This window comes from Salmo salar, chromosome 15 (genome assembly GCF_965601325.2).
Source record: "Salmo salar chromosome 15, fSalSal1, whole genome shotgun sequence".
Classification (NCBI taxonomy): domain Eukaryota; kingdom Metazoa; phylum Chordata; class Actinopteri; order Salmoniformes; family Salmonidae; genus Salmo; species Salmo salar.
In genome coordinates this window covers 7,439,963-7,511,476 of record NC_138305.1, presented here as the reverse complement: position 1 = coordinate 7,511,476, position 71,514 = coordinate 7,439,963, and the positions used below count along the sequence as shown (strand labels likewise).

The 71,514-nt window shown below is 46.6% G+C and overlaps 3 protein-coding genes across 8 annotated transcripts in view; 1 reads left to right on the top strand and 2 right to left on the bottom strand.

Annotated features, from left to right (window-relative positions):
- LOC106570910 (sodium-dependent phosphate transporter 2) overlaps positions 1-1,481 on the bottom strand; it is a 99,742-nt gene extending 98,261 nt beyond the window's left edge. For 4 of the 5 annotated variants that reach the window (XR_014380581.1, XM_082961574.1, XM_045695389.2 and 1 more), the window contains exon 1: positions 1,295-1,481. The gene's annotated coding sequence lies outside the window, so the exon portion shown is untranslated. The other variant, XM_045695391.2, reaches the window with a different exon arrangement.
- A 25,777-nt stretch (positions 1,482-27,258) lies between these two features.
- LOC106570911 (albumin 2) lies at positions 27,259-49,641 on the bottom strand. Of its 2 annotated transcripts, XM_082961573.1 has the most exons (15): positions 49,491-49,641; positions 48,013-48,164; positions 47,468-47,600; positions 41,168-41,290; positions 37,932-38,020; positions 37,657-37,795; positions 35,794-35,891; positions 35,555-35,684; positions 35,046-35,266; positions 34,386-34,518; positions 28,991-29,094; positions 28,281-28,422; positions 27,899-28,122; positions 27,605-27,737; positions 27,259-27,364 (listed from the first exon to the last, which is right to left on the bottom strand). In XM_082961573.1, exons 2-15 carry the CDS (start codon positions 48,123-48,125, stop codon positions 27,320-27,322), a joined length of 1,827 nt encoding a protein of 608 aa, XP_082817699.1. In that variant the 5' UTR covers positions 48,126-48,164; positions 49,491-49,641; the 3' UTR covers positions 27,259-27,319. The 2 variants fall into 2 exon arrangements, with proteins under 2 accessions (XP_082817699.1, XP_013998969.3); XM_014143494.3 differs by lacking the exon at positions 49,491-49,641 and having other exon boundaries at positions 48,013-48,310.
- An 18,599-nt stretch (positions 49,642-68,240) lies between these two features.
- Positions 68,241-71,514, top strand: part of mthfd2l (methylenetetrahydrofolate dehydrogenase (NADP+ dependent) 2 like) — a 24,031-nt gene continuing 20,757 nt past the window's right edge. The window contains exons 1-2 of the mRNA XM_014143467.3: positions 68,241-69,414; positions 70,117-70,301. Of these exons, the coding sequence (XP_013998942.3) occupies positions 69,092-69,414; positions 70,117-70,301 (508 nt within the window). The 5' untranslated portion in view covers positions 68,241-69,091. The remainder of the gene's footprint in view (positions 69,415-70,116; positions 70,302-71,514) is intronic.

Below are 71,514 nucleotides of genomic sequence, written 5' to 3'. Positions count from 1 at the left end.
ACCACTAGGCTACCTGCCACCCCAGATGCAAACAAAGGCTGATAACAACCACTCAATCGGGGGTGAATTAAAAAAGAGAGAACATAGGGGAAGTAGTCTGTACAATAGAATATACAATAAGGACCCCAGTGGCCCTGCAGAGATAGAGATCCAGTGACAAGGTGTGTACCTCGCGGCGGTGGCATCAAATGATGGCACAGGCGGAGAGACAGGCCAGCTGGTGGCAGTGATGAGGCATTAACCACATTTGGAGATAGGCTATTGCAGCGTTCCCCAAACTCGGTCCTCAGGACCACGAGGGGTGCACGTTTACGTTGTCCTAGCACTACACAGCTGATTCAAATCGAAATAAAATGTTATCCGTAACATACAGGCGTTTAGCAGATGTTATTGCAGGTGTAGCAAAATGTTTGTGTTTCTACCTCCAACAGTGCAGTAATATCTAACAAGTTCACAACATATACACAATATACACAAATCTAAGTAAAGGAATGGAATTAAGACTATATAACTATATGGACGAGCAACGTCAGCTAATCAACTATCAAGCTTTGATGATTTGAATGAGCTGTGTATAGAACCTAAACGTGCATGTGGTTTGGGCTCCTGGGGGCCGAGGTTGGGAAACGCTGGGCTGTCGCCTCTCCGAGGAGTCCAGTGCGCAGGCCCGGTCCACCGTCGCCACATAAACGCTGAAAGCTCATTTCGACAACAGATCACCTCCACTCTGGAAATCTGGGCTACTCGCACACCCGGGCCGTACCCGACCAGTCCATGACTAGGCAACTATCAAATGTCCCCGGTCGCCATTTGTGTATTGTTTAGTAAAGGTAGTTTAGAAAACAGGATATTAGTAGCAGGCAGCAGCCGATATCCATCCGGCTGAGAAAGAGAGGGAATGAGACTAGTAGACTATGACAACCAAACACGTGTTATAACCATTTACCGACTTGACTTAATTATCATTAGGACTGGCTTTATTATAGTCAACATAACTCACCCTGGTCGCAACAACGTCGTTTCTACCAATCTATCATTTGTTTCGTTCCGTGTCTTCGGGAGTAGCCTAGTTAAGGCTATATGGGCAACATTGTGCCCAATAATGGTATGATTATTCATTTAGCTAAATGTTGACACTCACCAGGCCTGTTTTTGTCCCGCGTTATGGAAGACATCGCCCTGTAGGTTCTACCACCATGTGGATGGATATGATTCACAGAATTTGCTCTTAGCAGAAAACCAACACGATAAAAATCGGACACACACACACACACACAGAGAGCAACATACTTACAAGAGCGAAATACGACACCAGTTCTTATTCCCCCGACCGCTGAAACGTTCTCCTTTTCCCAGAACCAAACGTCTAGCTGTAGTCGAAAACGTCCAGATTCCGACACACTCTGTCTCTCAGCTCTGTGTGTCCCCCTGCGCTACACGTGTGTCATGATCAACATTAGCGTGACCAGAATAGTGGACTCGGCGGGTTGCCATCAAAATAAAAGTCCCCCGTTGAAACTGATGCAAATGATGAAAATAGTGGAATCATGCCACAATTGGACTAGATAAGCAAGGTTGTTAAATAAATTCAACAAAAGACAATGATTAGTTAATTTGACATTTTGTTGTTGTTGTTGAAATCGCACATTTCAATATTCCATTTGGGGCCTACCATTCAATGGACCCAAGATCCATAGGTAAGGCTATACATCGCAATATAAGCAGGCTATGCCACCATTGCAATCCTGAAGTCTGTACATCCACAGTACGATTTCAACAGATTTTTACTTGTATGTGTCAAATTATTGTCTTTTATTGAATTTGTATAACAATACTCCAACCTCGTTTAGCATTATATGTGGTTCTAAGATTAACTTAGCCTTAAGATCCTTTTGGGAAACCGGGTCCAGCTCTCAGGGGCGGACTGGGACCAGAAATCGGCCCTGGTATTTCTAACACACAGGACCGTTTTATTTCCTTAAGGCCCCCCACACTGGCCCATTTCTTTCCTCCAGGCCCCCACACTGGCCCATTTCTTTCCTCCAGGCCCCCACACTGGCCCATTTCCTTCCTCCAGGCCCCCACACTGGCCCATTTCTTTCCTCCAGGCCCCCACACTGGCCCATTTCCTTCCTCCAGGCCCCCAACACTGGCCCATTTCTTTCCTCCAGGCCCCCCACACTGGCCCGTTTCTTTTCCAAGTTCCCAGTTGTTTTGAATGTGACTATAGACTCATAGAAAATATGTTACGTTACCGCCCAATCAACAACAGTGAGAAGAGGGGGCGGACTTTAAACCAAACCCACTGTATTCATTTCAACGTGAAAAGATTTTTCTCCTCTGTGACTGAATGGTGTAGCCTAAATACATCATCACCACCACTCCCAGTGTCTGTTAAAAGTTATACTGTACTTTTCCTAAAACACTATCTTTCAGGATCTTAGTTCTTGACTGAGTGCAGGGCACCATTTACTATATACTTATAACATCTCTGGCTCCTCTACCGAAACTACGATTCATATAAAATATAGAATTGGCCATATAATATCCATTCCCCCAGGAGAGGCTACAGTGCATAGTTACTCATTAAATCAGGGAAACAATGGTTTCCCAGCTGAAGTAATAACAATGTCCATCCAGTTACACACACTAGCTGCGTCATTTCTTTAACTTATTTCTTTATTTTTATTTCACCTTTATTTAACCAGGTAGGCTAGTTGAGGAGAAGTTCTCATTTACAACTGGCCAAGATAAAGCAAAGCAGTTCGACAACATACAACAACACAGAGTTACACATGGAATAAACAAGCGTACAGTTAATAACACAATAGAAAAAAAATTAAGTCTATATACAGTGTGTGCAAATGGCGTGAGGAGGTAAGGCAATAAATAGGCCATAGTAGCAAAGTAATTACAATTTAGCAGATTAACACTGGAGTGATAGATGAGCAGATGATGATGAGCAGATGATGGTGTGTAAGTAGTGATACTGGTGTGCAAAAAGAGCAGCAAAGTAAATTAAAAAAAATATCAGGAATGAGGTAGGTAGATTGGGTGGGCTATTTACAGATGGACTATGTACAGCTGCAGCGATCGGTTAGCTGCTCAGATAGCTGATGTTTAAAGTTAGTGAGGGAAATATAAGTCTCCAGCTTCAGCGATTTTTGCAATTCGTTCCAGTCACTGGCAGCAGAGAACTGGAAGGAAAGGCGGCCAAAGGAGGTGTTGGCTTTGGGGATGACCAGTGAGATATACCTGCTGGCGCGCGTGCTACGGGTGGGTGTTGTTATCGTGACCAGTGAGCTGAGATAAGGCGGAGCTTTACCTAGCATAGACTTATAGATGACCTGGAGCCAGTGGGTCTGGCAACGAATATGAAGCGCGGGCCAGCCGACTAGAGCATACAGGTCGCAGTGGTGGGTGGTATAAGGGGCTTTGGTAACAAAACGGATGGCACTGTGATAGACTGCATCCAGTTTGCTGAGGAGAGTATTGGAAGCTATTTTGTAGATGACATCGCCGAAGTCGAGGATCGGTAAGATAGTCAGTTTTACTAGGGTAAGTTTGGCGGCGTGAGTGAAGGATGCTTTGTTGAGAAATAGAAAGCCAATTCTAGATTTGATTTTGGATTGGAGATGTTTGATATGAGTCTGGAAGGAGAGTTTACAGTCTAGCCAGACACCTAGGTATTTGTAGTTGTCCATGTATTCTAGGTCAGAACCGTCCAGAGTAATGATGCTAGTCGGGCGGGCGGGTGCGGGCAGCGAACGGTTGAAAAGCATGCATTTGGTTTTGCTAGCGTTTAAGAGCAGTTGGAGGCCACGGAAGGAGTGTTGTATGGCATTGAAGCTCGTTTGGAGGTTAGTTAACACAGTGTCCAAAGAAGGGCCAGATGTATACAGAATGGTGTCGTCTGCGTAGAGGTGGATCAGGGAATCACCCGCAGCAAGAGTGACATCGTTGATATATACAGAGAAAAGAGTCGGCCCGAGAATTGAACCCTGTGGTACCCCCATAGAGACTGCCAGAGGTCCGGACAACAGGCCCTCCGATTTTACACACTGAACTCTGTCTGAGAAGTAGTTGGTGAACCAGGCGAGGCAGTCATTTGAGAAACCAAGGCTATTGAGTCTGCCGATAAGAATATGGTGATTGACAGAGTTGAAAGCCTTGGCCAGGTGGATGAAGACAGCTGCACAGTACTGTCTTTTATTGATGGCGGTTATGATATCGTTTAGTACCTTGAATTGTGTGTGTGTGTGTGTGTGTGTGGCTTTATGTGGAAATTGTGCTTTTTTTTCTTCTTCTTTCAAATTCTGACTGTAAACTGTCAAGAGATTGAATCAAAGTTCAATCAGACATGTTTGTTCTGATAAATCTAGTCAAAACTAAACACTACACTCAAAGCAGTGTTGTATCTAAACATGTCTGTGGTGGAGATGTGATTTACTGTGCTGTGTATCTATATCCCGTTTAAACCAGACTGAAAGCTGTACTCACCTTTCTGGTTTTACCAGGCTATCTCATTTGAATCATCCCCGGGTCAAACAGACAGACAGGATTGCAGTGACATGTCCAGACTAGCCCCTGGGTGTGGTGAGGCGATGGGCTGTTGTTGTTATTCTGGGGGTTTGAGAAATGAAAAATGTGTTGAGTATAACGGATCAGACTGTCAATCAGGTAGAATAAGGAATCCTGTCCAGCTCTATTCGTTACATTTCTAGCTGCAATGTTTGGAATGTTTCCTCTGGCTTGTTGGAACGGAACAGAACACACCTCTGGTTTGGGCTTACATACCCTATCAACCCACACAAACCGCTCTCTCTCTCTCTCTCTCTCTCTCTCTCTCTCTCTCTCTGTCTCTCTGTCTCTCTCACTCTCTCTCTCTCTCTCTCTCTCTCTCTCTCTGTCTCTCTCACACTCTCTCTCTCTCTCTCTCTGTCTCTCTGTCTCTCTCACACTCTCTCTCTCTCTCTCTCTCTCTCTCTCTCTCTCTCTCTCTGTCTCTCTCTCTGTCTCTCTCTCTGTCTCTCTCTCTCTGTCTCTCTGTCTCTCTCTCTGTCTCTCTCTCTCTCTCTCTCTCTGTCTCTCTCTCTCTCTCTCTCACACACACTCTCTCTCTCTCTCTCTCTCTCTGTCTCTCTCTCTGTCTCTCTCTCTCTCTCTCTCTCTCTCTCTCTCTCTCACTCTCTCTCTCACTCACTCACTCACTCACTCACTCTCTCACTCTCTCTGAGTGTGTGTTTCAAGTAAACCTTCACAAACACCAATATGGCCCGAGGTGGGACTCATTAAATCCCATCCCAACAAGTTTGGTGTTCTACCATAGTCACATGCCCAACCAAAGCCCATTAGACCTGTCTTGCACAACTCAGACAACAGTGTGTGTGTGTGTGTGTGTGTGTGTGTGTGTGTGTGTGTGTGTGTGTGTGTGTGTGTGTGTGTGTGTGTGTGTGTGTGTGTGTGTGTGTGTGTGTGTGTGTGTGCGTGTGTATGTGGCACAAACCAGACAGCAGCACACCAACAGGATAGAAAATCACTCAGTGATATAATAAAAAAACGTGTCCAGTGCAATTATAGATTTGTTTTCATAATAGTCATTCAAATCCATTCACTCAATTATCATTGGAGGATCAATTATCCCTTGTTAATTACATGCAGGGCTATTATTTCTGCATCTGCCCCAACTGTGTTTTACACATATTCAACCATTCACTCACTCCCTGGGCTAGGTCACTCAGTCATTCACTCACTCACTCACTCCCTAGGCTAGGTCACTCAGTCATTCACTCACTCCCTAGGCTAGGTCACTCAGTCATTCACTCACTCCCTAGGCTAGGTCACTCAGTCATTCACTCACTCACTCACTCCCTAGGCTAGGTCACTCAGTCATTCACTCACTCACTCACTCCCTAGGCTAGGTCACTCAGTCATTCACTCACTCACTCCCTAGGCTAGGTCACTCAGTCATTCACTCACTCACTCACTCACTCCCTAGGCTAGGTCACTCAGTCATTCACTCACTCACTCACTCCCTAGGCTAGGTCACTCAGTCATTCACTCACTCACTCACTCCCTAGGCTAGGTCACTCAGTCATTCACTCACTCCCTAGGCTAGGTCACTCAGTCATTCACTCACTCACTCTCCCTAGGCTAGGTCACTGACTCCGTAGGCTAGGTAACTCACTCCCTAGGCTAGGTCACTCACTCCCTAGGCTAGGTCACTCACTCCATAGGCTAGGTCACTCACTCCCTAGGCTAGGTCACTCACTCCCTAGGCTAGGTCACTCACTCCCTAGGCTAGGTCACTCACTCCCTAGGCTAGGTCACTCACTCCCTAGGCTAGGTCACTCACTCCATAGGCTAGGTCACTCACTCCCTAGGCTAGGTCACTCACTCCCTAGGCTAGGTCACTCACTCCCTAGGCTAGGTCACTCAGTCATTCACTCATTCACTCACTCCCTAGGGTAGGTCACTCAGTCATTCACTCACTCCCTAGGCTAGGTCACTCAGTCATTCACTCATTCACTCACTCCCTAGGCTAGGTCACTCAGTCATTCACTCATTCACTCACTCCCTAGGCTAGGTCACTCAGTCATTCACTCACTCACCCACTCCCTAGGCTAGGTCACTCAGTCATTCACTCACTCACTCACTCACTCACTCACTCACTCACTCACTCACTCACTCACTCACTCACTCACTCACTCACTCCCTAGGCTAGGTCCCTCAGTCATTCACTCACTCCCTAGGCTAGGTCACTCAGTCATTCACTCACTCACTCACTCCCTAGGCTAGGTCACTCAGTCATTCACTCACTCACTCACTCCCTAGGCTAGGTCACTCAGTCATTCACTCACTCACTCACTCCCTAGGCTAGGTCACTCAGTCATTCACTCACTCCCTAGGCTAGGTCACTCAGTCATTCACTCACTCACTCACTCACTCCCTAGGCTAGGTCACTCAGTCATTCACTCACTCACTCACTCCCTAGGCTAGGTCACTCAGTCATTCACTCACTCACTCACTCCCTAGGCTAGGTCACTCAGTCATTCACTCACTCACTCACTCACTCACTCACTCACTCACTCACTCACTCACTCACTCCCTAGGCTAGGTCACTCAGTCATTCACTCACTCCCTAGGCTAGGTCACTCAGTCATTCACTCACTCACTCTCCCTAGGCTAGGTCACTGACTCCCTAGGCTAGGTCACTCACTCCCTAGGCTAGGTCACTCACTCCCTAGGCTAGGTCACTCACTCCATAGGCTAGGTCACTCACTCCCTAGGCTAGGTCACTCACTCCCTAGGCAAGATCACTCACTCCCTAGGCTAGGTCACTCACTCCCTAGACTAGGTCACTCACTCCCTAGGCAAGATCACTCACTCCCTAGGCTAGGTCACTCACTCCCTAGGCAAGATCACTTAGTCAAACACCACTGTATCCGGGTCAAGGGTTTAGTAGTCTGATATTCCAGCGAGGCAGAAGGATCTGGAGGGTTGTCCCTAGTTACAACAGCAACAAAGTCATAAACCCTGCCTATTTCTACAATTTCTCTAATTAACATCTGATTTTAAACCCACACTGCAAATCGTATGCCTAATCCTGACCTAACCTTGTTCATTTTTTACAATAGCCAATTTTGACTTTGTGGCTGTGCTATCTGTTGGAAACCGCCCTGGACTCCTAACCATGTGACCATGGTAAAAGTAACTGTTATGCCATTTATACTGTAGCTTTACCAGAATGTTGCTGCATGTCATGTCTTCTACTGGCCACAAGATGGCAGTCAAAGCCCAGTGGCTGAACTCAACTATAGAGGGAGGTATGGAGAGTGAGAAAGCTGAGGAAGACGGAGATACAAATGGAGATGGAGTGTTGAAGAAGATTGGTGTCAAGTGTAAACAGAGTGAGACCTGGAGGAGATTGGTGTCAAGTGTAAACAGAGTGAGTCGTGAGCCAGACTGAGTTCTGGACGTGAAATGGAAGTGAATGAGTAACTGTTAAGTAAGGTTGAAAGTGTGTTGAAGAACTCGGCACCCGTGCCTCAATGGACATGAGAAGAATCTGGTCCAGTAGGAGTGATATTTTTGGAGAAAGTGGATCCTTGCCTTTTGGCGGATCCACTTGTGGGTTCAGGCGGGGTGAGAAAGGGTGTAGTTGAATCAGTGAAGGTAACCTAGGTAACCTGTAATGGATTTGTGATATTTGTTTTGTTTCTTCTGACCAGAGGGAGCGGGTACCATTGGAAGCAGTGCTTTCTGCTTTCTGGGGTAGTGAAAAGTGTGGAGGTGGAGCAATTGAAGTTGAAGATTCCTGGTGTTTGTGATGCCTGTCGTTTGGTGTGACGCAGACGTGGTGGTGAGCGTGGTGAAACACAGAGGAGTCACTATCAGGCCTTTTGAGTCTCTACCAGACAGTGTCATGTTGGGATATATCAGTTATCCTGTTGGAGCTTTTGTGCCGAATCCACTGCGGTGTTTCAGGTGCAACGTTTATAGTCGTGTCATAGCAGTATGTAGGACGGACATTCCAAGATGTGGGAAGTGTGCAGGAGGGTATTGGGATAGAGGATTGTGTCGTTTCAGTGCATAAAGTTGTGTGTGTCATGTCAACAGTAAGGGTGCCCATGTTGCTGGGGATTGGAAGTGTCCGGAGAGAGAGGCAGGTTGAGGTGGCTAGAGTCAGAGTAGTGCAGAAGGTGTCGTATGCTGAGGCATTGAAGAAGGTAGAGGAGGATGTGGTCAAGGGTGAGGCATCCTGAGAGGATCCCTGTGAGTAGTAGATCTGTGCCAGTACAGAGGTCAACAAGTGATGTACAGTGCATTCGGAAAGTATTTAGACCCCTTGACCTTGTCCACATTTTGTTACGTTACAGCATCATTCTAAAATGGATGAAATGTTTTTTTCCCCTCATCAATCTACACACAATACCCCATAATGACATCACAATACCCCATAATTACATCACAATACCCCATAATGACATCACAATACCCCATGAAGACAAAGCAAAAACAGGTTTTCAGATTTTTTTGCAAGTGTAAATAACATTTACATAAGTATTCAGACCCTTTACTCAGTACTTTGTTGAAGCACTTTTGGTAATGATTACAGCCTCGAGTCTTCTTGGATATGACCCTACAAGCTTGGTACACCTGTATTTGGGGAGTTTCTCACATTCTTCTCTGCAGATCCTCTCAAGCTCCCTCAGGTTGGATATGGAGCGTCGCTGCACAGCTATTTTCAGGTCTCTCCAGAGATGGTCAATCGGGTTCAAGTCCGGGCTCTGGCTGGGCCACTCAAGGACATTCAGAGACTTGTCCCGAAGCCAATCCTACATTGTCTTGGCTGTGTGCTTAGGGTCATTGTCCTGTTAGAAGAGTGACAGGGTGTGTTGAGTGGTGGTGTCCCGTCCTCCCAGGGCATTGGCATGGTGCAGGAACAGATAGGGTCAAAGTAGTAGAATGGGGTAGCTGGGTATATTTTAGTATTTGTTTTTTGTTTCATTTTTTTGTTTTTTGTTTTCCCCTTTTGTATCACAAAGTAAAATGGATTTATATTATAGTCCAGTTGGGGGCGGTAATGCAACATATTGGATGCCAACCGTTGTTAAACTGTGGACAGTGGACACGTCATTATACCCATAAAACCTAGCGTTAAAACCCGGTAATGGTTCCAGTCGTTTTTTTTCCCCATTCATTTTGGGAATTTTTGAACTACTTCATATAAGGTCTGTGTTTCGTGTAGGCTTACCCTGGTGTACCCTGGCGTACCCTGGTGTACCCTGGCGTACCCTGGTGTACCCTGGCGTGACGTTTTGATAACCATGTAATTCAAATTCAATTGAAGGGGCTTTATTGGCATGGGAAACATATGTTTACATTGTCAAAGCAAGTGAAATAGATCATAAAATGTAACACTCACATAAGTTCTTGTGGCAACAGGTTACAAATCGTGCTGCTGCAATTGCACACTGTGTTATTTCACCAAATAGATATGGGAGTTTCAGGTCTTCTCCTGAAACATGCTAAGTTTTACAAAATGTGTTTTTCTTTTTTATTCTTTGTGGGTCTGTGTAATCAGAGGGAAATATGTGTCTCTAAATATGGTCATACATTTGGCAGGAGGTTAGGGATTGCTCAGCTCAGTTTCCACCTCATTTTGTGAGCTCATAGCCTGTCTTCTCTTGAGAGCCAGGTCTGCCTACAGCGGCCTAGTCAAAGCTTTCCTTCATTTTGGGTCAGTCACAGTGGTCAGGTATTCTGCCACTGTGTACTCTCTGTTTAGGGCTAAATAGCATTCTAGTTTGCTCTACTTTTTTGTTAATTCTTTTCAATGTGTCAAATAATTATCCTTTTGTTTTCTCATGATTTGGTTGGGTCTAATTGTGTTGCTGTCCTGGGGCTCTGTGGGGTCTGTTTGTGTTTGTGAACAGAGCTCCAGGACCAGCTTGCTTAGGGGACTCTTCTCCAGGCTCATCTCTCTGTAGGTGATGGCTTTGTTATGGACGGTTTGGGAATCACTTCCTTTTAGGTGCTTATAGAATATAATGTCTCTTTTCTATATTTTGATAATTAGCGGGTATCGGCCTAATTCTGCTCTGCATGCATTATTTAGTGTTTTACGTTGTACATGGAGGATATTTTTGCAGAATTCTGCATTCAGTCTCTTAATTTGGTGTTTGTCCCATTTTGTGAATTCTTGGTCGGTGAATGGACCCCAGACCTCACAACCATAAAGGGCAACTGATTTAAGTATTTTTAGCAAGATCCTAATTGGTATGTCAAATTTTATGTTCCTTTTGATGGCATAGAATATTCTGGGTGGCAGGTAGCCTAGTGGTTAGAGTGTTGAGCCAGTAACCGAAAGGTTGCTAGATCAAATCCCCAAGTAAAATTCTGTTGTTATGCTTCTGAACAAAGCACTGTTCCTAGACTGTCATTGGAATTAAGAATTTGTTCTTAACTGACTTGCCTACTTAAATAAAGGTTAAATAGAAGGCCCTTCTTCCCTTGTCTCTCAGATTGTTCACAGCTTTGTGGAACTTACCTGTGGCACTGATGTTTAGGTCCGAGGTATGTATAGTTTTTTGTGTGCTCTAGGGCAACGGTGTCTAGATGGAATTTGTGTTTGTGGTCCTGGCGACTGGACCTTTTTTGGAACACCATTATTGTAGTCTTACTGAGATTTACTGTCAGGGCCCAGGTCTGACGGAAACTGTGCAGAAGATCTAGGTGCTGCTGTAGGCCCTCCTTGGTTGGGGACAGAAGAACCAGATCATCAACAAACAGTAGACATTTGACTTCAGATTCTAGTAGGGTGAGGCCTGACAGGTCTAATGCTATATATTTTTCCCCCAACACCACTTTCCCATCAGTTTGTCTATCAGATCCTCATACCAAATTGAGTCAAAAGCTTTTTTGAAGTCAACAAAATGAGAAGACTTTGCCTTTGTTTTGTTTTGTTTGTTTGTCAATTAGAGTGTGCAGGGTGAATACGTGGTCTGTCGTTCATTCATTTGGTAAAAAGCCAATTTGACATTTGCTCAGTACATTGTTTTCACTGAGGAAATGTACAAGTCTGCTGTTAATGGTAATGCAGAGGATTTATCCAAGGTTGCTGTTGACGCATATCCCACGGTAGTTATTGGGGTCAAATATGTCTCCACTTTTGTGGATTGGGGTGATCAGTCATTTATTCCAAATATTGGGGAAGCTGCCAGATCTGAGGATGATGTTAAAGAGTTTTAGTATAGCCAATTGGAATTTGTGGTCTGTATATTTTATCATTTCATTGAGGATACCATCAACACCACAGGCCTTTTAGGGTTGGAGGGTTTGTATTTTGTCCTGTAGTTCATTCAAGGTAATTGGAGAATCCAGTGGGTTCTGGTCGTCTTTAATAGTTGATTCTAAGATTTGTAATTGATCATGTATATGTTTTAGCTGTTTGTTCTTTGTTATAGAGCCAAAAAGATTGGAGAAATGGTTTATCCATACATCTCTATTTTAGATAGATAACTCTTCGTGTTGTTGTTTGTTTAGTGTTTTCCAATTTTCCCAGAAGTGGTTAGAGTCTATGGATTCTTCAGTTACATTGAGCTGATTTCTGACATGCTGTTCCTTCTTAGTCTGTAGTGTATTTCTGTATTGTTTTAGTGATTCGCCATAGTGAGGGCGTAGACTCAGGTTTTCTGGGTCTCCATGTTTTTGTTTGGACAGGTTTCTCAATTTATTTCGTAGGTTTTTGCATTCTTCATCAAACCATTTGGCATTATTCTTATTTTCTTAGGTTGTCTGCTTGAAATGTTTAGATTTGATAGGGAAGCTGAAAGGTCAAATATACTGTTTAAACATTCTACTGCCAAGTTTACACCTTCACTATTACAGTGAAATGTTTTGTCCAGGAAGTTTTCTAAAAGGGATAGAATTTGTTCTTGCCTTATTGTTTTTGGTAGGTTTCTACACTACTTTCCTTCCATCTATAGCATTTCTTAATATTGTGCAGTTCCTTTGACGCCTCATGATTGAGAATTGCTCTGTTCAGGTAGACTGATTTTGCTGTGATCTGATAGGGGTGTTAGTGGACTGACTGTAAACGCTCTGAGAGACTCTGGGTTGAGGTCAGTGATAAAGTAGTCTACAGTACTACTGCCAAGAGATGAGCTATGGGTGTACCTACCATAGGAGTCTCCTCGAATCCTACCATTGACTATGTACAGACCCAGCATGCGACAGAGCTGCAGGAGTTGTGACCCATTTTTGTTGGTTGTTTTGTCATAGTTGTGTCTAGGGGGGCATATTTAGGAGGGAACACTGTCACCTCCAGGGAAGTGTTTGTCCTCCCCCTGTGTGCTGAGAGTGTCAGGTTGTTGTCCAGTTCTGGCATTTAGGTCACCACAGACTAGTACATGTCCCTGGGCCTGGAAATAGTTGATCTCCCCCTCTAGGTTGGAGAAGCTGTCATCGTTACAGTATGGGGATTCTATTGGGGGGGGGATATAGGGAGCACACATGAAGACATTTCTCTGTTGAGATAATTTCCTTATTAATTTCTAGTCAGATGTAAGATGTTCCTGTTTTGATAGTACTTTAAAGTATTTTTACTTAAGCAGTTTTTTGGGTTATCTGTACTTTACTATTTTTGATTACTTTACTACATTCCTAAAGAAAATAATGTACTTGTAACGTGGACACCAGGAAGCAAGTACGGGTTGTGAGTTGAATAATAAACGGAACAATACAAGAAACACGAGTAGCGTACAGACATGAAACACAGTCAGTACTGCCTGGGGAATGGAACTATGGGAGTGACAGATATAGGGGAGGTAATCAGTGGAGTAATGGAGTCCAGGTGTGCCTATTGATGAAGCACAGGTGCACGTAATGATGAATGCCAGGTGGGAGTAATGATGAATGCCAGGTGCGGTGGTTAGTAAACCAGCAACGTTGAACGCCGGAGGAGAGGAGCGGGAATGGACGTGACAGTACCCCCCCCCCCCCCCCCCCCCCCCCCGATGCGTGGCTCCAGCCACAGGACGTCGCCGGCCAAAGGGACGACCCAGAGGACGAGGAGCTGGCCAGTCCGGGCGGTAAAGATGGAAATCACGGATGATGTTGGTGTCCAGAATGTCCTGGTTCATCCTCTCCACCTGCCCATTGGACTGAGGCTGGTACGTGGAAGTGAGGCTGACCGTGACCCCCAGTTTCTCCATGAAAGCCCTCCATACCTGTGATGTGAATTGGGGGCCACGGTCAGAGACGATGTCCTTCGGAAGGCCATAGTGCCGGAATACCTGCTGGAACAGTGCCTCAGCAACCTGGAGAGAGGTAGGGAGACCAGAGAGAGGAATAAACCGGCATGATTTAGAAAATCTGTCCACAACCACCAGAATGTTGGTGAAATCGTCAGAGGTGGGATCGGTAACAAAGTCAATGAACATTCTCTCTTTCTCCCCTGACCCATCTGTCTATCTCCTCATTTGAATTCCATGCTGTCACAGTTACCAGCCCTTTCAAGCTTAACATCCTTATCATTTATCACCCTCCAGGTTCCCTTGGAGAGTTCATCAATGAGCTTGACGCCTTGATAAGTTCCTTTCCTGAGGATGGCTCACCTCTCACAGTTCTGGGTGACTTTAACCTCCCCACGTCTACCTTTGACTCATTCCTCTCTGCCTCCTTCTTTCCACTCCTCTCCTCTTTTGACCTCACCCTCTCACCTTCCCCCCCTACTCACAAGGCAGGCAATACCGCTTGACCTCATCTTTACTAGATGCTGTTCTTCCACTAATCTCATTGCAACTCCCCTCCAAATCTCCGATCACTACCTTGTATCCTTTTCCCTCTTGCTCTCATCCAACACTTCTCACTCTGCCCCTACTCGGATGGTATTGCGCCGTCCCAACCTTCGCTCTCTCTCTCCCGCTACTCTCTCCTCTTCCATCCTATCATCTCTTCCCTCTGCTCAAACCTTCTCCAACCTATCTCCTGATTCTGCCTCCTCAACCCTCCTCTCCTCCCTTTCTGTATCCTTTGATTTTCTCTGTCCCCTATCCTCCAGGCCGGCTCGGTCCTCCCCTCCTGCTCCGTGGCTCGACGACTCACTACGAGCTCACAGAACAGGGCTCCGGGCAGCCGAGCGGAAATGGAGGAAAACTCGCCTCCCTGCGGACCTGGCATCCTTTCACTCCCTCCTCTCTACATTCTCCTCTTCTGTCTCTGCTGCTAAAGCCACTTTCTACCACTCTAAATTCCAAGCATCTGCCTCTAACCCTAGGAAGCTCTTTGCTATCTTCTCCTCCCTCCTGAATCCTCCTCCCCCTCCCACCCCTCCTCCCTCTCTGCGGATGACTTCGTCAACCATTTTGAAAAGAAGGTTGACGATATCCGATCCTCGTTTGCTAAGTCAAACGACACCGCTGGTCCTGTTCACACTGCCCTACCCTGTGCTTTGACCTCTTTCTCCCCTCTCTCTTCAGATGAAATCTCGCGTCTTGTGACGGCCGGCCATCCAACAACCTGCCCACTTGACCCTATCCCCTACTCTCTTCTCCAGACCATTTCCGGAGACCTTCTCCCCTTCCTCACCTCGCTCATCAACTCATCCTTGACCGCTGGCTACGTCCCTTCCGTCTTCAAGAGAGCGAGAGTTGCACCCCTTCTGAAAAAACCTACACTCGATCCCTCCGATGTCAACAACTACAGACCAGTATCCCTTCTTTCTTTTCTCTCCAAAACTCTTGAACGTGCCGTCCTTGGCCAGCTCTCCTGCTATCTCTCTCAGAATGACCTTCTTGATCCTAATCAGTCAGGTTTCAAGACTGGGCATTCAACTGAGACTGCTCTTCTCTGTGTCACGGAGGCTCTCCGCACTGCTAAAGCTAACTCTCTCTCCTATGCTCTCATCCTTCTAGACCTATCTGCTGCCTTTGATACTGTGAACCATCAGATCCTCCTCTCCACCCTCTCCGAGTTGGGCATCTCCGGCGCGGCCCACGCTTGGATTGCGTCCTACCTGACAGGTCGCTCCTACCAGGTGGCGTGGCGAGAATCTGTCTCCGCACCATGCGCTCTCACCACTGGTGTCCCCCAGGGCTCTGTTCTAGGCCCTCTCCTATTCTCGCTATACACCAAGTCACTTGGCTCTGTCATATCCTCACATGGTCTCTCCTATCATTGCTATGCAGACGACACACAATTAATCTTCTCCTTTCCCCCTTCTGATAACCAGGCGGCGAATCGCATCTCTGCATGTCTGTCAGACATATCAGTGTGGATGACGGATCACCAGCTCAAGCTGAACCTCGGCAAGACGGAGCTGCTCCTCCTCCCGGGGAAGGCCTGCCCGTTCCATGATCTCGCCATCACGGTTGACAACTCCCTTGTGTCCTCCTCCCAGAGTGCTAAGAACCTTGGCATGATCCTGGACAACACCCTGTCGTTCTCCACTAACATCAAGGCGGTGACCCGATCCTGTAGGTTCATGCTCTACAACATTCGCAGAGTACGACCCTGCCTCACACAGGAAGCGGCGCAGGTCCTAATCCAGGCACTTGTCATCTCCCGTCTGGATTACTGCAACTCGCTGTTGGCTGGGCTCCCTGCCTGTGCCATTAAACCCCTACAACTCATCCAGAACACCGCAGCCCGTCTGGTGTTCAACCTTCCCAAGTTCTCTCATGTCACCCCGCTCCTCCGCTCTCTCCACTGGCTTCCAGTTGAAGCTCGCATCCGCTACAAGACCATGGTGATTGCCTACGGAGCTGTGAAGGGAACGGCACCTCCATACCTTCAGGCTCTGATCATGCCCTACACCCAAACAAGGGCACTGCGTTCATCCACCTCTGGCCTGCTGGCCCCCCTACCTCTGAGGAAGCACAGTTCCCGCTCAGCCCAGTCAAAACTGTTCGCTGCTCTGGCACCCCAATGGTGGAACAAGCTCCCTCACGACGCCAGGACAGCGGAGTCAATCACCACCTTCCGGAGACACCTGAAACCCTACCTCTTTAAGAAATACCTAGGATAGGATAAAGTAATCCTTCTAACCCCCCCCCCCCCCCTTAAAAGATTTAGATGCACTATTGTAAAGTGGTTGTTCCACTGGATATCATAAGGTGAATGCACCAATTTGTAAGTCGCTCTGGATAAGAGCGTCTGCTAAATGACTTAAATGTAAATGTAACAGATGAGACCAGGGATGCTGAGGCACGGGAAGGAGTTTCCCTGCTGGAGACTAAGTTTGGGCACACACAGAACAGGAGTTGACGTAGTGAGTAACATCTTGTGCCACGGTGGGCCACCAATACTTTTTGGAGAGGGATTGTATAGTATGGTGATCCCAGGATGTCCAGCGACGACAGCTGTGTGGGCCCAGGTTAACAGCCACTCCCTTAACCCCATGGGAACATAGATGTGCTCAGGAGGTAGTGGGAGGTAGTGGGAGCGTGTTGCCTCTCCAGAGCCTGGTAAATGTCCACATCTACGTCCCAGACCACAGGGGCTACGATACGAGCGGGAACAGGAAAACAGGTCCTCCGGCATTCAGGTGACCAGTCCGTGATTTTCATCCTCGACCATGAGATGGTGGGGTTATGGTGTTGGAGCCATGGGAGGCTGAGGATGATCTTGTGAACTGGTGCACTAATGATGAAGAAGGGGATGTTTTCCTGATGAATGGACTCCACGGTGAGTGTGAGTGGTGTGGTGATGTATGTGATGGTTCGGATCCTAGTGGCCGATTATCAAGGGCTTGAACCAGAAACGGAGAGGAGAGCGGGCATGAGGGGATGTTCAGAGAGGAGACAAGGGTCTGGTCAATAAAGTTCAACGCGGCAACGGAATACACTAGCACTGTAGAAACAGCACGTGAGGGACAGCCAGCGAGTGTGATCGACACTAAAAAGGGTTAGCAGAAACTGGGTGGGATACTCACACCTGCCCCAGGAGGTGGAAGATCACTTGACCGTCGTTCTGCTCTCATGGATCCCGAGTTGGGATGTACCGGACACTGCTGAAGCTGGTGTCCCCCTTGACCACACTAGAGACAGAGCCTCAGCTATCTCCGTCTGCGTAACTCCACCGCGGGGAGGCATCTGACCCCCTACCTCCATAGGTTCAGGCTCTGCTACAGATTGATCACTGAGGGAGGGAGAGAAGCGATATGGGTACCGACGTTCCCGAAGTAGATTATCTAACCGGATGGCTATCGCGATGAGTGCGTCCAAGGAGAGATTGTCATCCCGACATGCCAGTTCTGTTTGAACCTCCTCACGTAGTCCTCTTCGGAATAGCGTACGGAGAGCCGGCTCATTCCATCCGCTAGATGCTGTTACTGTCCGGAAGGTGAGCGCATACTCGGCACCAGTCTGGTCATCCTTTAGGCCAAAGGCAGATGACCTCAGGCCTTAGACACTCCAGCTTTGTGTTCCATAGTGTCTAGTGTTGTTTTCGCGTGGTTTAGGCCCGGACCGTTACTGTAGGTGTGAGCAGAGCATGTTGAGCATCTGATACATACCACTTAGGTTGCAGGATGGGGCATGGTTGGGTGTATTAGTGGGGGTTGAGCCTGTTGCTCTGCTCACAGCTTGGGCATATGTCCTGCTGTCATGTTGAGGTCCTTGGGGCAGGGGCATTGGGGGGGGGGGGGGGGGCATAGGTGTGATCTGGGGGGCCTATATAGGGTGTGGCCAGGTTTTTTGGGGGGGTGGTCTCAGCTGGTTGGGGCATGGCTGGTGAAGCTGTGGTCTGGGTGTAGGTCCTCTTGGCGTGGGTTCTCTCGGTGCAGGTCCTTTGGGAGGGGGTCTTACAGGTCTGGGAAGATGTCACGCTGGTCTGGGAGGAGTGTCCGTTGCTCCTGTGTGAGATGTTGGGGTTACGGTTGAGGGTGACGTTCTTCAGGGTCTTGGCAAAGGTTGGGATTGCTGCCTTGTAGAGGTGGACCTGGACGAGAAGGCTGTTCAAGTCCAGGCTGGAGTGGTGGGCCAGGTAGGCATTAGGTTTTGAGGCACAGTCCCGGGAAATGCTTGCATTCACCAGCTGTATGGTGGCAAGGTGAATGCATTTTCGTGGTAGCAGGGTGGAGATAACCACTTGTGCGTTGTGGAAGAAGCTTTTTCAATCACTCCCTTGAGTGCTGGGGCCACCCTTTCCTGCTGGGCCCTCAGGTCGTTTGTGCCTGTGTGAATTATAATGTGGCTGGAGGACCATAGTCTGTCCTCTGATAACAGCTCCAGGGCAGTTTGGTCCGGGTCTGAGGTGGGCTGTTCTGCTGGCTTGTCTGAGGTGGGCTGTTCTGCTGGCTTGCTCTCTGTCACAACTTAGCTTTCTCACCTCCTCCTTCAGTGCTGTTCGCTGTGCCATGTGTTCCTCTCTCTTTAAGTTCTCTCACCTCAGTTCGGAGTGCAACCAGCTCTCACAGACAGCCGTCCATCTCCACCTTCTGCCCTCCGGGTCTGGATTGTGTGGACCAGCTCTTTGAGCTCCACCATGTCTCTCTCCAGCTCTGTGAACGTATCCCTCTCAATGATGGAGGAGCATGCAGTTGTGGGACCTGGGTGTGTTCAGTGCTGGGGGGGTGACTATCCTTGTCTGCAGGACAGTTTGAAGAGGTGTGATCAGACTCACTCAGGATGGGGGAGTCGTCACAGAGAGAGAGATCTTTTCCTGCTGTGCTCTCTCTTTGATCCCATAAAAGTCCTGCTGGAACTGCTTAAGGATGCCCTGCACCATTAATGTCCCAGACTTGTACAGTCATGGCCAAAAGTTTTGAGAATGAAACAAATATACATTTTCAAAAGGTTTGCTGCTTCAGTGTCTTTAGATATTTTTGTTACTATGGATGGGATGTTACTATGGAATACTGAAGTATAATTACAACCATTTCATAAGTGTCAAAGGCTTTTATTGACAATTACATGAAGTTGATGCAAAGACTCAATATTTGCAGTGTCGACCCTTCTTTTTCAAGACCTCTGCAATCCGCCCTGGCATGCTGTCAATTAACTTCTGGGCCACATCCTGACTGATGGCAACCCATTCTTGCATAATCAATGCTTGGAGTTTGTCAGAATTTGTGGGTTTTTGTTTGTCCACCCGCCTCTTGAGGATTGACCACAAGTTCTCAATGGGATGAAGGTCTGGAGAGTTTCCTGGCCATGGACCCAAAATATCGATGTTTTGTTCCCCGAGCCACTTAGTTATCACTTTTGCCTTATGGCAATGTGCTCCATCGTGCTGGAAAAGGCATTGTTCATCACCAAACTGTTCCTGGATGGTTGGGAGAAGTTTCTCTCGGAGGATGTGTTGGTACCATTCTTTATTCATGGCTGTGTTCTTAGGCAAAATTGTGAGTGAGCCCACTCCCTTGGCTGAGAAGCAACCCCACACATGAATGGTCTCAGGATGCTTTACTGTTGGCATGACACAGGACTGTTGGTAGCGCTCCCCTTGTCTTCTCTGGACAAGCATTTTTCCGGATGCCCCAAACAATCGGAAAGAAGATTCATCAGAGAAAATGACTTTACCCCAGTCCTCAGCAGTCCAATCCCTGTACTTTTGCAGAATATCAGTCTGTCCCTGATGTTTTTCCTGGAGAAAAGTGGCTTCTTTGCTGCCCTTCTTGACACCAGGCCATCCTCCAAAAGTCTTCGCCTCACTGTGCGTGCAGATGCACTCACACCTGCGTGCTGCCATTCCTGAGCAAGCTCTGTACTGGTGGTGTGTCACGTCCTGGCCAGTATAAGGGTTAATTGTTATTGTAGTTTGGTCAGGACGTGGCAGAGGGTATTTGTTTTATGTGGTTCAGGGTGGTGTTTTTGTAGTAAGGGCATTTGATTTAGTATTCCGGGGTTTTTTGGGCACTGTTTGAGATTCATGTATTCTATGTTTAGTCTAGGTAGTCTGTTTCTATGTTGAGTTATTGGGGTGGACTTCCAATTGAAGGCAGCTGTGTGGTGTTGCCTTTGATTGGAAGTCCTATATTAGTTGGGTGTGTTTGTCTGTGTGTTTGTGGGAGATTGTTTCTTGTTTAGCGTGTGTGAGCCTAACAGGACTGTCTAGTAATCGTGAGTTCGTTTTGTTATTTTTGTATGTTCATTTTTGAGTTTATTAAATGTTCAAAATGAACCAACTCAACTCTGCTGCATATTGGTCCTCTTTTTCCGACGATGATTTCGCCATATCGTCTGACGACGACGAAATCCCTGACAGAATCTCCCACCAAACCAGGACCAAGCAGCAGAGGAAGGAGCAGAGGGATTTTGAATTGGACAAACGGGAGAGATGGACATGGGAGCAAGTTATGGCCGGAGAGGGCCCATGGAGAATGGCTGGTAAGGACCGGGAACGTTTCCGAGGAACACGACTGGCGTTGAAGCACAAGAGGCACGAGAGGCACCCCCAATAATTTTTTTTTGGGGGGCACACGGGTAGTTTGGCTAGGCCAAGGAAGAGCCAGAAGCCAGCTACCCGTGGTTATATGGAGGAGCGTATGAGGTGGAGGGCGCCATGTTTCGCTGAAGAGCGCACTCTCACCCATACGCACGCACAGTCCGGTGCGCGTTATTCCAGCCCCTCGCAGGTGCCGTGCTAGAGTGGGCATCCAGCCTGGTAGGAGGATGCCTGCGCAGCGCATCTGGTCGCCGGTACGCCTCCTAGGACCAGGCTACCCAACTCCCGCTCTACGCACGGCAACCATCAGGCCCCTGCACAGCCCAGTCCGCCCTGTACGAGCACCCCGCTTGTACAGGGCTACTAGTTCCATCCAGCCAGGACGGGTTGTGCAGGAGGTAAGATCAAGACCGCCTGTGCGCCTCCATAGCCCGGTGTTTCCAGTTCCTGTCTCTCGTGCGGACCCGGAAGTGAGTCAGCCCAGTCCGACTCGTCCTGTTCCCGCTCCCCGCACTAGCCTGGAGGTGCATGTTCCCAGTCTGGTATGTCCAGTACCAGCACCACGCACCAGGCTTCAAGTGCGTCATCCCAGTCCGACGTCGCTAGAGCTGCCCATCAGTCAAGAGTCGCCAGAACTGCCCGTCAGTCAAGAGTCGCCAGAACTGCCCGTCAGTCAAGAGTCGCCAGAACTGCCCGTCAGTCAAGAGTCGCCAGAACTGCCCGTCAGTCAAGAGTCGCCAGAGCCACCCACTAGTCAGGAGCTGCCAGAGTGGCCAGACTGCCCGGAGATGCCAGAGTGGCTAGACTGCCCGGCGATGCCAGAGTGGCCAGACTGCCCGGCGATGCCAGAGTGGCCAGACTGCCCGGCGATGCCAGACTGCCCGGCGATGCCAGAGGGGCCCGACTGTCTTCCGGGTCTGCCAGAGGGGCCCGACTGTCTTCCGGGTCTGCCAGAGGGGCCCGACTGTCTTCCGGGTCTGCCAGAGGGGCCCGACTGTCTTCCGGGTCTGCCAGAGGGGCCCGACTGTCTTCCGGGTCTGCCAGAGTGGCCCGACTGTCTTCCGGGTCTGCCAGAGTGGCCCGACTGTCTTCCGGGTCTGCCAGAGGGGCCCGACTGTCCTCCGGGTCTGCCAGAGTGGCCCGACTGTCTTCCGGGTCTGCCAGAGTGGCCCGACTGTCTTCCGGGTCTGCCAGAGTGGCCCGACTGTCTTCCGGGTCTGCCAGAGTGGCCCGACTGTCTTCCGGGTCTGCCAGAGTGGCCCGACTGTCTTCCGGGTATGCCAGAGTGGCCCGACTGTCTTCCGGGTCTGCCAGAGTGGCCCGACTGTGCTCCGGGTCTGCCAGAGTGGCCCGACTGTCCTCCGGCCCAGCCCGAGTGGCCCGTCTACCCGGAGCTGCCGGGGTGGGTCGTCTGCCCGGAACTGCCAGAACCAGAGCCACCTCCAGATATAGGTGGGTTGGGGAGGGGGGGTGTAGCACAGTGCTGTCGTTGACGGCAGCCACCCTCCCTTCCCTCTCTTTAGTTTAGGGAAATTTTTTTGTTGTTGTTTGGGGTTTTTGTTATTTTTGAGGTGCTTCCGGGGCTGAAATGCAGTGGAAATGTTTTTGGGGGAATCAGTTCATTTGCATGGCAAAGAGGGACTTTTCAATTAATTGCAATTCATCTGATCCCGCTTCATAACATTCTGGAGTATATGCAAATTGCCATCATACAAACTGAGGCAGCAGACTTTGTGAAAATTGATATTTGTGTCATTCTCAAAACTTTTGACCACGACTGTACACGTTGACAGATGTTGTTTCAATTTCCTCAATGTCTAGTGTTCTGAGTTTCCACCCTGGGCCAATACCCTCTCTCTTGACACAGTGCTATAAGAGCACACTACCCCTGTGTCATGCCAGGGGATGGTCTGTGTTAATATAGCACTGTGCCATGCCAGGGGATGGTCTGTGTGGGAAATTAAGTTGCTAACATTCCCCTCTTTGTAGCAGTCAGCAAATAGTGTCTCTGGATTGTCCTTGAGGAGCTTCTTTTTGTACTTATTCCGTGCAGTGTTATTTTTAATATCCAAGGGGTACTGTACTGTGATGACATCTGCACAGGGATATGCCATGGCACAGGGGGCTTCAAAGGCCTTTGCATTTGTGTGGGGGAGGCTGTGAAACTCTGCTGCCATTGTTAGGCTCAAGCGTTCAAACCTCTCAATAGTTCACACCTCTCACACTTCAGTGCTAATTGAAGTTGCAGCCAGGTCTGTTCTGTCCTAGCAGCTTGGCAGCCTTATTTAATAAGCTTTATATAACAAAATTATAATTTTTTACTTTTTGGCTTCAGAAGTAGGTTCCGACTGAACATTACTCACTCAGTTTTGTGTTGGATGGCATTTCCAGGTTTCCGCTCTGTTTATTCTGCAGGTTTTGTTTAGTTATAAGTTCTCTCTTGATAGTTCTTGGTAGCAAGAATCCATTCAGATAATTTTGTCTAAAATCAAGGTTTTAGGTATGGAATTTTGATTTGAATGGTTTTGATGTAGATGGTAGTATCCTGTAAGTCCTTGCGAAAAAAAATCCAAGTTTATCTACATTTATCCAACTATAATATTTTTTTTGCAGAAGAACTCAGGAGCCCATGAGCGCATGCTCGCTCTCTGACAAGGCAAGTTCTCAATATATTAGCCCCAATTTACTGTAAAAAATGCTAAATGCTAGTTAGCAACAGAGAAGACCTCAGCAAGACTACAACTTTCTGCAGGAAGCTCCTGCACGTCATCTCTAGCTGACACTTTTAGCTACCGTTCACCAACGCGATCAGAGACCTTCTGTGCCCAATCCATGAATTTACATACCCTTTTCTCTGTTTTAGCCACTGACTACACTTTAGCTAGTTAGCAGAGCAGTAGATCAAACAATTATTTTGTTTGTAGCCTAGATAATTGTTTGTACAGTTTATTGACTTTGGTGTCTATTTCAGTCCTTATGGCATTTTTCAAGGATGAGCATAAGAGTATTAAAAGGGGAGAAGACCACTAGAAGTCTGGCCACGTGGAGAAGTGCAGCTATAGTGAGGAGCAACATACCGGTTTGGTCAGGGCCAGCATGAGGGATACATTTTGTCCTGTGTCGGTGAGTGTAGCTATTAAGTTCAGTTTGAGCATCTTATCAATACAATGTGTTCTATACAGCTGTCAACATTCTACAAGGAAAGAGACACTTAATCAATGATATAATCACTAAACAGATTACCCTGGATACCAGACTTCGATGAGTGATAACTCAGTTCTAGAATGTTGTCATTGATGAGAATGAATGTAAAAATATATTGATATTCACAATTGACTTTGTTTAGCCATCCAGCCTGTATTGTAGTTTAATGACCAGAGACACATCTTCAAAGACACAGTATTTATTTATTCAGAGTGGTACATGCATTCACACTGTCTTGATTTATAGGATCCTTCCCACTATATGATTTATATATCAAGTGATAAAATCCCAAGTTATCAATTCAAAGTTTATGGAAAAACTGCACTTGTCCTCATGGGAAAATGTCAGTTTATTAAATATTCTACAGCTGTAATTTTCATCAATCAAATCAAACTTTATTTATATATGCACATTTCTTACAATGGCTGCATATCAAGGTGTTCACAGTCATTGGATGGGGTGTTGCCTATAAAGTAGGGGGCACAGATAACGAAGAGCAGGACATCAAGGCATTCAAAATGGCTACAGGGATGGACGTGCAGGAGTCAGGGCTTTGGGTCAAAGGGGTCTGGGATCCTGGGTGCCTCACAGGATGGTCTGGTGAGCACCAGAGCAGTGGAGGAGGTCAAGTGTCCATATGGTGTAAGGGACCTTACCATTGAAGAGGAAGTCAAAGGATTTCTTACCGCCTTTGAAGAACATCCTTACTGGCAGCAGGTCCAAGGGCAACTCCACATCACTGGAAGGGACACTTGCTTCTTCGTTGTGTGGATGACCAAAGCCTCCAGCACCATCTCCATTCAGCGTGACGACATCTGGCAGACTTAAATTGCTGGACTAGAGGACCACATGCTCCCAAAGTTGGCACTGCAACAGTGAACATCTGTAAATATCTTGTAAATAGTTTTTGCACAAATCAGTTTTTGTTCTTACCTTGAGGTTTTATTGCAATCCGTTTTTTTTGGGGGGGGGTGGGGGGTTGGCACTGGATCAACATTCTCATCGCGCCACCTGTCACTAGCAGTTTTCAGTGAAGCCAATAATCCCAAAAATATTGCACATAGTTCATACACACATACAATATGCTCCTAGAATAGGTGAAACTAAACACAGCACAAAAAGTAACGGCCCTTTTTCAGCACCCTGTCTTTCAAAGATAATTAGTAAAAATCCAAATAACTTAACAGATCTTCATTGTAAAGGGTTTAAACACTGTTTCCCATGCTTGTTCAATGAACCATAAACAACTAATGAACAAGCACCTGTGGAACGGTTGTTAAGACACAAACAGCTTACAGACGGTAGGCAATTAAGGTCACAGTTATAAAAACTTAGGACACTAAAGAGGCCTTTCTACTGGCTCTGAAAAACACCAAAAGAAAGATGCCCAGGGTCCCTGCTCATCTGCGTGAACGTGTCTTAGGCATGCTGCAAGGAGGCATGAGGTGTGGCCAGCGCAATGAATTGCAATGTCCGTACTGTGAGACGCCTTCAGATGTGGCCAGCGCAATGAATTGCAATGTCCGTACTGTGAGACGCCTAAGACAGCGCTACAGGGAGACAGGATGGACAGCTGATCGTCCTCGCAGTGGCAGACCACGTGTAACAACACCTGCACAGGATCGGCACATCCGAACATCACACCTGCGGGACAGGTACAGGATGGCAACAACTGCCCGAGTTACACCAGGAACGCACAATCCCTCCATCAGTGCTCAGACTGTCCGTAATAGGCTGAGAGGCTGGACTGAGGGCTTGTAGGCCTGTTGTAAGGCAGGTCTTCACCAGACATCACCATAACAACGTCACCTATGGGCACAAACCCACCGTCGCTGGACAAGACAGGACTGGCAAAAAGTGCTCTTCTCTGACGAGTTGCGGTTTTGTCTCACCAGGGGTGATGGTCGGATTCACATTTATTGTCGAAGGAATGAGCGTTACACCGAGGCCTGTACTCTGGAGCGGGATTGATTTTGAGGTGGAGGGTCCGTCATGGTCTGGGGCGGTGTGTCACAGCATCATCGGACTGAGCTTGTTGTCATTGCAGGCAATCTCAACGCTGTGCGTTACAGGGAAGACATCCTCCTCCCTCATGTGGTACCCTTCCTGCAGGCTCATCCTGACATGACCCTCCAGCATGACAATGCCACCAGCCATACTGCTCGTTCTGTACGTGATTTCCTGCAAGACAAGAATGTCAGTGTTCTGCCATGGCTAGCGAAGAGCCCGGATCTCAATCCCATTGAGCACCTCTGGGACCTGTTGGATCAGAGGGTGAGGGCTAGGGCCATTCCTCCCAGAAATGTCCGGGAACTTGCAGATGCCTTGGTGGAAGAGTGGGGTAACATCTCATAGCAAGAACTGGCAAATCTGGTGCAGTCCATAAGGAGGAGATGCACTGCAGTACTTAATGCAGCTGGTGGCCACACCAGATACTGACTGTTACTTTTGATTTTGACCCCCCCCTTTGTTCAGGGACACATTATTCCATTTCTGTTAGTCACATGTCTGTGGAACTTGTTCAGTTTATGTCTCAGTTGTTGAATCTTGTTATGTTCATACAAATATATACACACATGTTAAGTTTGCTGAAAAACACAGTTGACAGTGAGAGGACGTTTCTTTTTTGTGTAACTCTTTTCAATAACATTAGCTTCATAAAGATTTTATACTACGTTCATCAACTGTCAATTAAACATTTATAGACAAATTATGAATCATTTCTAAACAATCATAAGTCATTGGTTAAACATGAGATTTATTATGACCACAAAGCACTGACAGATATGAATGGCTTGAGAATCTGACCAAAATAAAACAGCCACAACAGTAATCAAATAAATGCATTTATTTCAGTCATTGTCTGTTAAAAATAAACCAGTGCTTCTGAGTAATCGCAGATCGACAGGTTAACGAGTCCATCACAGATCGACAGGTTAACGAGTCCATCACAGATCGACAGGTTAACGAGTTCATCACAGATCGACAGGTTAACGAGTCCATCACAGATCGACAGGTTAACGAGTCCATCACAGATCGACAGGTTAACGACTTGATCAAAGATGAACAGGCTTAGTGGATCACAGACGTTATGGATGGAAGGATGAGGGGAGGTCACTATGGTGTTGCTATGGAGGTAGATATTGTAGACACAGACAGAACTATAGCAATGTTTTTAATTCACCAGTTCCTCTGTTGAAATGAATACAATGAAAATAATATCTTAAGCCTTGACCAGCTCTATGCTCTCAGCTAGCAGCTTGGCAGCCTGTAGGAGAAAACAAAACATGACATCAGTTATTACACTTGTGTTGCCTTAAATCTACATAATAGGCTATTCCCCACTTTCAAAGTCAAAGAAAACGACAGCACACACAATCTCAATTCTGTTTTACTTAATTTCTACAAATTGTCTTTTTCCTAGCACCCCTTTTACCAGGCAATTTGACTATACAGATTAAAAGATAAACAATGAAACATTTCATCAGTACGGAGTGGTGTAGGTTACCTCTTCAGTGAAGCATGCTTCTTTGTCCTCAGCAGCACAGCACTTCTCCTTCATGATGCTGTGGTTAGTAGAGATGATCTTCAGATGATCCTCGGTGATGATGGTCTTATGTCTGACCACATCGTACAGCAGCCTGAGGACACGGACACACACGGACACACACGGACACACACAAATACACACACACGTAAACAGACATTTGTAAACCTAGCGAGTTAAGAGTATATGTACTGTATGTGTGAATTGGTGCCCACGTGTTTATACACAGTACGTTCTTAGTATATCTCTACTCACTTCTTCCCGGATAGCAGGAGATCCTTGCTGTTCTTGGTGCAGAGCTCAGGGCCCATGTGGAAGTCGTTGGCATCCAGCTCCGGGGGCGTAAACTCTGTGTCAGGCTGGATAGACAGGATGCAGGGTCTCCTCATGGAGTAGGACTGGTTGCAACAGTGGGCGATGCGGGGGTTAATGCTGGAGTAGTTGTCGTCGTTACACGTGGCGTCGAGCACGTTGGTCGACTTGGAAGAGGACAAAGGAAGGGAGAGCTTATTTTAACTTTATTTAACCTCTATTTAAAAATGTAGACTCAGCGATTTATGCATGCCTGTGTATGTGTGAGTAGCATACCTCTGTGTGTTTGTATGTGCTTGTGTACATTTGTGTGTGTGTGTCAGACCTTCTCCTCTGCGCAGGGCAAGACTAAGTGGCCTGGCTGGTCCTTGCAGCAGTCATGGAAGACATCAGCCACAGTCTCAGACACAATGTGAAGCTGGAGGAAGGAGGCCTGGGGCATTATCCTAGTGTAGTACACCATCATACTAGAGGAAGAGGAACAGGGAGGAAGAGGAGGAGGAAAAAGAGGAGGAGCAGCAAGAGGAGGAGCAGGAAGGAAGATGAGGAGGAAAAAGGAGGAGCAGGAAGAGGAGGAGTAGGCAGAGGAGGAGTAGGAAGAGGAGGAGCAGGAAGAGGAGGAGTAGGGAGGAAGATGAGGAGGAAAAAGAGGAGGAGCAGGAAGAGGAGCAGGAGGGGGAGAGGAGCAGCAAGAGGAGGAGCAGGAGGAGGAGCAGCAAGAGGAGCAGCAGGAAGAGGAGGAGCAGGAAGCGGAGGAGCAGGAAGAGGAGGAGCAGGAGGAAGAAGAGGAGGAGAAAGAGGAAGAGGATAAATTCATGTTAATAAACAGTGAAATAGCCGTGTATTAAATACGAATTAACCATTCATAAATTATTAATTTAGTCATTAAAAATAATGATCAATTTACCCATAACAACATCTGTCGGTTAGTTGTTAGGACTAAATGTGACGTTAATGATCGCATACCACATGAAGGACATCTACTTTGAGCTTTCATGACCTTTGACCTGTCTGTGTGAGAGCATGACCTCTCACCTCTTCTCAAAGTTGTAATCTCCCAGGGCAGCCTCTGCAGCACACATGTTCTTGTAGTATTCAATCTCATCAGTGATCATCTTGTCTATGTTACTGTCGGCCAGCTGCATGGGAACAACAGTGTTAGCCCGCTGAGTTAAAGCCTAGAACCATAACAGTGTTAGCCTGCTGAGTTAAAGCCTAGAACCATAACAGTGTTAGCCCGCTGAGTTAAAGCCTAGAACCATAACAGTGTTAGCCTGCTGAGTTAAAGCCTAGAACCATAACAGTGTTAGCCTGCTGAGTTAAAGCCTAGAACCATAACAGTGTTAGCCTGCTGAGTTAAAGCCTAGAACCATAAGTGTTAGCCCGCTGAGTTAAAGCCTAGAACCATAACAGTGTTAGCCTGCTGAGTTAAAGCCTAGAACCATAACAGTGTTAGCCTGCTGAGTTAAAGCCTAGAACCATAACAGTGTTAGCCTGCTGAGTTAAAGCCTAGAACCATAACAGTGTTAGCCTGCTGAGTTAAAGCCTAGAACCATAACAGTGTTAGCCTGCTGAGTTAAAGCCTAGAACCATAACAGTGTTAGCCTGCTGAGTTAAAGCCTAGAACCATAACAGTGTTAGCCTGCTGAGTTAAAGCCTAGAACCATAACAGTGTTAGCCTGCTGAGTTAAAGCCTAGAACCATAACAGTGTTAGCCTGCTGAGTTAAAGCCTAGAACCATAACAGTGTTAGCCTGCTGAGTTAAAGCCTAGAACCATAACAGTGTTAGCCCGCTGAGTTAAAGCCTAGAACCATAACCTCTCTAGGGTAGGTGGCACCAAATCGTCCCACCTACGTAACAGCCAGTGTAATCCCGTGGCGCGTTATTCAAATTCCTCAAAAATGCAAAAACTTCAATTTTTCAAACATATGACTATTTTACACAATTTTAAAGACAAGACTCTCGTTAATCTAACCACACTGTCCGATTTCAAAAAGGCTTTACAACGAAAGCAAAACATTAGATTATGTCAGCAGAGTACCCAGCCAGAAATAATCAGACACCCATTTTTCAAGCTAGCATATAATGTCACATAAACCCAAACCACAGCTAAATGCAGCACTAACCTTTGATGATCTTCATCAGATGACAACCCTAGGACATTATGTTATACAATACATGCATGTTTTGTTCAATCAAGTTCATATTTATATCAAAAACCAGCTTTTTACATTAGCATGTGACTAGCATGTGACTAGCATTCCCACCGAACACTGCCGGTGAATTTACTAAATTACTCACAATAAACGTTCACAAAAAACATAACAATTATTTTAAGAATTATAGATACAGAACTCCTCTATGCACTCGATATGTCCGATTTTAAAATAGCTATTTAGACACCCAGCAAGTTTAGCACTCACCAAAGTCAGATTTACTATAAGAAAAATGTTATTACCTTTGCTGTTCTTCGTCAGAATGCACTCCCAGGACTTCTACTTCAATAACAAATGTTGGTTTGGTCCCAAATAATCCATTGTTATATCCAAACAGCGGCGTTTTGTTCGTGCGTTCAAGACACTATCCGAAAGGGTAAATAAGGGTGACGAGCATGGCGCAATTCGTGACAAAAAATGTCTAAATATTCCATTACCGTACTTCGAAGCATGTCAACCGCTGTTTAAAATCAATTTTTATGCCATTTTTCTCATAAAAAACGATAATATTCCGACCGGGAATCTGCGTTTAGGTAAACAGACGAAAGAAAATAAAGCATGGGGTCGACTCGTGCACGCGCCTAAGTCCATAGTACTCTGATCGGCCACTTGCCAAAAGCGATAATGTGTTTCAGCCAGAGGCTGCCTCGATATCGTTCAGCTTTTTCCCGGGCTCCGAGAGCCTATGGGAGCCGTAGGAAGTGTCACGGTAGAGCAAAGATCCTCAGTCTTCAATAAAAAGAGCCAAGATGAAACAACTTCTCAGACAGGCCACTTCCTGCATGGAATCTTCTCAGGTTTTGGCCTGCCATTTGAGTTCTGTTATACTCACAGACACCATTCAAACAGTTTTAGAAACTTTAGGGTGTTTTCTATCCAAAGCCAATACTTATATGCATATTCTAGTTACTGGGCAGGAGTAGTAACCAGATTAAATCGGGTACGTTTTTTTATCCGGCCGTGTCAATACTGCCCCCTAGCCCTAACAGGATAACAGTGTTAGCCCGCTGAGTTAAAGCCTAGAACCATAACAGTGTTAGCCCGCTGAGTTAAAGCCTAGAACCATAACAGTGTTAGCCCGTTGAGTTAAAGCCTAGAACCATAAGTGTTAGCCCGCTGAGTTAAAGCCTAGAACCATAACAGTGTTAGCCTGCTGAGTTAAAGCCAAGACATGATAAAATAAACTTTGTTGAAATTTAGAGTTGCTGCGTCCATGTGGAATATCACATAAAACAATATCAAAATCACAATATGACAAGTGTAAAACTCAGAAAGAACTACTTAAACTTGGAGCAACCAGTTGTGTGAATTCACGTGCATTGAACTTGTTGAGAACACCAATTGGCTAATGGCAAACATGCTATCATGCTCGTAAAAACAAATGATAGTGTTCAACAAACAGAAATAGATGCTGTTATCAAGGTCATTTCCTTAGTAGTGTCAGAGGTCAACATGTGGGAACAGTCGGAGCTCAGCGATGATAGACGGGCTTCCTACTAGTAATATGAGTTGGAGGGGGGTTCTTCCTACTAGTAATATGAGTTGGAGGGGGGTTCTTCCTACTAGTAATATGAGTTGGAGGGGGGTTCTTCCTACTAGTAATATGAGTTGGAGGGGGGTTCAAGGGGGTTCTTCCTACTAGTAATATGAGTTGGAGGGGGGTTCTTCCTACTAGTAATATGAGTTGGAGGGGGGTTCTTCCTACTAGTAATATGAGTTGGAGGGGGGGTTGAAGGGGGTTCTTCCTACTAGTAATATGAGTTGGAGGGGGGTTCTTCCTACTAGTAATATGAGTTGGAGGGGGGTTCTTCCTACTAGTAATATGAGTTGGAGGGGGGTTCTTCCTACTAGTAATATGAGTTGGAGGGGGGTTCTTCCTACTAGTAATATGAGTTGGAGGGGGGTTCTTCCTACTAGTAATATGAGTTGGAGGGGGGTTGAAGGGGGTTCTTCCTACTAGTAATATGAGTTGGAGGGGGGGTTGAAGGGGGTTCTTCCTACTAGTAATATGAGTTGGAGGGGGGTTCTTCCTACTAGTAATATGAGTTGGAGGGGGGTTCTTCCTACTAGTAATATGAGTTGGAGGGGGGTTCTTCCTACTAGTAATATGAGTTGGAGGGGGGTTGAAGGGGGTTCTTCCTACTAGTAATATGAGTTGGAGGGGGGGTTGAAGGGGGTTCTTCCTACTAGTAATATGAGTTGGAGGGGGGTTCTTCCTACTAGTAATATGAGTTGGAGGGGGGTTCTTCCTACTAGTAATATGAGTTGGAGGGGGGTTCTTCCTACTAGTAATATGAGTTGGAGGGGGGTTCTTCCTACTAGTAATATGAGTTGGAGGGGGGTTCAAGGGGGTTCTTCCTACTAGTAATATGAGTTGGAGGGGGGTTCCAAGGGGGTTCTTCCTACTAGTAATATGAGTTGGAGGGGGGGTTCAAGGGGGTTCTTCCTACTAGTAATATGAGTTGGAGGGGGGTTCCAAGGGGGTTCTTCCTACTAGTAATATGAGTTGGAGGGGGAGTCCAAGGGGGTTCTTCCTACTAGTAATATGAGTTGGAGGGGGGTTCTTCCTACTAGTAATATGAGTTGGAGGGGGGTTCTTCCTACTAGTAATATGAGTTGGAGGGGGGTTCTTCCTACTAGTAATATGAGTTGGAGGGGGGTTCTTCCTACTAGTAATATGAGTTGGAGGGGGGGTTCAAGGGGGTTCTTCCTACTAGTAATATGAGTTGGAGGGGGGTTCCAAGGGGGTTCTTCCTACTAGTAATATGAGTTGGAGGGGGAGTCCAAGGGGGTTCTTCCTACTAGTAATATGAGTTGGAGGGGGAGTCCAAGGGGGTTCTTCCTACTAGTAATATGAGTTGGAGGGGGGTTCTTCCTACTAGTAATATGAGTTGGAGGGGGAGTCCAAGGGGGTTCTTCCTACTAGTAATATGAGTTGGAGGGGGAGTCCAAGGGGGTTCTTCCTACTAGTAATATGAGTTGGAGGGGGGTTCTTCCTACTAGTAATATGAGTTGGAGGGGGGTTCTTCCTACTAGTAATATGAGTTGGAGGGGGAGTCCAAGGGGGTTCTTCCTACTAGTAATATGAGTTGGAGGGGGGTTCTTCCTACTAGTAATATGAGTTGGAGGGGGGGTTCAAGGGGGTTCTTCCTACTAGTAATATGAGTTGGAGGGGGGTTCTTCCTACTAGTAATATGAGTTGGAGGGGGGTTCTTCCTACTAGTAATATGAGTTGGAGGGGGGGTTCAAGGGGGTTCTTCCTACTAGTAATATGAGTTGGAGGGGGGTTCTTCCTACTAGTAATATGAGTTGGAGGGGGGTTCCAAGGGGGTTCTTCCTACTAGTAATATGAGTTGGAGGGGGGTTCCAAGGGGGTTCTTCCTACTAGTAATATGAGTTGGAGGGGGGTTCTTCCTACTAGTAATATGAGTTGGAGGGGGGTTCTTCCTACTAGTAATATGAGTTGGAGGGGGGTCCAAGGGGGTTCTTCCTACTAGTAATATGAGTTGGAGGGGGAGTTCAAGGGGGTTCTTCCTACTAGTAATATGAGTTGGAGGGGGGTTCTTCCTACTAGTAATATGAGTTGGAGGGGGGATTCAAGGGGGTTCTTCCTACTAGTAATATGAGTTGGAGGGGGGTTCAAGGGGGTTCTTCCTACTAGTAATATGAGTTGGAGGGGGGGTTCAAGGGGGTTCTTCCTACTAGTAATATGAGTTGGAGGGGGGTTCAAGGGGGTTCTTCCTACTAGTAATATGAGTTGGAGGGGGGTTCAAGGGGGTTCTTCCTACTAGTAATATGAGTTGGAGGGGGGTTCAAGGGGGTTCTTCCTACTAGTAATATGAGTTGGAGGGGGGGTTCAAGGGGGTTCTTCCTACTAGTAATATGAGTTGGAGGGGGGTTCAAGGGGGTTCTTCCTACTAGTAATATGAGTTGGAGGGGGGGTTCAAGGGGGTTCTTCCAACTAGTAATATGAGTTGGAGGGGGGGTTCAAGGGGGTTCTTCCTACTAGTAATATGAGTTGGAGGGGGGTTCAAGGGGATTTTTCCCAGTCATATACTCGTATTTAGGAATTTACGAGATGTCATGAATCAGCATCACACAAAAATAGTGCAATGGTTCAAAAAAATCTCTGCGGTAATATGTGTGTGTGTTATGTGAGTGTTATGTGTGTTGTGTGTGTGTGTGCGTGCGTCCATGCGGGTGTAATACGTACAGCCGTTTTGACACACTCTGCGTGGTCCTCCTTGTCGCAGCACTGGAGGAAGGCCTGCTCAGCCTCCTTGGAGAACCTCAAAATCACCTGCTGAGACGACTCAGGGTGGCGCACTGACAGCTCATAGATCAACCTGCCAATCAGGACAGACCATACACAGAAGCTCAGTTAGACAGCCAATCATGACAGACCATACACAGAAGCTCAGTTAGACAGCCAATCAGGACAGCCCATACACAGAAGCTCAGTTAGACAGCCAATCAAGACAGCCCATACACAGAAGCTCAGTTAGACAGCCAATCAGGACAGACCATACACAGTCAGAATTGTGTGTATAGCGGCTTTTCCATATTCGTGTGTGTGTGTGTGTGTGTGTGTGTGTGTGTGTGTGTGTGTGAGAGAGTGAGTGAGAGAGTGAGTGAGAGAGTGAGAGAGTGAGAGAGTGAGAGAGTGAGAGAGTGAGAGAGTGAGAGAGTGAGTGAGTGAGTGAGTGAGTGAGTGAGTGAGTGAGTGAGTGAGTGAGTGAGTGAGTGAGTGAGTGAGAGAGTGAGAGAGAGAGAGAGAGAGAGAGAGAGTGAGAGAGTGAGAGAGTGAGAGAGTGAGAGAGTGAGTGTGAGAGAGTGAGTGTGAGTGAATGAGTGAGTGAGTGACGTTCCGTACTTCCCCAGGGCTACATCAGGGTTCTCGGTGAAGGTGTGGCAGACAGCAGCTATGTCAGCATGCAGGTCGTAGCGCTCAGACAGACTGTCTGGCTTAGTGTCTGGCTTCATGGCCTCAACACAGGAGCCCCTGTCTATTGCATGTTCCTTACAGCACGCTTTCAGACCCGCCGTGCGAGACAACACACTACGGTCACCACACACCTCGTCTACCAGCACCTTCTGTTAGGAGAAACACACACACACTATCAGATAAGGAGACGGACACACACACATACGGACACACACACACACACACACAATCAGATAAGGAGACGGTGTGTGTGTGTGTGTGTCCATCAGATAAGGAGATGGACACACACAATCAGAGGGATGAGAGAGAATGACATATAGGTAAAGAGAGAGAGGAAATGAAAGCGTGAGTGTGGGAAGAGAGAGAGGAAATGAAAGCGTGAGTGTGGGAAGAGAGAGGAGGAAATGAAAGAGGGGAATAGAGATGAAATAACTTACTCTTCGCTTCATGCAGGTGATCATGTCTCCGCTGCAGCAGGGGGCAGTAGTGGCTACGATCTTGTCTACAATGCCTTTCATCTCCTGGAACGATGCCTGAGGCATCTTCTGACTGTACTGGATCATCTTCCTGTTAGAACAGACAGACACACGCGTCAACCAATAAGACTGGCCCAGGGGAAGGCTCTCCTAGCTCTTAGCCAATTAGAACCATAGATTTTTAGATTGCCATGTCTTACTTGGCCTTGAAAATGCGGTCTCCATATTTGTTGTGGACAATGCACAGGGCCTTCAGTTCATTGACACGGTTCCTAACGAAGTGTTGAAACGTAGATTTCTGAAAAAATAGAGAGAATGTTCTCTTTGGCTATGTAGGTGCTTTACTTTCCATGCCAATAAAGGTGGTGGAATTAAATTGAGAATGGGAGTGACAAGTAGCCTAGCAGTTAACCTGTTGGGTCTAGGGGGCAGCATTTGCACGTCTGGATAAAAAAAATGTACCCGATTTAATCTGGTTACTAATCCTACCCAGTAACTAGAATATGCATATACTTATTATATATGGATAGAAAACACTCTAAAGTTTCCAAAACTGTTTGAATGGTGTCTGTGAGTATAACAGAACTCATTTGGCAGGCAAAACCCTGAGACATTTTCTGACAGGAAGTGGATACCTGATGTGTTGTATTGACTTTAAACCTCTCCCATTGAAAAACACAGGGGTTTAGGAATATTTTGGCACTTCCTATTGCTTCCACTAGATGTCACCAGCCTTTACAAAGTGTTTTGAGTCTTCTGGAGGGAGATCTGACCGAACAAGAGCCATGGAACGGTGATGTCCCATTAGACACCTGGCGCGCTACTTCATGTTGGGTACCCTCGTTCCAATACGTTATAAAAGGCTATGCATTCGTCCACCTTGAATATTATTCATGTTCTGGTTAAAAAAGGCCCTAATGATTTATGCTATACAACGTTTGACATGTTTGAACGAACGGAAATATATTTTTTCCCCTCGTTCATGACGAGAAGTCCGGCTGGCTTACATCATGTGCTAACGAGACGGAGATTTTTGGACATAAATGATGAGCTTTTTTGAACAAAACTACATTCGTTATGGACCTGTGATACCTGGAAGTGACATCTGATGAAGAGAATCAAAGGTAATGGATTATTTACATAGTATTTTCGATTTTAGATCTCCCCAACATGACGTCTAGTCTGTATCGCAACGCGTATTTTTCTGGGCACAGTGCTCAGATTATTGCAAAGTGTGATTTCCCAGTAAGGTTATTTTTAAATCTGGCAAGTTGATTGCGTTCAAAAGATGTAAATCTATAATTCTTTAAATGACAATATAATATTTTACCAATGTTTTCTAATTTTAATTATTTAATTTGTGACGCTGACTTGACTGCCGGTTATTGGAGGGAAACGATTTCCTCAACATCAATGCCATAGTAAAACGCTGTTTTTGTATATAAATATGAACTTGATAGAACTAAAAATGCATGCATTGTCTAACATAATGTCCTAGGAGTGTCATCTGATGGAGATTGTAAAAGGTTAGTGTATCATTTTAGCTGGTTTTATGGTTTTGGTGACCCTGTCTTTGACTTGACAAAACATTACACACAACTCTTGTAAATGTACTGTCCTAACATACTCTAAATTTATGCTTTCGCCGTAAAACCTTTTTGAAATCGTAAAACGTGGTTAGATTAAGGAGATGTTTATCTTTCAAATGGTGTAACATAGTTGTATTTTTGAAAAATTTGAATTTTGACATTTATTTGGATTCAAATTTGCCGCTCTTGAAATGCACCTGCTGTTGATGGAGTGCACCACAGGTGGCACGCTAGCGTCCCACCTAGCCCCAAGAGGTTAAGTGCATTGGGCTAGTAACCGAAAGGTTGCTGGTTCGAATCCCAGTGCCGACTAAGTGAAAAATCTATCGATGTGCCCTAATTGCTCTTGTAAGTCGCTCTGGATAAGAGCGTCTGCTGAACGGACATGAAACAGCATCCAAAATGGCACACTATTCCCTGATAGAGTTCTGGTCAAATATAGGGAATAGGGTGCCATTTGGGACACTTCCTGACCTTGGTGTCGAAGCAGGTCTGGGCCTCGGCCTCACCCTTCCCACAGCAGGTAGCCAGAACCTCTCCGTAACTCTTAGTGACGGCCAGGATCACATGAGGAGGTAGCATGGTGTTACGCTTGGAGAACCTAAAGATGAAGCTGCAACACAACACAACACCTCGGCTTGGCTTTAGCTCAGCGTCCTAACACAGTATTTTAGCTGCCTGGAGGAGACCTATCCCAGGTTCAAACTCAGCGTCGGTCACAGCCACATGAGTTGAGTGGATCCACTTACCTCTCCACGAAATCCTTGCGGTCCTTCTTAAAGTCTTCACACTGGTCTGCAGCTGGCGACTCAGAGGTTTGGGACAGGTCCCGGGGAATCTACAATTAAATCAACCAACACATTACTCAAATGCATCCATAAAGCCCTTTTTAGTTCAGCAGTTGTCACTGCTTTTACAGTATCCCGGCCGGCCTAGACCTCTGAGGCACAGTGCCTGGGAAAAGTGTGTTGCTGTCTCACCTAGCTAGCTAGCTAATATATATACACACACACACACATATATACACACACACACACATATATACACACACACACACACACACACTGCTCAAAAAAATAAAGGGAACACTTAAACAACACAATGTAACTCCAAGTCAATCACACTTCTGTGAAATCAAACTGTCCACTTATGAAGCAACACTGATTGACAATACATTTCACATGCTGTTGTGCAAATGGAATAGACAACAGGTGGAAATTATAGGCAATTCGCAAGACACCCCCAATAAAGGAGTGGTTCTGCAGGTGGGGACCACAGACCACTTCTCAGTTCCTATGCTTCCTGGCTGATGTTTTGGTCACTTTTGAATGCTGGCGGTGCTTTCACTCTAGTGGTAGCATGAGACGGAGTCTACAACCCACACAAGTGGCTCAGATAGTGCAGCTCACCCAGGATGGCACATCAATGCGAGCTGTGGCAAGAAGGTTTACTGTGTCTGTCAGCGTAGTGTCCAGAGCATGGAGGCGCTACCAGGAGACAGGCCAGTACATCAGGAGACGTGGAGGAGGCCGTAGGAGGGCAACAACCCAGCAGCAGGACCACTACCTCCGCCTTTGTGCAAGGAGGAGCAGGAGGAGCACTGCCAGAGCCCTGCAAAATGACCTCCAGCAGGCCACAAATGTGCATGTGTCTGCTCAAACGGTCAGAAACAGACTCCATGAGGGTGGTATGAGGGCCCGACGTCCACAGGTAGGGGTTGTGCTTACAGCCCAACACCGTGCAGGACGTTTGGCATTTGCCAGAGAACACCAAGATTGGCAAATTCGCCACTGGCACCCTGTGCTCTTCACAGATGAAAGCAGGTTCACACTGAGCACATGTGACAGACGTGACAGAGTCTGGAGACGCCGTGGAGAACGTTCTGCTGCCTGCAACATCCTCCAGCATGACCGGTTTGGCGCTGGGTCAGTCATGGTGTGGGGTGGCATTTCTTTGGGGGGGCCGCACAGCCCTCCATGTGCTTGCCAGAGGTAGCCTGACTGCCATTAGGTACCGAGATGAGATCCTCAGACCCCTTGTGAGACCATATGCTGGTGCGGTTGGCCCTGGGTTCCTCCTAATGCAAGACAATGCTAGACCTCATGTGGCTGGAGTGTGTCAGCAGTTCCTGCAAGAGGAAGGCATTGATGCTATGGACTGGCCCGCCCGTTCCCCAGACCTGAATCCAATTGAGCACATCTGGGACATCATGTCTCGCTCCATCCACCAACGCCACGTTGCACCACAGACTGTCCAGGAGTTGGCGGATGCTTTAGTCCAGGTCTGGGAGGAGATCCCTCAGGAGACCATCCGCCACCTCATCAGGAGCATGCCCAGGCGTTGTAGGGAGGTAATACAGGCACGTGGAGGCCACACACACTACCGAGCCTCATTTTGACATGTTTTAAGGACATTAAAGCAAAGTTGGATCAGCCTGTAGTGTGGTTTTCCACTTTAATTTTGAGTGTGACTCCAAATCCAGCCCTCCATGGGTTGATAAATTGGATTTCCATTGATTATTTTTGTGTGATTTTGTTGTCAGCACATTCAACTATGTAAAGAAAAAAGTATTTAATAAGATTATTTTATTCATTCAGATCTAGGATGTGTTATTTTAGTGTTCCCTTTATTTTTTGGAGCAGTGTATATATAAAATGAGTGGATTCAGCTATTTCAGCCACACCCGTTGCTGACAGGTGTATAAAATCGAGCACACAGCCATGCAATCTCCATAGACAAACATTGGCAGTAGAATGGCCTTACTGAAGAGCTCAGTGACTTTCAACGTGGCACTTTCATAGCATGCCACCTTTCCAACAAATTTCTGCCCTACTAGAGCTGCCCCGGTCAACTGTAAGTGCTGTTATTGTGAAGTAGAGACGTCTATGAGCAACAACGACTCAGCCGCGAAGTAGTAGGCCACACAAGCTTACAGAACGGGACCGCCGAGTGCTGAAGCACGTAAAAATCGTCTGCAACAGTCACTACCGAGTTCCAAACTGCCTCTGAAAGCAACTTCAGCACAAGAAATGTTCGTTGAGAGCTTCATGAAATGGGTTTCCATGGCCGAGCAGCCGCACACAAGCCTAAGATCACCATGTGCAATGCCACACGTCGGCTGGAGTGGTGTAAAGCTCGCAGCCATTGGACTCTGGAGCAGTGGAAAAGCGTTCTCTGGAGTGATGAATGACGCTTCACCATCCTGCAGTCCGACAGACGAATCTGAGTTTGGCAGATGCCAGGGGAACGCTACCTGCCCCAATACATAGTGCCAACTGTAAAGTTTGGTGGAAGAGGAATAATGGTCTGGGTCTGTTTTTCATGGTTCGGGCCCCTTAGTTCCAGTGAAGGGAAATTTTAATGTTACAGCATACAGTGACATTCTAGACGATTCTCTGCTTCCAACTTTGAGGCTCTTTCCTGTTTCAGCATGACAAATCCCCGGTGCACAAAGCGAGGTCCATACAGAAATGGTTTGTTGAGATCGGTGGGGAAGAACTTGACTGGCATGCAAAGAGCCCTGACCTCAACCCCATCGAACACCTTTGGGATGAATTGTAACGCCGACTGCGAGTCAGGCCTAATCGCCCAACATCAGTGCCTGACATCACTAATGCTCTTATGGCTGAATGGAAACAAATCCCTGCAGCAATGTTCCAACATATACTGGAAAGCCTTCCGAGAAGAGTGGAGGCTCTTTTTGCAGCAAAGGGGGGACCAACTCCATATTAATGTCCATGATTTTAGAATGAGTACTTCAACGAGAAGGTGTCCACATACTTTTGGTCATGTAGTGTATCTTAAGATGAATCACCTCACCTAGCATCTGCTAAATGACTAAAATGTAAATGTAGAAAACTCACTAGAAGTTTAGTTTATTATTTCAAACCATTTAAAAAACAAAAACAAGCACACATAAAACTTCAAAAAGCCAAACATGCACAAAGAAACCAAGAGAGGAACCATAGGGGGTGGCCTATCTTACCTTGGCCTTGTGTTCCACGAAGCAGTGTGTCCTCTCAGTGGCAGTCTTCTCACAGCAGTGCTTCAGATTGCTCTTCTCAACTAAGGTCTCAGAAGAACACACAGCACTCTGGAACAGGTCTGCCTGCACACACATAGTAGTACACCCTTTAGCCAGCAGAGGGTACTGTTGTATCTGTACAGGACATTCTAAGCCATAGAGATAGATAGAAGACTCTAGAGGGATTCATTTATTAAAAGGTCCTGACGTTTTTATCTGAATATAAAATAATTTCTGAGTAGCAATTAAGTACCTTACTGTGATTGTTTTCAATTAAAATGGTCAAAAAGAAACACAAATAGCTTCTTAGCAAAGAGCAATTTCTCAAGCAAGAATTTTGGTAGGACTGTCTGGGTGGGGTCTGAGTGGGGTGAAAACGGAAAACTAGCTGTTATTGGCGGCGAGGTTTGGAACTCTCTTTCTTATTGGTCTATTAACTAATTTACCGCCTGGTGATGTCGCCATGGAAGGCCAAAACTCCACCCCACCAAAACAGGATGAAATTTCAGGCGGCCTTTTCAAACAGCTCTTGAACTAAAAGGGCTTTATCATATTTTTTACAATTTCACAATATTATTCCAACCTCTTGGTGTGGAAATATATATAAAACACGGGGGGGGGGGGGGGGGGGGGGGGGGGGGATCATGTTTTTTGACAGCACTGGGGCTTTAAGCCAAGGTTTCCCAACCCTCTCCTCTGCCCCACAGGTGTTCTACATTTTAGTTGTAAAGCTAAATTGGCACACATGATTCAATTTACTAATGCTCTCAGCTGAAAGGAAATTACGTTTGGTGACTTCGGGTCTTTTGAGCATCATGCTATACTGTTTAAATGTCAGCCACCAGTGCTGGCCATAACCCTGTATAGGCCACCAAAGTACTGCCCCACTTTCTGTACTGATTTCACTGAACTATTGTCTACTGTCCTTGAGAACTATGATAAAATCATTGTGTTGGGTGATTTTAATATTCATGTTGACAAAGAGACTGACTCCAAGGCCATTGAATTATGAATCTTTTGAGCTCTATGGACTTTATCCAACATGTTACAGGGCCCACCCATATCAGAGGCCATACTCTGGACCTGGTTATTACCAAGGGGCTTTCTACTGGGCCCACCCATAACCACAGCCATACTCTGGACCTGGTTATTACCAAGGGGCTTTCTACTGGGCCCACCCATAACCACAGCCATACTCTGGACCTGGTTATTACCAAGGGGCTTTCTACTGGGCCCACCCATAACCACAGCCATACTCTGGACCTGGTTATTACCAAGGGGCTTTCTACTGAGCCCACCCATATCAGAGGCCATACTCTGGACCTGGTTATTACCAAGGGGCTTTCTACTGAGCCCACCCATATCAGAGGCCATACTCTGGACCTGGTTATTACCAAGGGGCTTTCTACTGAGCCCACCCATAACCACAGCCATACTCTGGACCTGGTTAATAGCAAGGGGCTTTGTACTGGGCCCACCCAGTAGAACGGTACTCTGGACCTTGTTAATACCAAGGGGCTTTGTACTGGGCCCACCCATAACCACGGCCATACTCTGGACTTTGTTAATACCAAGGGGCTTTGTACTGGGCCCACCCAGTAGAACGGTACTCTGGACCTTGTTAATACCAAGGGGCTTTGTACTGGGCCCACCCATAACCACGGCCATACTCTGGACTTTGTTAATACCAAGGGGCTTTGTACTGGGCCCACCCAGTAGAACGGTACTCTGGACCTGGTTATTACCAAGGGGCTTTGTATTGACATATCCTCTATAATTGATGTTGCTTTATCTGATCACCACTGTGGAAGCTATACTACCTTGTTACCCATAGCACAGGGTAATACTGAACACATTATGAAGAAACGGGCTCATTTTTTATAACTTGATCACTATTAAATCAGAATAATTAGAGATGGGCTCTTCTCCACCATTGATGGCCTGATAAATCTCCCTCCCCCCCCCCCCCCCCCCCCCCCCCTGCAAACCTATGTGAACTTTGCGCCACATCTAAATGTGATGAGTTTGCGGCATATTTCAGAGATAAGATAACCAACATTATGCTGGGTATCAGTCAAGACCTGATGACACAGTGACATGCACAGGAAAGTGATATCACATCTTAAGCTACTTATTGTTGGCACCAAAGCCCAGTGAGAGAATCTGGCCGCACATTTTATTTCACGGGCAATAAAGATAAAAACACCAGGTAAAAAAAACCTAGGTGTTATTTTAGATTCTAAACTAAATTTTGAATCATACATTAGGAATGTGACCAAAATAGCTTTTTTACCACCTGAGGTACATTGCCAAGGAGCTGGCCGTTTCTCTCTCAGGCTGATACAGAGAGACTTCATCCATGCTTCAATTACAAGCAGGCTTGACTACTGTAATGCTCTCCTGTCTGGTCTACCCAAGAAAGCCATTGGTCAACTGCAAAACATACAGAATGCTGCAGCACGGGTACTGACCAAGACCAGACGGAGAGCACACATTACACCGGTTTTAAGGTCTCTGCACTGGCTGTCTGTGAGTTTTAGAATTCATTGCACGATTCTTCAATTGTTTTTTAAATCAGGGTACTACTGTGCACCACAATACATGTCAGACATGCTTTTAAGTTATGTACCCAGTAGGTCCCTTAGGTCCTCTGGCACAGGCCTTTTAACTATCCCAAAGTCTAGAACCAAGAGGCATGAAGAGACAGTCTTTATTTATTATGCCCCCCTGTCTCTGGAATAGCCTGCCAGAGAACCTCAGGGAGACCAAGAGGCATGGAGAGGCAGCCTTTAGTTACTATGCCCCCAGCCTCTAGAGTAACCTGAGGGGGGACCAAGAGGCATGGAGAGGCAGCCTTTAGTTACTATGCCCCCAGCCTCTAGAGTAACCTGAGGGGGGACCAAGAGGCATGGAGAGGCAGTCTTTAGTTACTATGCCCCCAGCCTCTAGAGTAACCTGAGGGGGGACCAAGAGGCATGGAGAGGCAGCCTTTAGTTACTATGCCCCCAGCCTCTAGAGTAACCTGAGGGGGGACCAAGAGGCATGGAGAGGCAGCCTTTAGTTACTATGCCCCCAGCCTCTAGAGTAACCTGAGGGGGGACCAAGAGGCATGGAGAGGCAGCCTTTAGTTACTATGCCCCCAGCCTCTAGAGTAACCTGAGGGGGGACCAAGAGGCATGGAGAGGCAGTCTTTAGTTACTATGCCCCCAGCCGCTAGAGTAACCTGAGGGGGGACCAAGAGGCATGGAGAGGCAGCCTTTAGTTACTATGCCCCCAGCCTCTAGAGTAACCTGAGGGGGGACCAAGAGGCATGGAGAGGCAGCCTTTAGTTACTATGCCCCCAGCCTCTAGAGTAACCTGAGGGGGGACCAAGAGGCATGGAGAGGCAGCCTTTAGTTACTATGCCCCCAGCCTCTAGAGTAACCTGAGGGGGGACCAAGAGGCATGGAGAGGCAGTCTTTAGTTACTATGCCCCCAGCCTCTAGAGTAACCTGAGGGGGGACCAAGAGGCATGGAGAGGCAGCCTTTAGTTACTATGCCCCCAGCCTCTAGAGTAACCTGAGGGGGGACCAAGAGGCATGGAGAGGCAGTCTTTAGTTACTATGCCCCCAGCCTCTAGAGTAACCTGAGGGGGGACCAAGAGGCATGGAGAGGCAGCCTTTAGTTACTATGCCCCCAGCCTCTAGAGTAACCTGAGGGGGGACCAAGAGGCATGGAGAGGCAGCCTTTAGTTACTATGCCCCCAGCCTCTAGAGTAACCTGAGGGGGGACCAAGAGGCATGGAGAGACAGCCTTTAGTTACTATGCCCCCAGCCTCTAGAGTAACCTGAGGGGGGACCAAGAGGCATGGAGAGGCAGCCTTTAGTTACTATGCCCCCAGCCTCTAGAGTAACCTGAGGGGGGACCAAGAGGCATGGAGAGGCAGCCTTTAGTTATTATGCCCCCAGCCTCTAGAGTAACCTGAGGGGGGACCAAGAGGCATGGAGAGGCAGCCTTTAGTTACTATGCCCCCAGCCTCTAGAGTAACCTGAGGGGGGACCAAGAGGCATGGAGAGGCAGCCTTTAGTTACTATGCCCCCAGCCTCTAGAGTAACCTGAGGGGGGACCAAGAGGCATGGAGAGGCAGTCTTTAGTTACTATGCCCCCAGCCTCTAGAGTAACCTGAGGGGGGACCAAGAGGCATGGAGAGACAGCCTTTAGTTACTATGCCCCCAGCCTCTAGAGTAACCTGAGGGGGGACCAAGAGGCATGGAGAGGCAGCCTTTAGTTACTATGCCCCCAGCCTCTAGAGTAACCTGAGGGGGGACCAAGAGGCATGGACAGGCAGCCTTTAGTTACTATGCCCCCAGCCTCTAGAGTAACCTGAGGGGGGACCAAGAGGCATGGAGAGACAGCCTTTAGTTACTATGCCCCCAGCCGCTAGAGTAACCTGAGGGGGGACCAAGAGGCATGGAGAGGCAGCCTTTAGTTACTATGCCCCCAGCCTCTAGAGTAACCTGAGGGGGGACCAAGAGGCATGGAGAGGCAGCCTTTAGTTACTATGCCCCCAGCCTCTAGAGTAACCTGAGGGGGGACCAAGAGGCATGGAGAGGCAGCCTTTAGTTACTATGCCCCCAGCCTCTAGAGTAACCTGAGGGGGGACCAAGAGGCATGGAGAGACAGCCTTTAGTTACTATGCCCCCAGCCTCTAGAGTAACCTGAGGGGGGACCAAGAGGCATGGAGAGGCAGCCTTTAGTTACTATGCCCCCAGCCTCTAGAGTAACCTGAGGGGGGACCAAGAGGCATGGAGAGACAGCCTTTAGTTACTATGCCCCCAGCCTCTAGAGTAACCGGAGGGGGGACCAAGAGGCATGGAGAGGCAGCCTTTAGTTACTATGCCCCCAGCCTCTAGAGTAACCTGAGGGGGGACCAAGAGGCATGGAGAGGCAGCCTTTAGTTACTATGCCCCCAGCCTCTAGAGTAACCTGAGGGGGGACCAAGAGGCATGGAGAGGCAGCCTTTAGTTACTATGCCCCCAGCCTCTAGAGTAACCTGAGGGGGGACCAAGAGGCATGGAGAGGCAGCCTTTAGTTACTATGCCCCCAGCCTCTAGAGTAACCGGAGGGGGGACCAAGAGGCATGGAGAGGCAGCCTTTAGTTACTATGCCCCCAGCCTCTAGAGTAACCTGAGGGGGGACCAAGAGGCATGGAGAGGCAGCCTTTAGTTACTATGCCCCCAGCCTCTAGAGTAACCTGAGGGGGGACCAAGAGGCATGGAGAGGCAGCCTTTAGTTACTATGCCCCCAGCCTCTAGAGTAACCTGAGGGGGGACCAAGAGGCATGGAGAGGCAGCCTTTAGTTACTATGCCCCCAGCCTCTAGAGTAACCTGAGGGGGGACCAAGAGGCATGGAGAGGCAGTCTTTAGTTACTATGCCCCCAGCCTCTAGAGTAACCTGAGGGGGGACCAAGAGGCATGGAGAGGCAGCCTTTAGTTACTATGCCCCCAGCCTCTGGAATAGCCTGCCAGAGAACCTGAGGGGCTGAAACTGTGGACATATTTAAAAGAGATCTTAAAACACACCTTTTTAACTTTTCTTTTCCTTCTGGTGTTTTTAAGTTGTTCAGTTTTTTGTCATTCTTTAGTTTTTTTAAATCTTATGTTTGTTGTGTAGTACATTTTTCTGCTTTTATTTTCATTGTTTTTTATTGTTTTCTTTTCCTGTGAAACACATTGCATTGCATGTCTGAAATGCGCTGTATAAATAAAGCTTGATTTGACTTGAACTAATCATTGAGCCTTTGACTAATTAAATCAGGTGTGCCAATTAAGGGTTAAAACAAAAAAAATGTAAAAGTCTGAACCTTGACTAAAAACATCAGTCACTAATGCCCAATTACATACAAACCCCTACCTCTGGCCCCTCCCCTGCCTACCTATGGCCGTGCTGACCCCTCACCTCCCAACCTCTTACCGCTGGACCCCCCAGGCAAGGCTGGCCCCTCCCCTCCCTACCACTGGCCGGGCTGGCCCCTCTCCTCCCTGCCCCCTAACGGTGGCCCCTCCCCTCCCTACCTACCACCTCTGGCCCCTCCCCCTCCCTCCCTCCCCTCTATCCCCCTGGCCCCTACCTACCCTTACATCTGGCCCCTAACTCTGGCCCCTCCCCTCTATCCCTGTCCCCTACCTACCCTTACATCTGGCCCCTACCTCTGACTGGGCACATCAATGTGATTGGCATGTGTCAGTTAGGGATGAGGGGGTGTGGTTGGGGTCTCTCACCACGTCCCTGTTGCAGTCTTCTAGGGGTTCGTCTGAGCAGCATTGGATGCCCATGGTGAAGGCTTCCGCGACCAGGGGCACCACGTCATCCAACAAACTATCTGGAAGGTTCTGAGCCAGCCCTACTAGTGCCCTACACACACACACACACACACACACACACACACACACACACACGTCACAACTCTCCTTACCTGGCAATAGATAACAGTAAAACTCCAGCCGACATGTTTAAAAATGTCGACGGTGAAACCAAATGTCCCAGTAAAACACACACACACACACACACACACAGTAAGATTACGACACCTCACCAAGATATTTACACTACACTGCTGTTTGAACCCAGTCCATTTTAAAATCAGCCATAGGAGAGAAATTCCAGATGAACAAAATAGGACAAATCAAATCCATGTAAAAGTATTAAGTGGTTAAAGAATCTTGAGGTTCAGGCACTCAGGTGAGTTTGAAAACAAAGTGACACCATATAAAGGTAGTGATGAAATAAAAGCTTTTAACATCTTTTCTCACATAGATTTACTCACATAGCCTTGAATCCATCTTTCTTGGCCTCTGTGAAGATGGTACAGATCTGATTCTGAGACCTGGCTGATACACACAGCAGCACCAACAGGCTGCAGACAGCCAACAACTGCATGATGGAAGGTAAGACTCACGGACGGAGGGAAGAGGGGATCTAGCGATTGAGCCCAAGAGCAGAGAGACACAGGGCTTCTTTATACTTTCGTGGAATTTGTCAATCATTAGCTAACCTCTCTCTCTCTCTCTCTATCATTTGGGTCTGTCTGTCACACAGTGGTCTCATTAAATGTTTTCTAGTTAGTTATATGGAAATCCAACCTCCCATATTAGACATATTACAAAAGATTCCTATCCTTGGAGATGAAAGTGCAGAATCTGTGTGACGTAATTGTGGGGGGGTGAGCGGCCAGGGAAACAAAGGTCTGAAGGTACAACGTCCACTCTGCCGTGTCTCCAAACTGTCCCCATACAAACCTACCATGTACCATCTGACGAGGAAATATTTCCACCATGAATCGATCTAAACTGATTCTACCTATATACAACCTATAGTAGCCTACAATGGAACAAGGTTCAATGGTTTATTTATGTAACCTTTATTTAGGCAGGATGGGATCCAATTAACAAAGGTCTATTTTACAAGGAAGTACACAAAGAAATGCAAAAAAACACAACCGTAAAAAAAACTAATCACAATCCTCACTATTCATGTTACTAATAACAGGTATAGTAGTGAAAGGTGAACGAAAAAAACACAACCGTAAAAAAAACAAATCACAATCCTCACTATTCATGTTACTAATAACAGGTATAGTAGTGAAAGGTGAACGAAAAAAACACAACCGTAAAAAAAACTAATCACAATCCTCACTATTCATGTTACTAATAACAGGTATAGTAGTGAAAGGTGAACGGTATCAGGTGTTTTACCTGTTTTGTAATTCATTATCAGTTGGCCAATAGATGAGGTGCATTGTTATAGCTATTATGCATACTTTGTCGATTAAAAAAAAAACGAATGAATGCAACTGTTTATGTAAAATTGTTGTCAATAAAACTCCCGAATGAAACTGTTTATGTCAAATAGCGTTGTACTCTACTTGTAGCTCTGACAGTCCTGAAAAGAAAATGGTAAAACACTTCATTGTGAAGCGAAATACAAGGCGGTGGACATGCAGATTAATGACGATCAGATACAGTGAGGGGGAAAAAGTATTTGATAAAATCAGCAGTGGATCAAATACTTTTTTCCCTCAGTGTAAATGAAAAGCAGTCTCGGGCCTGACAGGGTTCATGTGCCCAGGAATAGACCTACACCACCGCAATCTTACACAAACACCCCCTCTTGGACTGTCAACAAACTTTTAGCCTACACAAATTACACACCCCAAGTACATAAACACGTGGACACACAACACCCACACTACATTAGAAAGCACAAAACACACATTCACGCACAAACAAACTGAATGACACCTACACTGACTGGACAAACCATTAGGAACATCTTCCTAATATTGAGTTGCACCTCCTTTTTGCCCTCAGAACAGCCTAAATTCGGCGGACCATGGAATCTACAGTGTCGAAAGCGTTGCACAGAGATGCTGGCCGATGTTGATTCCAATGCTTCCCACAGTAGTGATGACACTATTGATACCGGAGCCGTTTTCAGCGCATTACTGAGCCGACAAAATCTACCGATGCTCGTTTCAAAGTAACATTACAACGTGATCAATGACTTCCGAAATTTCGTTTGATCACGTGTTTTTTTGTGTTTTTTTTAAACGTTGCAAAATGCGTCATCACACTGATTTCTTCTTCTTTAAGGATTTGTTTGGCGGATCGCATCCAATTTTTAGGTGCATACACCGTCACCTACTGTACTGGTGTGTGAGACCATTCACGGCCCAACTACATTACATTCTGGATACGGTAAGAAAACTAGTTAAACTGAAAATTGCCCTGCCAACTATTAGCTCTCTAAAACACCCACCGCCCATTCCACTATTTAACACTATCTAACCAACAGTCTGAAAGGCCATAATACTACCACTCAACACCCCCTGCAACTGTTCACACTTCTCACATCTAGGATTCTCCCTCATACACAGTGCTGCAAAATTCCAATAAACTTCACACCTAAAACACCGTAGTATTTTTGGAACAAAAGTTCTCACACGAAAATGTACACTTCCTAACTCGACCTTGTTGGGCAAAGACTCTACATCAAAACTCAGCAGGACTGACAATTTATTATTATTATTATTTTATTTCACCTTTATTTAACCAGGTAGGCTAGTTGAGAACAAGTTCTCATTTGCAACTGTGACCTGGCCAAGATAAAGCATAGCAATTCGACATACAACAACACAGAGTTACACATGGAATAAACAAAACATACAGTCAATAATACAGTAGAACAAAAGAAAACAAAAAGTCTATATACAGTGAGTGCAAATGAGGTAAGATAAGGGAGATAAGGCAATAAATAGGCCATGGTGGCGAAGTAATTACAATATAGCAATTAAACACTGGAATGGTAGATGTGCAGATTAAGAATGTGCAAACAGATACTGGGGTGCAAAGGAGCAAGATAAATAAAATAAATACAGTATGGGGATGAGGTAGATAGATGGGCTGTTTACAGATGGGCTATGTACAGGTGCAGTGATCTGTGAGCTGCTCTGACAGCAGGTGCTTAAAGCTGGTATTGAGTCAATGTGGAGGCTATATACAGGGGGTACCAGTACAGAGTCAATGTGGAGGCTATATACAGGGGGTACCGGTACAGAGTCAATGTGGAGGCTATATACAGGGTGATACGGTACAGAGTCAATGTGGAGGCTATATACAGGGGGTACCGGTACAGAGTCAATGTGGAGGCTATATACAGGGGGTATCGGTACAGAGTCAATGTGGAGGCTATATACAGGGGGTACCGGTACAGAGTCAATGAGGAGGCTATATACAGGGTGATACAGTACAGAGTCAATGAGGAGGCTATATACAGGGTGATACAGTACAGAGTCAATGTGGAGGCTATATACAGGGGGTACCGGTACAGAGTCATTTCGTTACTTTTTTTCCTTTCGAACACTGACCCCTACTGGACACCGTACTTACAATAAAGTTGTGATTTTTTTTCACGTAGCGTTGCCTGAACAGTAGCTCAATATAGTTAGGATTTTGTTTCATGGCGCGTCACCCTGAACGGTAGAGCCTTGGGGACAAGATCAATCAGACGACAAGGATGAATCCAAGAGAAAGTATGTGACGCCACACTTTCTGCACGTTATTGTTTAAACAATTAGTTTTATTGTAGTGCTGGAGCAATTAACATACATTTCGGTTATTTTTTTAAACTTTTAAACAATTAATTGACCGACGTTGGTTAAATGATTTGAATTCGATGTTTTTTTCTTCTTCTTTGAGCTCAATGTGCACATCGCACAGTTTGTCTAGAGATAAATCAGATCCAGCCTGAACTGTGCGATGTAGTAGGGAGTTTCCCACAAGCCAATAATCTACATAGTTTAGCGCATAAAATGTGGTAATTAACTACGATGACCATTGCGCATCTACTTGGTCTTTGTTTTTTACGCCTGCTATGGAAGAGAGAAGTGCGATCTTTCATGTGATATTTATTAACCAGGTTACCATCCAACCTTTTTTATGTGAGAAAAGTACATGTCGGATCATTTTTTTTTAATGACAGGTCTGATGGAAACAGAACATTTTTCTTTAAACCTTCCAAACGTCTACAAAACGAAATACGCGAAACAAAGTGGGATCTTTTTGTGTGGGTAAAATTAATTATATGAAAAATGTCGGTGTAACAATCTCATCGAATTAAACTTGCGATGACATGTTGTGTGGTCCTCCCGCTACAAATGAAGTGTGTGTTTAGTGAGTCCACCAGATCAGAGGTACTAGGTATGACCAGGGATGTTCTCTGTTTAGTGAGTCCACCAGATCAGAGGCAGTAGGTATGACCAGGGATGTTCTCTGTTTAGTGAGTCCACCAGATCAGAGGCAGTAGGTATGACCAGGGATGTTGTCTGTTTAGTGAGTCCTCCAGATCAGAGGCAGTAGGGATGACCAGGGATGTTCTCTGTTTAGTGAGTCCCCCAGATCAGAGGCAGTAGAGATGACCAGGGATGTTCTCTGTTTAGTGAGTCCTCCAGATCAGAGGCAGTAGGGATGACCAGGGATGTTCTCTGTTTAGTGAGTCCACCAGATCAGAGGCAGTAGGCATGACCAGGGATGTTCTCTATTTAGTGAGTCCTCCAGATCAGAGGCAGTAGGGATAACCAGGGATGTTCTCTGTTTAGTGAGTCCTCCAGATCAGAGGCAGTAGGGATGACCAGGGAGGAATGTTCACTTGATAAGTGTGTGACTTAGACAACTTCGCTGTCCTGCAAAGCATTCAAAATGTAACGAGTACTTTTGGGTGTCAGAGAAAATGTAGGGAGTAAAAAGTACATACTTTTCCATAGGAATGTAGTGAAGTAAAAGTTGTCAAACATATAAATAGTAAAGTACAGATACCCCAAAAAACTACTTAAGTCGTACTTTCAAGTATTTTTTACTTAAGTACTTTACACCAGTGGCTATATGTGCTCTCTAGCCAACAGCGAGCGTCCCAGCTAGCAATGAGGAATCGGCCAGCTGGAACTGATTGAATCGGCACGAAATCAAAATGAAAGACAAAATTACTCGATTTAGTCATTTTAAATATTACTATTATACATTTTATACATACAAATTATACCCAAACACAAAAAAAACATTTTGTCTCTGGGGAAACCCCATAAACCTGGTGATGGTGCATGTGCGTAGCCCGCCTACAGGGGTCGCTACAGCGCGATGGGACGGGGACGTCCTGGCCCAAGCCCTCCCCTAAATCAGACAATACTGGGCCAATTGTACGTTGCCTCATGGGTCTCCCGGCATGTGTCTAGAACCAGCATCTGTAGAAATGCAGTTATGTTCTATGATGCAGTGTCTTAGACCACTGAGCCACTTGGGAGGCCACATCCACAAAGTTTTTAAAGCTGATCAATTGCCTTGCACAAGGTATCAAAATACTACACAGTATGTTAATTGTATTTTTTTGATCACAGAAACAATGAGGAAAATATGGAGAAAAATAAATAAATAGTGAAATGTTAATTATATAAAGCAGCCAGTGTAATCATCAGCCAGAGAGTCGCCCCAATCGGCTCGAGACCCAAGTAATACATTTGGGCCAGATAACTATCACCGGAATCGGCCTGAGCTCCATCCTCGCATCCTAGCCATAAGTAATACTGCCGAAAGCGGCCAAGACTCGGGCCAAATGACGTCGGCCGAGTCTGACTCTCAGCCGAGTGCCCCGACTCTCAGCCGGAATCGGCCCAGATCCACTGTGCTAGCTGGGGTGTTGGCTAGAAGACATACCAGAGGAAACACATTCACTATATACTGTAACAACAACAATTTTGTGTGAAAACCGTCAGTGAATTAGAAAATACGATGGAAACCCATTTAATTTGTATTTTTGAAAATGTTGCAGGTAAATTCCACGTGCACTATGCCACTACTCATAGCCTTTTAGCTCCAACAAGTCAATTTGATGGAAACACATTTCTGATAGAAAAATGTGTATATTATTTTTATGCAGATTTTAGAATATTCACATGAAACTCTGGCCAATTGGATGGATACTATCTATAGAGAGTAGCTGTTGCTTTAAGAGATATCTCTACCTGAAAATACATAATGCAAGTGATTGATAGGTGGTATTCAGCAGGTATTCAGCAGTCATTAAAGTATGCCTTATTTACTTTGAAGAACTACTAAAATAGTGATTTAGTCAGACAGCAGCTCTATAGAGATGAGATGATGACTTGGAATGAAATAATAAAGTTATCAAATGAAAACTAATGTAATATACACAACTGAAATATTTTAATAAAGTAAAGTAATGTGAATAAATTATGGTTAATAAGTGATAAGCAGTAATGGGGCAGTCACCACCATCATCGGACTTTTATTAATTATTTACAGCATTCAACCCACATAATGCATAGTGCATTTAAAGTAAAGATTCACACATTTTGAATATTATATTATTTTTGTGCATCTTTGAGCGATGTTCTATCGATTCCCTGGGTCATTGACTGTTTTCTTGTGTATCTGAGCTATTGCCGTTCAAGCAAGCAGGCAGAAATTCGTCCGGTATGACGTACCACAGTGATAAAGTGTCTCTCACTACACTGGAAGTTAATAGGAATGCGACTTTTAGATCACGAAAACGTCTATCATACATGTCAGATTTCAATACTGGCCGATGTCACAACACGGGAGGATGTCTTCTCTCGAATGTACCCTGGACTGATCATATTTCAGAAATATTCCTACCTCAACAATTTTTATTTATTTAACAGAGGGTAATTTCTCTTATTTGTCTGCCTCTTCAGTCCAGGGTGCATTGCATGTTGCTTTTGCAAATGACAGACTCCAATCTGTGAGGCGCATCGATCTGCAGGTTGAACATGGTGAGATTGTAAACTCCTAAATTGATAGTGTAGTTTGTTTAGGCGATTTTTACAGCTAACTAGATGGTAACTTTACAAGTAATGTTGTGTGGCTTTCTAAAGCTCTTTAAAAGTATTTTTGTAGTAGTGGAAGAAAACGTTTTTTAGTATATTATTTGAATAGTGAAATCATTTCAAATGCCCATCCCTAGTCAGTAGTGGTCAGTAGTTTTGGTCAGTCGTTGTGGTCGGTGTTAAATGGTTGTGGTGAGTAGTTGTGGTCAGTAGGTTAGGTCAGTAGTTATGGTCAGTCGTTGTGGTTCAGTAGATTTGGTCAGTAGTTTGTTGTCAGTAGTGGTGTGGTTGTGGTCAGTAGTTGTGTGGTTGTGGTCAGTAATTATTGGTCAGTAATTATTGGTCAGTTGTTGTGGCCAGGTATTTGTGTTCGGTAGTTGTTGTGGTCAGTAGTTGTGGTCAATAATTGTGTAGTTGTGGTCAGTAATTGTGTGGTTGTGGTCAGTAATTGTGGTCAGTAGTTGTGTTCAGTCATTTTTGGTTGAGTAGTTGGGGTCAGTAGTTGTGGTCCGTAGTTGGGGTCAGTAGTTGGAGTCAGTAGTTGGAGTCAGTAGTTGGGGTCAATAGTTGGGGTCAGTAGTTGGGGTCAGTAGTTGGAGTCAGTAGTTGGGGTCAGTAGTTGGGGTCAGTAGTTGGAGTCAGTAGTTGGGGTCAGTAGTTGTGGTTCAGTAGTTGTGGTCAGTAGTTGGAGTCAGTAGTTGGGGTCAGTAGTTGTGGTTCAGTTGTTGTGGTCTGTAGTTGGTTGGTTGTGGTCAGTAGTTATGGTCTCTAGTTGTGTTGTTGTTGTGGTCAGTAGTTGTGGTCAGTGGTCGGTTGTGGTCAGTAGTTGTGTTGTTGTGGTCAGTAGTTATGGTCTCTAGTTGTGTTGTTGTTGTGGTCAGTAGTTGTGGTCAGTGGTCGGTTGTGGTCAGTACTTGTGGTCAGTAGTTCTTGTCTGTTGTTGTGGTCAGTAGTTGTGGTTCAGTTGTTGTGTGGTTGCCTTCCCTGTAGCTCAGTTGGTAGAGCATGGTGTTTGCAATGCCAGGGTTGTGGGTTCGATTCCCAAGGGGGGCCAGTACGAAAAAAAAAGAAAAAAAAAATGTATGAAATGTATGCATTCACTACTGTAAGTTGCTCTGGATAAGAGTGTCTGCTAAATGACATAAATGTAATGTTGTAGTTGTGGTCAGTATGTGTGGTCAGTAGTTCTTTGGTGGTGGTTCAGTAGTTTTGCGGTCAGTTGCTGTTTGGTTGTGGTCAGTAGTGTTCAGTAGTTGTGTGGTTGTGGTCAGTAGTTGTGTGGTTCAGTAATTGTGTGGTTCAGTAGTTGTGGTCAGTGGTTGTGGTCAGTTGTTTTGCGGTCAGTTGTTGTTTGGTTGTGGTCAGTACCTTTGGTCAGTAGTTGTGATCAGTAGTTGTGTGGTTCAGTAATTGTGTTGTTATTAGTTGTGTGGTTGTGGTCAGTAGTTGAAGGGTTCAGTAGTTGTGTTGTAAATAGTTGTGTTCAGAAGTTGTGCGCACACCAATTAGGATGAAATGTTACGTTTCTTATGGTATTTATTTGTGGAAGTCCATCATCCATTTCGGATGGTATGTTACGAATTGGTATGATATGTTACGAATTTGGAAAATGTACAATATGTTAAGAATTTGCAAATGTACAATATTTTACGAATTCCAATTTGTTGTAGCTAATGTTAGCTAGTTGGCTAGGTGGCTAATGCTAACGTTAGCTAGCTGGCTAACATTAGCTTGTCTAGGGGATAGGGTTAAGTTTAGGTTATAGGGTTAAGGTTAGGGGAAGGGTTAGCTAACATGCTAAGTAGTTGCAAAGTAGCTAAAAAGTAGTAAGTCGTTGAAAAGTCACTAACTAGTTAAAATGCTAAAGTTGTCCATGATGAGATTCTAAACACCAAACCTTTGGGTTGCTTGACGTTCGCGTTATACTCCAACCCATCCAATCACCCTCTTTTCATTTTTGCGTCAAGTAACCTTCTGTCTTATTTAACCATATCAAACATAACATACTAATTTCAGTGTACCGGATTTACATTGACTATTTTACATCTAGTCTATGAGACCAGGCTGCCTACCAAGGCCCGATTGCTTCTGCCAAATTTAAGGCCCCTGCCCCAAAATCTGAAATAACTTGAAATAACCTCCTTTTGTTGCTCCTCTGTGTCTGTCAATAGATCGCTTTCTGCGTGCAGGCAGCTCACTCTGCATGCACTCTGCTCATGGCGGCTCTGAGTGTGTGAGTTTCCATAGCAACGGCTTTGCTTGGGCTGCTCTGCTCATTGAAGAGATACGAGAGAGCTGTTAGCTACTTTTCATCACTCTAAACGTTGACAGAACTCTCTAGGAACATTATTATTTTCTGTTAGTGATCAATTTAGTGATATCCGAGCCCTACCCGTACCCTAGTTAATGATGAGAAAACAGGCCCTACCTGGCCCTAACCCGATGTATAATGCCGGGGCCATTCGAACTTGGTTCGGGTAGCAGAGCTCTACTAGTGAACATTAGAAATCTTCACTGTAAAATTTCAGGTCCTCCAAACTGGGGAAGTATTTGGAATCTTAGTGCTAGCTGTTCGATCCAAAACAGATTCACATTAGCTTGAGAATTTGTCGAGCTATGAAGATGTTTTCTCCGAGTTAAGTGTTTCTAGGCAACAGTAGTCTTGGCTAGCTAACAAGAGAACCCTTTTTCTTTTAAACTAAATAAATCCTGCACTCTCTTTGACCCACACAACTAATTTTCTAGATTCATGATAGTGTTGTTAGACAAAGCAAGGAAAGTGAACTTCAAAACATGATTTAGTTTTATTGGAATTTGCAGCTGTTGTTGGTAAGTAAGGAATCTGCTAGCTTCTTACTACAACAGCTCTATCTATGGATTCGTAGAAGCTATTTCTAATGCTTTTTCAGTTTTGAAAAGCAGAGAAGTAGAGGATGATTTCATAACCTCTTAAGTTTTGTCTGAATTGTTGGGGGAGTGGTCAAAATGGAAGTTATTTGGAAAAAGTTTGGTGAAAATGTGGTAATACAGTTACTAAAACAGCTGTATCGTTAGATTCGTAGGGGATATTTTGGTTCCTCGCAAAGATTTGAATAGCAGTAAAGTAGATGTCATACGCTCTAACTCTTTATCTAAGTTGTTGCAAAGTGGCCAAAGTAGCTGATTTGTGTCAAAAGTTGCATTATTGCATATGTAGGTAATGGAACGTTGGAAGTGAAGATGTCACAATGGGGAGCTTTAGAATGTTGAGGAAATGCCCAAAAAATGTATCACTTAAAAAGTATAAAATATAGCAAAAAGTTAAATAGCACCAACTCAATACAGACCAGTCTATGCTTTTTAAAGTTTGAAATGCGTTTCTAGTTTAAATGGTGTAGGAGGAGTTGAATAATAACTACAATAATAAGAAGTATGTTGAAAATTGAAGTAGGGGCTTTTGCTTCACAAGCCCCACAACTAGCTAATTCACATGCTGATATTGACTTTGGTATTATTGTCTGTAGCTATGTTTGCTAGCTAGCCAGCCAACCCATAGAGAGCATTGCATTGATGGTTTTGTAGTCGACTTGAGCTGCAACAGATTTCCACAACGATTTTCACATTGCTTCCAACATTATTATAACGACAAAATTAAACATTAGTTCACAAAAAATATTGTTCTCACATATTGGTGTTTATGGTACAATGTAAATTATAGGAATGAGTGGTTTTGGGTGGATTTTCCTTTAATGTAAAACAATTATAATCGAAACCGAAAACCCTGATGGAGAAGAATTTATGTCTGTAATAAAGCCCTTTTATGGGAAGCCCCTGCCCAGTCATGTGAAATCCATAGATTAGGGCCTAATGAATTTATTTCAATTCACAAATTTCCTTATATGAACTGTAACTCAGCAAAATCTTTGAAATTGTTGCATGTTGTGTTTCTATTTTTGTTCAGTATACATCGTTAGCAACCCTAGCTAACAACACTAGTTAGCTATGTCATTAGCAGCACTTGCTAGTTAACTACGTCATTAGCAGTGCTAGCTATTTAGCTACAGCATTAGCAGCGCTAGCTAATTTGCTAGCTACGTCATTCCTAACTGCTAACATTGGGGGGTGGGGAGAGTTGTCATGTCTGCAGAAGAAGAGTTGAGGCTGGGGGGGGGGTTGAAGGTCATGTTCATGTCACAGTGAACAATGAGACGGATATTTCACTGAATGTATAAATGTGAAGCATCCGGTTAGCGTTTTCCACTCACTACCAAATATGATGATGGGAGGAAGTCCAGTGGTCGACAGTGGGAGAAAAATGGAGCGAGACAGATTTTGGCCGACATTCTGCTAATTTTCTCGTTTAAACATTTGATCGCAATACAGTTTTCTGTTTCCAAAACTAAAATCTGTTACGAACAGAGTGGACTAAGTTTTGTAGACTTTACCATTTGCCAAAGTGTAAAAAAAATGGCAATGTTTAGGAGTGCATGGGCGAATTGAGTTATTGCACACATTAGGTTGTTCCCTAACGGAAATATGGTAACAGTATAGCTTCCGTCCCTCTCCTCGCCTCGAACCAGGGACCCTCTGCACACATCAACAACTGACACCCACGAAGCATCGTTACCCATCGCGCCACAAAAGCCACGGCCCTTGCAGAGCAAGGGGAACAACTACTTCAAGGTCTGAGCGAGTGACGTCACCGATTGAAACGCTATTAGCGCGCACCCCGCTAACTAGCTAGCCATTTCACATCGGTTACACAAGAACATGCTAGAACACGCCACAATAGGCTCTGCCCACTATAATTATTTTGATACCATTGGAAACGACAGGCTGTGGTCTGTCTTGGGTTAGTTATAACAAATATTTGGTAATGTTCTGTGAAGTCCCACACATGTACATACGCACTCACGAAGAAGTCTTGTTAAACATCGACCAAACCTTCAAAATACTTCATGTAATGTGATTAGGGATAGTATGACATGAAGTATTTTGAAGGCTTGTTAGACATTTGGCAGACTTCTTGTTGAGTGTGTATCTACATGTGTGGGATTTCACAGGACTTGACCTGTGACCCTCCAAGAGTAAGATTCCATACTTTTCTGTGGACATGACAACTGTGATTAGGAATTCCGTTTATCTGGTAATTCTCACCTCTACTGAATTTTCCCCAAGTTCGAGTGTGTATGTACATGTGTTGGGACTTCACATAACATGACCATGACCCTCAAACCCCTCGCCCCCACTCTTCTACGGACATGCCTACGGAGCTGTGAAGGGAACGGCACCTCCATACCTTCAGGCTCTGATCAGGCCCTACACCCAAACAAGGGCACTGCGTTCATCCACCTCTGGCCTGCTGGCCCGCCTACCTCTGAGGAAGCACAGTTCCCGCTCAGCCCAGTCAAAACTGTTCGCTGCTCTGGCACCCCAATGGTGGAACAAGCTTCCTCACGATGCCAGGACAGCGGAGTCAATCACCACCTTCCGGAGACACCTGAAACCCCACCTCTTTAAGGAATACCTAGGATAGGATAAAGTAATCCTTCTAACCCCCCCCCCCCCCCCCCTTAAAAGATTTAGATGCACTATTGTAAAGTGGTTGTTCCACTGGATATCATATGGTGAATGCACCAATTTGTAAGTCGCTCTGGATAAGAGCGTCTGCAAAATGACTTAAATGTAATGTAAATGTAATGACAACTCCCCCAGTAATGACGTAGCTAGCTAGCGCTGAAGCAAATTAGCTAGCGCTGCTAACGCTGTAGTTAACTAGATAGTGCTGCTAACGTCATAGCTAGCGTTGCTAATAACGTAGCTAACGAGCTTTGTTAGCTAGCATTGCTAATGCCGTAGCTAACGTCGTAACTAACTTGTTAGCGCTGCTAACTAACCAGTGCTGTTAATAATGTACCTAACTAGCGTTAGCTACTGTTGCTAACGATGTAGCTAGTGATGCTGCTAACCACGTAGCTAACTAGCGAGCGCTACTAATGACGTAGCTATCTAGCGTTGTTAGCTAGTGTCACTAACGATGAAGCTCACTAGCTAGCGCTGCTGATGTAGTAGCTAACTTGTAAGCTCTGCTAACAACATAGCTAAGTAGCTATCACTGCTAACGACTTAGCTAGCTTTGCTAACGATGTAGCATTTGAAATGTCATAGGCAAAAAATATTTCTCTGCTTTTTAACAAACTTTGCAGCCTAACATATTTTGATGGCCTTTGAAATATTTAGAAGCTTTCTAATAAACTTCACAGCCTGAAATATTTCACTGGTAGAAATATTGAGCTGACCTTTGAAATATTTGACGCCTTTTAACAAACTTCGCAGCCTATTATTTTGAGAGCTGGTTTGCCCCTTAGGGCCACTGTAAAGTATAGTTTAGAGAATCATTGTACCATCTAAACCGCAGTGAAATGTCTTTTCCATAACCGAAAATATTTTATTTGGAGTTGTTTGAAGCTGGTGTACAAAACTGAAAGTAAAAGATACAAAAACCAAACTTAAGAACGGGAAGTATAGAAATAGTGTGAATAGAACAGATCTACCACTTCTTAGACTAGTTTTCAATGCGAATGACAGATCTATAACACACATTTCTAGGTGTTCCTAATGTTTTGTACACTCTGTGTATACAAGTCAAATAATGTCGATTTTCTACTTTTTGGAGGAATTTGCCAATTTGGTAGATCCATGGAAATTTCAACACATAGGTGTATAATCATTTTTGGAGATTGCCCTTGCTATAATAATGTGTATATGCCTAGAATAAACACTTACTGTAGCATAATATTGTTAAATTGTCATAAGGTTTTTGGTTTATGACAGCTGCTCTCACAGTTACACAAAATGTGGCAGCATTGGCCTTTTTATTGCCTTTACCTCCCTTATCTCACCTCATTTGCGCACATTGTATATAGACTTGTTTTTCTACTGTATTATTGACTGTATGTTTGTTTTACTCCATGTGTAACTCTGTGTTGTTGTATGTGTTGAACTGCTTTGCTTTATCTTGGCCAGGTCACCATTGTAAATGAGAACTTGTTCTCAACTTGCCTACCTGGTTAAACAAAGGTAAAATAAAATAAATAAATAAATATAAATTATCTATGGAACACACAACTGCACACACGTCCCTGCCAGGCTGCCCCCCCCATCTAGCCCAAAGGCAGGTCGATTTAGATATTGAGTCGTTTCTATCTTATGCCTTGATCACACCAACAGTGTTTTGTGTTTTGGAACACCAGAAATACATTAATCTCCAATGGAAGGCTGCGTTTGCCTTTCAGCATTGCGTTGCAGTGGCAGTTCCATTGCGTACTGTGTGGTGCATATCCAACATGCATCAAACTGTATGTGTAGACGGCTTGACAGAAACGGTAGCAGAAGGTGAATGTTGAACTTTTGTTGCACACCTTTCCAGATGACGGTGTGTACCATTTTGCGCAAAAACACTGTCTGTGTGATCAAGGCGTAGAGGCCCTGCATGGTCAATCCAACGGCCTCCGCAGAAGTCAGAGGATATATACTTCTTGAAGCAGAGCTGTTGTGTAGGAAATTGTCTAGGAAGTGAGTTTGTACCTCCCGCCCCCACCTAACATCAACCAATCATGTCAATGTGGAGCTTTACAGAGCCGTCACATTGTTACAAAATTTAGGAGGCGCACGGTGATGTGGTAAAGAGCTCGATTTGGCCTCCGCAATTGCATCAAACCCTCTGTATGGAGCTTGCTAGAGCAAGCATAAATTATATTTTACCTTCCAAATGCATTGTATGCAGCTGGCAATACAATCGTATCCTCAGTGGACCGGTTGTGCATAAACATTCTCCATTCAGGCTGTAAGGCCTCAATTTCCTCCTTTTTTTTCTCTTCTGGGGAAATATGCTTTAAATATGCATACTGTCTTTATGACACACCATTTTCCACCACCATGCTAAAGTGGCTAATGCCTAGTTATGCTAGTCCCAGATGTTGCATATCACGTTCAGGTTGGAGCAGTCTGTTTATGTATTGAACACGGCTATAAGCGTCATTGTGCAAAATGGTATTGTAATGACCCGGCTTGGTCATAAAGGAAAAAGAGACGGACTCTAGGTGTGCAGGTCAGAACACAGGTTTATTCCTAAACTGGGCTATTGTTCAGGCCACAGCCCACACCGCTAAATGCCGAACGTACACAATTATACCAAGTCTAATTAAGGGTTACTCCCATAGGAACAGATCAAGGCCCCGAACAGAAAAGAGAGAGAAGATGAGACAGTAATCTCTATTTATGCATTTCTAAATCCCACGGGATTACCCATCATACCCCCCCAACCTTTCCCTCTGTCCTGACATATTTAACCCCTGCTAGTAGCCATGAGAACCATAACACACCCACAAACACAGAACACAATACCGGGTCGTTACATAGCCCCCCCCTTTCTAAACCCTAGCCCCTAGGGTTACACAACAAAATCCTTAAAACGACCCGGAGGTCACATCAGTCTCTTGGGCCTCCCCGTGGCTCTCACCGGTGAACCCCCAGAACACTCATCTGCCCCAATGTCATTTCCAGCGCCCTCCGAAGAAGCAGCCCCCATCCCAGGCTCAGGTTGCGCTAGAGTCTCCTCGTTAGACTGTTCCCGTGGGCTCACATCAGAGACCTCACTCCCATTTCCTACCGTTTTCCTCCCTCTGTAGGGTGCCAATCGGTCCCGGTGGACCACCACCTTCCTGCTCCGTGGGGGGACCTCCACCCGGTACGTCACCTCCCCCACTCTCTCTATCACCAGACACGGCCCCACCCATGCACTGTCCAGCTTTGGGCACCGCCCCTTCTTGCGCGTGGGGTTGTGAAGCCACACACATTCTCCCGCTCCAAAGTGCCTCCCCCTAGCGCGCGAGTCGTAGTGGCGCACCCCTGCGTTCTCGAGTTGCTCTCTTGCGAAGGTGTGAGCCGCTTCTAACCGGTTCTGCAGACGACACACATAGTTCGGGCCAGGCAAAACCCTGTCATCATTATCAGGAGGGTGGCCAAACGTCAGTTCGGCTGGGGTGCGCAACTCACGACCTAACATTAGTAGCGCTGGGGAGCACGCAGTCGATTCTTGAACAGCCGACCTACATGCCATAAGAATAAACGGTAAGTGGGTGTCCCAATCTCTCTGGTGTTTTGAGGTAACGATGGCCAGCTGCTGTGCTAACGTTCTGTTAAATCTTTCCACCAGCCCATCACTCTGGGGGTGAAGCGGAGTAGTGCGCGTCTTCTCCGCGCCTAATCGTCTACACAACTCTGAGAACACCCGTGACTCGAAGTTTCTCCCCTGGTCGCTGTGAATAGACTGTGGCACCCCAAACCGACTGATTATTCCCCCCACCAACGCATCAGCTACTGTCTCTGCCTCCTGGTCTGGGAGAGCGTAAGCTTCCGGCCACTTGGTGAAGTAGTCCATAGCGGTTAGAATCCACCTGTTACCTCTGTCTGTGGTTGGAAACGGCCCCACTATGTCTACCCCCAGTCTCTCCATGGGCTCCCCTACTGGGAATTGTTGTAGGAGGGCGTGTGACTGACCTGGAGGTCCTTTTTTAGCAGCACACTCGTCTTACTGCCTACAAAAGTCCTCAACATCCCTCCTGTGCCTGGCCCAATAGAAGCCTTTACGCATGCGCTTTAACGTTTTGGAGACCCCAAAATGCCCTGCGCCAACTCCCCCATGAAGCTGCTGTAACACGCTCCCCTGCAGCCTTTTGGGCACCACTACCTGCCACGTAATTTCTCCAGTCGCTGGCTTTTTCCACCCCCTCTGGAGCACTCCCTCAGCCACTCTAAGGACTGTGAATTTAGCCCACAGTCCCTTGGTGACTGGTGATAGAGGGGCTACTTCCCACCACGGCGGTCGTCTTCTCTCTTCCACCCACCGCAGCACAGGACGCAGCTCTGCGTCCTCCTCCTGGCGACGCCTCCACTCCCCAACGTCCACAGCCTCAAGCTCCCGGCACTCTGTCACACTCAGCTGACTCACCGTGGCGGTGACTCCCTCCTCCCTGCACAGTTCTCTCTCTCGCTCCACCCGTTTGGCGCAGTACCCACATCCATCCTCAGCACACGGGCGGCGGGACAAGGCGTCTGCATTGCTGTTGCGAAGGCCGGCTCTGTGCTCCACCTGGAAGTCGTAGGGTTGCAGCTCCTCCAGCCAGCGGGCAATCTGACCCTCTGGCTCCTTGAAGGAGAGAAGCCACTGCAGGGCGGAGTGATCCGTCCGGACCACAAACGGCAGGCCCCCCAGGTAGTACTTGAAATGGCGTACTGCTGCCACGACAGCCAAAAGCTCTCTCCTTGTCACGCAGTAGCGTTTTTCAGCCTTATCAAAAGTCCTGCTGTAATAAGCTACTACGTGTTCCCCATCAGGACCACGCTGAGCCAGCACAGCCCCCAAACCCTCATTGCTTGCGTCGGTGTCCAGGATGAACGGACGGTTCGGGTCTGGTGAGGCCAGGACAGGGGCCTCCATCAGGGCACGTTTGAGAGCCTCAAACGCCCGCTGGTGCTCTTCGGTCCACTGAAAAACAGTGTCCTACTTGAGAAGGTGGTTCAAAGGAGCCGCTACCCCCGCAAACCCCTTCACAAACCTACGATAGTAGGATGCCAGCCCCAGGAAGCTCTTAACCTCTTTTTTTCCCCCTGGAACTGGCCACCCCTCACAGCCTCTACTTTGTCTGGCATCGTGCTGATGCCCTCACCACCCAGCTGATGCCCCAGGAACGCCACCTCCCTTTGCATGAAATGGCACTTTCCCGGATGTAATTTTAGCCCCGCCCCCGAGATCCTCTCCAACACTCGCCTAAGTGCGCCCAGTGCCCCCTCAAACGATGTGCCGTGCACCAATATGTCGTCTAGGTACACAACACACTCGTCTCTCGGAACCCCCGCCAGCACTCTGTCCATGAGCCTCTCAAAGGTGGCAGGAGCATTACAGAGCCCGAAGCACAGCACCTTGAACTGCCAATGGCCCCTATCTGTGGAGAAGGCCGTTTTTTCACGTGCCCCTGGCGAGAGGGGCACCTGCCAGTAGCCACTGCGCAGATCAAGGGAGGAGAACCACGAGGACCCTCTCACGTGGTCTAGCGACTCATCAATCCTCGGTAGGGGATACGAGTCTTTAGTGGTGACAGAATTTAGGCCCCTGTAGTCAACACAAAACCTAAGTTTACCCCTTTTCTTAGGACCATGGGCTATCTGATGGCTCAATGAAATCAGCCCGCAACATGTCAACAATAGCTGTGTCTGCTGCTTCCCTCCTGGCAAGGGGAATACGACGGGGCCGAATTTGAATGGGTCGGGCATCCCCAGTGTCTATTTCGTGCTGAACTAGGTGCGTTTGTCCTACCTCATCTTCCCCCCAAGCGAAGCTATCTTTAAAGTCCAACAGCAGCTGCTTTAACTGTCTCTGTTGTCTCTCATCCAGACCCTGACAGTTCTTCAGCCACACAGCCTCGACGGCGTCGATAGCTTCCTCCTTCCCCCCGTCGGGCTGATGGGGTGAAGGAGCCAGTGTGTTTTGGGCTACTGAGCTGCCTGTGCTTGCACCATGATGGGGAGTGAAGGCCGTCACCGCTGGAGACAGCTGCTGGAATGGCACAACGACCAAGGGAGCAGACGGGATGACCGGTGGAGTTTCTGCAAGCTTGGAGGAAGACGGAGGGACAGCCCTGCCCCCTGCTGGCTCTCCCGAAGGCGACATTCCCACTGTGGGCCGCCCCGATAGCCTCAAAGTGCCCGACGCTAAGTCCAACTGAGCCCCACAGTTTTTCAAAAAGTCCATTCCCAGTATACAGGGGTCCTGCACCGCTGCTACCCACGCCAGACACCCCACAGTTCTCCCCCCCACAGTCACAGATAGCTGACACTTCCCTAACATGGGGGCTAGCTCCCCCGTGACAGTCCGTAGCTGGACAAGGGTCGGCTCCACCCGCACCCCAACAGGTAGTATGTCTGGTCTCACCAGGGTTACTGTAGAGCCCGTGTCGACCAGGGCCAAACATTCCACCCCCTCTACCTTGACGATGACATTGCAGAAGTCCCCAACGGTGGTACGTCCCACCACAACTACCGGACTAGGAAACACGGCGGCAGCTACACCCTGGGGGAGCAGGTCCCCACCCTCTTGTCTGCGCTGCTGGGTACCTCTTTTGCTTACAGTGGGTTCGGGGGCGGGGGGGTGGGTCCGCGCTGCCCCCTGCGCGAGAACCCGCCGTCGTTTCCCTGGTGACGGGGGAATCTGCCACACTCCCGCTGAATGTGGCCAGGCTGGCCACAACCCCAGCAGACAATAGGAGTTGAGCTGACACTGCGACGCTGCCTGGAGCCCCTCTCCATGACAAGCGAAGCAGTCTTGACTAGCCCGCCCAACTCGTCGACCCACTCTGGTTTCATGACCCCTGGCACCCCAGCCACCACTGCTCTCACCTCTGGTTGACTGGCGACTTCCACTCTCACTCCCTCACCCCAGGTCAGCTCCCTCTTCCTGGCTATCTCCACTGCAGCCCGCAGAGATGGTGGGTCCGCCATCTGAACATGCTTACCCAGTTCGGTGGAAGAGAGCGCTCTAATAAAACTGTCCCGTGCCAGCTCGTCTTGCACCCCAATCGGCATAGTTGCATAAGCCCGCCTGGTCAGGCTCAGAATACCACTTGCCAACGCCTTTAATGATTCCCCCTGAAGTCTATTTTTGTTACTCAGTTCAATCCGCAGCATGTTGGGCTGCGCGTCGCTGCCGAAACGACCCCCCAATGCCTCCACTAGCGCACCGTAGTCGCCCCTCTCGTCCGGGGCTAGCGTTAACAGGCATTCCGACGCCTCCTCTGTCAGGCTCAGGGCAAGCTGTAACGCTTTCGTCTCGTCAGACCACCTCCCTGCTCTGGCCAACAACTCGAATTGAGTGAAAAAAACTTCCCATTTACCTTGTCCATTGAACTTTGGTAGTTTAGCCGCTACCGTGGCTAATGGCAATAGGCCGCTGCCATCTCTGTTTACATAAGCAGGCCCCGCCATTTCCGCACCCGGTGACGTCGATATCCCCGTCGCCGTGACGTCTGCTCTCGAGCGGTGTGAAGGAAAACCCGCCAGTTCTGCCATCTTGCTGACTGACAATTTAACTCCCGCCATGTGGCCCTCCAGCTCTTCTACGGCAGTCGCCGCCCGACCCTCCCGACCGGGTACCCCCGAGCCCACAACGGACACATTGTCCGACTCTTCCTTAATTTTCCGCCTCGCCCCAAGCATCATGACCGTAGATGCGAGTCACGCTAAAGCTAACCCGGCCTATACTGAACAGCTAACTCGCCTAGTTTTGATCCCGTAGTTCGAAAGCACTTCTGACGCCAGTGTAATGACCCGGCTGGGTCATAAAGGAAAAAGAGACGGACTCTAGGTGTGCAGGTCAGAACACAGGTTTATTCCTAAACTGGGCTATTGTTCAGGCCACAGCCCACACCGCTAAATGCCGAACGTACACAATTATACCAAGTCTAATTAAGGGTTACTCCCATAGGAACAGATCAAGGCCCCGAACAGAAAAGAGAGAGAAGATGAGACAGTAATCTCTATTTATGCATTTCCAAATCCCGCGGGATTACCGCGGATCCCATCACCCCCCCAACCTTTCCCTCTGTCCTGACATATTTAACCCCTGCTAGTAGCCATGAGAACCATAACACACCCACAAACACAGAACACAATACCGGGTCGTTACAGTATTGTAATGAAACAGACAGGGAGCAGGTCTCGAACCCTCGACCTTCTAGCCCGAAGTCCAGCGCGCTATCGACTGTACAGTAAAAGCGTGCTCGAGCGGCAGAGTCGATATCCGCGCATATAAACCCAGGGTCGTTATATTATGCAGCATCATCTGGATATGTGTGCAAAAAAGTTAAACTTCTGTCAAGCCATCTAATGCCTGATGTCCACCAGATGCATATGAGTTTTGTTTTACCAGATGTCTTGTCCGCATTTCTGTACATGGCACACGTGCTTCGCTTTCCAACTAGCTTAAAGCTAGCTAGTTGCAGTGTGTGTACTTCTGTTTGTACCACCGCATGGTAAAGCAACCGAAGAGTTGAAAATATTGAACACATGCAGGCACAGAACTGCACCGTTGACAAGGAATGACTTCCACCTGAACGCAAAGAGTTTGATGCATCTGGTTGACATGAGGCATAAGTATACAATTTGATGCATACATTTGATTTATACAACATATGCACCACCACACAGAACCCACTGCAACTGCTTCTTCAATGCTGCAATGCAAACGCAGCGTTCCACTGGAAACGAATGTATTTCTGGTGTACCACAACGCAGTGATGTAGGTTTGATCGCAACATTAGGAAGTAGCCACTAGAATGTGGTGGGAAAGTGTGTTTCATAAAGAAAGTATGCATATTTTACATGTTCTTTTTTTCTTCCTGCCTTCGCGCCATTAAATATTGTTAAGGGGAAAATCTACGCATTTGCAGCGTGAATGGAGAATGTTTTAGGTATGAACCGGTTCACGGGGATACGAGTGTATTGCCCGCTGCATACAATGCATTTGGACTGTACAATGAAACCATCAATACCAAATATCGCCATCTGCCGGCCTTTGGGCTACCCCCTATCCACGGTCACACACACACACACACACACACACAGCGGTGGGGCGGGCAACATGGCGGCCTCTATCTCCCCGCTACGCTCCTCCTACAGGATTTGTAACAGTCTATCCTTCCACCACTGCCGAGCCAAACTGCGGATGCACAGAAAGTGCGACAGCCAGAGAAGACATCTCCATGCGTCAGTCACCAGGTAAAAAGCAAGAAACATGTGAGGGTGACAGAGAGGAAAGATGCTCCATACTGCTGCTAGCTGATACCGGTGAAGGGTGACTGTTCGTCACCTGTCAGTCGGTGAGATTGACAGCTAGCTGCATCGTGCAGTGTACTGTAGCAAGGGCAGGTGCGGGCTAGCTGGCGGAAAATCACGGAGGGGGGGGGGAGATTTAAAACACAACAGATAAAATGATACCTAGCTACTGTCAACAAACGCGTCGAACTTGCATTGCATTAATTTCTGCATTATCTCTCTTGACAATCGGTCCGTGAAGAGCATTTGTTTCTGGCTATGAGGTTGTTAGCCAGCTAGCTAGTTAGTTATCCCGGCTCAGTTCAACAAGGTTACAATAGGACTGACAATGCGCATTAGGATGCCAAAGATAACTCCTGTCACTAGCACCTGTCAGATCGATTTGAGATGACACACCATGTTGTTTTTATCTACTGTCACTTCAAGTCTAATCCAGTTTTTGAAACACTTTACACTTCTCAAATGATACTGACAGTGCTTTTGATGATATCAAACAGCAAATAGATGGGATTTAATTATAGCAAGTTTATAATAGTTCCACATCTCAAAGTCACCTTGCCCCTTGCAGCATTCTAGTCATCTCATGTAATGGTGTAATATTCAGCCAGCCTACAAAATATGGTGTGTGCGTGTGTGTGTGTGTAGGCATGCTGCGGTGGTCGTGTCAGGGACAGAGATGGCTCGTCAGATTCACAGAGAGATCCAGAGGGAGGTGGAGGAGCTGGTCACCGGCGGCAACATGAGACCCCACCTGGGTGTGGTATTGGTTGGGGACGACCCGGCTAGTCGCACCTACGTCAGGAACAAGACCAGAGCTGCTAGTATACTGGGTAGGAAGGGTACACACGCACACATGCACGCACGCACACACACATGCACGCACACACACACAAAGCTCTAGGAAAGCTGTCTGTCTAAACAATGAACGAGTGTCTGTTCTTTTATATGCAGATGGGATTGTATTGATCTCTGAAACTGAAGGTGAGCTTCAAGAATTGTTAAATATTGTTTTTAACTGGTGTGAACAATAAACACTGAGTATCAATGTAGACAATTAAGGTAGTCCACTATAGGAACTCAGCAGGTCCTTCCACTATAGGAACTCAGCAGGTCCTTCCACTATAGGAACTCAGCAGGTCCTTCCACTGTAGGAACTCAGCAGGTCCTTCCACTGTAGGAACTCAGCAGGTCCTTCCACTATAGGAACTCAGCAGGTCCTTCCACTGTAGGAACTCAGCAGGTCCTTCCACTATAGGAACTCAGCAGGTCCTTCCACTGTAGGAACTCAGCAGGTCCTTCCACTGTAGGAACTCAGCAGGTCCTTCCACTATAGGAACTCAGCAGGTCCATCCACTGTAGGAACTCAGCAGGTCCTTCCACTGTAAGAACTCAGCAGGTCCTTCCACTGTAAGAACTCAGCAGGGCCTTCCACTGTAAGAACTCAGCAGGTCCTTCCACTATAGGAACTCAGCAGGTCCTTCCACTATAGGAACTCAGCAGGTCCTTCCACTGTAAGAACTCAGCAGGTCCTTCCACTGTAAGAACTCAGCAGGTCCTTCCACTGTAAGAACTCAGCAGGTCCTTCCACTATAGGAACTCAGCAGGTCCTTCCACTATAGGAACTCAGCAGGTCCTTCCACTATAGGAACTCAGCAGGGCCTTCCACTATAGGAACTCAGCAGGTCCTTCCACTATAGGAACTCAGCAGGTCCTTCCACTGTAGGAACTCAGCAGGTCCTTCCACTGTAGGAACTCAGCAGGTCCTTCCACTGTAGGAACTCAGCAGGTCCTTCCACTGTAGGAACTCAGCAGGTCCTTCCACTATAGGAACTCAGCAGGTCCTTCCACTGTAGGAACTCAGCAGGTCCTTCCACTGTAAGAACTCAGCAGGTCCTTCCACTATAGGAACTCAGCAGGCCCTTCCACTGTAGGAACTCAGCAGGTCCTTCCACTGTAGGAACTCAGCAGGTCCTTCCACTATAGGAACTCAGCAGGTCCTTCCACTATAGGAACTCAGCAGGGCCTTCCACTATAGGAACTCAG

Bases quoted from the DNA above. Each gene is read 5' to 3' on its own strand.
- LOC106570911 (XM_082961573.1), bottom strand. From the start codon at position 48,125: ATGCAGTTGTTGGCTGTCTGCAGCCTGTTGGTGCTGCTGTGTGTATCA. The intron at 38,021-41,167 runs GTAAGATAGGCC...ATTTAATTGTAG, and splicing joins TCGTGGAACACAAGGCCAAG to ATTCCCCGGGACCTGTCCCA. The intron at 28,423-28,990 runs GTGAGAGGTCAT...CTCTTCCTCTAG, and splicing joins GATTACAACTTTGAGAAGAG to TATGATGGTGTACTACACTA.